The sequence below is a fragment of the Euphorbia lathyris genome, chromosome 4 (assembly GCF_963576675.1).
Source record: "Euphorbia lathyris chromosome 4, ddEupLath1.1, whole genome shotgun sequence".
Lineage (NCBI taxonomy): Eukaryota > Viridiplantae > Streptophyta > Magnoliopsida > Malpighiales > Euphorbiaceae > Euphorbia > Euphorbia lathyris.
In genome coordinates, this window is record NC_088913.1 from 60,576,431 (window position 1) to 60,648,519 (window position 72,089).

The 72,089-nt window shown below is 40.5% G+C and overlaps 2 protein-coding genes across 2 annotated transcripts; both read right to left on the reverse strand.

The window, feature by feature from the left end:
- Positions 1–1,452: 1,452 nt before the first annotated feature.
- On the reverse strand, positions 1,453–6,347 carry LOC136227482 (GCN5-related N-acetyltransferase 4, chloroplastic). Its single transcript, XM_066016166.1, has 3 exons — positions 6,067–6,347; positions 4,775–5,168; positions 1,453–1,949 (listed from the first exon to the last, which is right to left on the reverse strand). Exons 1-3 carry the CDS (start codon positions 6,215–6,217, stop codon positions 1,661–1,663), a joined length of 834 nt encoding a protein of 277 aa, XP_065872238.1. The 5' UTR covers positions 6,218–6,347; the 3' UTR covers positions 1,453–1,660.
- A 4,751-nt stretch (positions 6,348–11,098) lies between these two features.
- Positions 11,099–20,789, reverse strand: LOC136226778 (uncharacterized). The gene is made up of 13 exons (XM_066015430.1): positions 20,364–20,789; positions 19,559–19,797; positions 18,398–18,554; positions 17,825–17,902; positions 16,807–16,881; positions 16,583–16,702; positions 15,707–15,871; positions 15,066–15,588; positions 14,766–14,922; positions 13,635–13,744; positions 12,803–12,915; positions 11,822–12,185; positions 11,099–11,672 (listed from the first exon to the last, which is right to left on the reverse strand). Exons 1-13 carry the CDS (start codon positions 20,706–20,708, stop codon positions 11,347–11,349), a joined length of 2,772 nt encoding a protein of 923 aa, XP_065871502.1. The 5' UTR covers positions 20,709–20,789; the 3' UTR covers positions 11,099–11,346.
- Positions 20,790–72,089: the final 51,300 nt, after the last annotated feature.

Sequence of the window (72,089 nt, forward strand, 5' to 3'; positions counted from 1 at the left end):
TCTTTGTTTATTTGTTTATTTATTTAAATATTTATTTTATTTAATTGTTTTAAATTAATAGTTAATTTTTTTTTAACGATCTTCCCCTTAACTATTAATTTAAAACTTTCATTTTTTTTTTTGTATTTTGTGAAACACCTGAGTACTACTATTTTGGTTTTATCTCATATTATTGTAACTCTAGAGAGTTTCTAGAGAACACCCTCTTGTACACCTCATAAATTCAATAAAATTGTCTTCAAGTTTTAAGCTATTATTTTTCTTAGCAATATATTGCTTATGCTTTGAGATTTATTGCTTCCGCTAAATTGTCATAATCCAGAAAATTCCCAATAAAAACTGTGTTCATGTACACAGAAAGTGAAAATGTTTAGTAATTAACTATTAAAGATAGAAAAAGTATTTCCAAATAAGTGATCTCATTTGTAATTTACGCTTATAAAATATGATGGATGTTGAACATCTTTTGAACTATTCTAGCGAGAATGATGTAGCTATGGAATTGCTTATATAAACGAAGAAATTACCAGTTAGTAACAAACAAATGATGAAAATGATCCTAAACAGTCACATGGTTGCAAATGTATTGTTAAAAAAGGTCTATCAAGTAATGGCCAACTTGAACAATTATTTACTACAACTAAAATATGGTTGATTTTTTCTAAAAAATGCATTTATAGTCTAACTAAAATGTATTTCAAACTTCTTTTTTTTTTTTATCCTGGGTTCTTTTGGGACTTGATATGAATATATGTCTTACCCTCTACAATATTAATCATGTCTCTAATTGTTGGATTAGGATTAGATTACTATTAATTCTCAACACCATTAGATAAGAGGATGAAAATTGTTGATTTCTAAATAGGTTAAGGGCTTAATTGGTGATTTTAGTAGTTTGGAAAGCTAATTGATTTTCAAAGTATAGTTTAGGAGCCAATATGAATTTTGTGCCTTTTAAATTTAAGGCTGGATTGACTTTCATATACACACGTTTACATAATTGAAGTGTGATATATTTCAAACAGAATCGTTCGTCATTAATCAAAATTTGAAAAATATTGAAGTAAAACTGAGAAATCGTACTGCATGATTATGATTTAGTTTCCCATATAGAGATGTTGAGAACAATGAATTGAGAGGAAGAAGGAAGCAAAATGCTACTTCTCTTATTGACTGAAACAGAATACATTATTTGCTTATATACAAAACTAACACACGATCGTTAATCATATGCGGATTACAAAAGCTGAGCTGTCAGTAACATTTTATGCACTAACTAACTGAAACAACCTTTCCCGCTCTTTTTCACTCTCAACTACCCGTCATGGAACCAATTTAACCAAAAACTTAAGCTGCTAGTTAAGGCTGAAAATTAAGATTCAATAATTTTTATAATTAGCTCACACAACGAACTGCCTAAAACAGATAAACGGATTTTAATGGACGAAAACAGATAAGAAGTGAGATTAATCATCTTATAAAAATAAATTAGCAGTTGCAAGTATTTCCTGGAAGGAAGATACAAAGCATTATAGACAACATAAATACAGAACAGTGATAAATGGTTGGTTACGTATACAAACCTGTGCAGCAGAGCAGTGGTTACCCATTTCTCCTCCTAATTTCATCTTTTACTTACATTTTACCAAATCTATAAAAATTAAGTGGCAGTTGGGGTTTTCAGAAGCTTCATCATGAAGCTGAATTTCACATTTGGAGACGTCCTAGGCTGCGGCCACTTTGCTTCTTCTGGTATCTTTACACATTTGAATCCCTCACTCTTGTAAAGTTTCGTGGCTCCTGGGTTGTTCAGATCACAGTGCAATGCTATGGCACGACAACCCCAGCTCCTTGCTTGAGCCTCTGCCTTCACTACAAGTCTCTTAGCTATCCCCTTCCGTCTATATTTCTCTCGAACTGCAACATTTGATATGTATGCTATTCCAGTCCTGTGTTCGTTCGCAAGCGCAAAAAATTTTTAGCAATTCATTACATGATGCAATCAGTATTTGTCTAGATATCCATAGTATCAAGCAGTGAAAATATAATGCATAGTTAAGACACGTGAACCATATTTATGTTTCTATGCTCAAATGGTAAAATCAACTCAGTAATGTTAGAATGCCTGTCTGTTGTATGTCGATGAATACATCGTAAGAATACAACTACATATATTCGATCCCACAAACTCGTACGTTCATTCACCCAGCTATCATCAACAATTCATGCATGCAAATTGCATAGCCCTGATTTAATTAGAAGAAATTAAGTTGAGTTGAGATATAAGCTTATTCACATTGAAGCAGGCCATTTGGAGTTCAAATATATTTTGTAATCTGGGAAGAAAGATACATTTGGAAAATCGATACAAAAAGTTCACTTGTGAACAGAACAAATACTTCTTAGACATCCCATGGTTTCTAATCTGATTTAAGGTCAAATACCATAACTTCAGAGAGATGCAATTTAATAAAGTACCCGTCCCAAGTTTGAAATTTATATTAATAGACAATGGCCATTTTCATGGAGATTCAAGGCAAATTTTTAAAATGAATATCAAATAAGTTGATACGACTTGCAAACTGATACTTGCATTATTGCCTTTGCTATAAGTTCTTTTCTTACGGCTCACAAACACTTGAGCAGAGAAACCAGGAAGTTTTTTTCACAAGGAACTCAATAACATATGAATTATCAACGGAGTCTTTCTAGATCAGTAAAAAAGGCATGGGCTGTTCAAGCTAGAAGGAGGGTTGTGCCTCAATTAGATATGTAATAATGATAAATAAAACAGATGATGTAACTGGGAAAATCAATTGTTTAACATTCACTCCGGGCTCCATCAATGTCACTACTTCTAGTAGCATCTACAATGGAGGTTTTCCACTTCTCAAGGAAGAGGAAATGCAGAATTCTGCATGAACATGAAACACAAAAGTAAACGTAATTTCAGGGGAGATGTAAGAGATCAGGTGGAAAACAATTTCATAATTGATTCACATGGTTGTGAAAATCTTGGAGTATGTAGTGATAATTCCTCAACACGGAAATAAGAGTTGTATCGGTGCAACTTTAAAAGGGATGGAAAGAGAATGTGAATGGCTACCCCTCCAAAAGACAGAAAGCCATTGTTACAGAATTATTACCTATTTATGGGTCTCCATACTCTACCCATACTCTTTCATTGTATATATAGGTGTAAAGGTTATCTGTTATAGCTATGAAGTTCATAAGACTTTCACCATTTTCATCTATCATTTACATGGTACCCCCAATACATTCCTTTTAAAAGTATCAAATGTTGTCAATTCCATATAATTGACCAATCTTCATGTTTTTTTCATGGTCCCCTCTTTGGGTGTGACATACAGCATCTCTTATCCTGTGGTATACAAAACCCTTCACTAGAACACGATCTATGAATAATATAGTGCAGGTTAAATGAAAACATCCAAAAAACAAGGATGTTGGTAAAGGTCAAATGTATTTTTGGTTTTGGGCTTATCACATTCATGGAGTCCGACCTCGTTAGAGCTCCAAAACAATTCCAAAAACACCTTCTACTGATGAAAAAACAATGATTATCTTAAGCTCTATTTTGAAAAATTAAAATTATTCGAATTGAGCTTGTGGGTGTTCATTTAATTGAATTTTGTAATATTATCTGCTCGCATATTTAAGTTAGACAATTCCAAACAGTAATATAGCAGTAGCCTCGATTGGTTTTATTGATAATAGAATTTAGCTTCTTATGTTCACATCTGAAAATGTTATCATCGTTATCATTGCTAATTCTGTGATGTTATTCCTAGCAATTAGCATTTATTCTCAGCAAAGGTCATCCAGCAGGTGCATTAAAAGACTATATCCACTCAGTGTATCCTAGGAAGCACCGACACGGGTACTCGTATGGGTGCAGGTGCAATAAACGACATTTTTAAAAAAATTATGAGACACGGGTACGGCGGGGACACGCCAAATTTATATATATAATAACATTCATTAGTATTATAAACCATAAATAACATCCATAATGAGTCATTAATTCATCAAAAAGAAACATATAATCATTCAAACTATTTAAACTACCAAAAAAGGAGCTGCTGCTATATTCTTTTCATTAGATTTTGATATTTCTTTTTTTATAAGGGTTTTATTTTATTTTTGTATATATCAAGCCCTCTTTTTTGTAAAATTATTAAAAAAATACCCCTATATTCTACTTAATTAACTTAGAATCCGTGTCCCCAAAGTGTGCCCGGAGTCTCCCTGAAGTGTCCTCATTAAAAAACAAAAGAAAAGGAGGGGACACTTATTTTAGAGTGTCGGGTGTGTGTCCCCGAGTGTTCCTGGAGTGTTCGACACTCATACGTGAACCTTCTAGAAGCGTGGGTGCTTCCTAGGATTCATCACGCTGAGATTGTAAAAACAGCTCACAATATTTACAATCAGAGTCGCGCAAACAACACATTGCTCATTAAACAGCAAGAAACACCATAATAGTTTACCAGTCAACTAAAAAAAACACCATCGTACTTTACCGGTTAACTAAAAGGTTTTTTCACCAGGCCGTGAATTGTAGACATAGACCTCTTGTTCTAACTAGCTCTAATACCATGTCAAAGAACCACTGATCCCACCCAGCTTAAGTTGATAGGTAAGGTTCTAAGAACAGTTTTCCTTCTCTCTACAGGTTTTATCTAAATCAAATCAACAATATTTAGGCATCTAATCATGCATATGTACTAAGATTTCCTTTAACTGCTAACATTACCTTCTTTGCCGAAGTGGACCTTTTCTTGGAAGAAAATCAGCCACTGTATCTATAGTTAATATCCCAGTAACATATCCTCTATTCAGGCTAAATTTCCCATCAAAACCTCCAACCTTGACATCCTCACTACCAAAGCAAAACTCCTCACCTGAGCTACCAATGACAGCAACCAAACAAGTTCTCCGGCATCCATGTGGTATTGAGAATCCAGATAACATCCCCACCATCCTGTCAACCCTCAATACAAAATCTAGAGGGAACGAGTAGTCAGGGAAGAAAGAACTGCAGTGAGTCTCAGCCACTTCCCAAGAATCCTCTAACCTGGCCTCCCTTACAACAACCTCAGGAGACACAGTAGGAAATAATTCCACTACCTGACTTGCTCTGCATACTCCTATAGTCAGGGATCAGAATCATTAGTTTAAGCTGTCATGAAACTATGCAACCAAAATACAGAAGCTAAATTTCTATTCTTCTGTATCTGAAGCTTAATTTGGTTGTGAAGCAACATATGGAAAGGACATGATATGCAAACATTTAAAAAATAAGGGATAAGGTACCAAAATGACCTCAAGGTTCTTAGTAAATGACAATTTAGCCCCAATGTATAAAATAGCACCATTTTAGTGTCAACCTTTGTGAAATGGTACCAATTTAGTGCTGGGTAATGGAACTTGGGGCTAAATTAGTACCATTTCATAAACGTTGAGACTAAAATAATGTTATTTTGTATCTTGGAGTTAAATTGGCACTTCCCACAAAAACTTTGACCATTTTGGTAGCTCATCCCAAAAAATAACAAAAAGAGAACTGAATATAAACATGACAATGAAGCTCAGAAGTTATGATATAGCTTAGGTACATTGTTATTGACCAATAAAAGGGAACTCCTTTAAATAAGAAAAGCTATCTTCATAATTAGGATATAAACTGCAATATAATTCACTCACATGTCAAATATCCAGGCTTATAACTAGAGTATGCTCTAAGTCATTCTAAATCAAACAATAATCGAATCCAGCAAACCAAAAAGGCATATTAGTAGTGTGTTGATGATCTTGAATTTCATTGACTTGTTTCCTAACAACTGCAATCAAAGCCCAGATAAACACAAAATCTTGACTAAATCCAAGGTTAGCTAATGATAGACAGAGATTATTGACTAAATCACAAGACAGCATACATAGATAAACAGATATGAAGTCTAGAACGAAAACCCAAAATCCAAAAACTGCAAAAAGCAAGCAGATATGGCAGAAGAAAATTAGAGAGACAGAGAAGTGATGAGACACCTGATTTGGAGAGGGGTAAGTGATTAAGTTCAGAAGGAACCCTAAAAGGAGAAGAGTGGTGATGATGCAGATGATTGTTGAAATTGAGAGAAGAAAGGTTGTTGTTTATAGAGGATGGAGATGCTACAATTCCCAAGGGTAAAGACCGCATCTCTTGAAGATATGTTTCCTGTGTGAAAAGATTCAGATAGATTCTAAAGTTGATTAATTTGAAGTAGAAAAACGTTGAGATGGAATTTGGAGACTGCAGTGGAAGTGGGAATTTGGCAGTTGTGGCTACTCCACTGTTCGTTAGTCACAAATCTAGATTTTTACTTTTTTTTTTTTTTTTTTTGGGAACAAAAATCTAGATTTTTACTTCTTTACTTCTTGTAAAGGATTTCTTTAATATATACTAGTTATTTATTTATTTAACATTGTTTTTGTTGGGAAAAGATTATATAGTCTATAGTGGCACAACAAAATTTTAAATTTTTCTTTTCCAAAAGGATTCGTTAATTGCTATAAACTAATCTAACAACAAGTTTGTTAGTGTGCATCTCTTGAAATGCAAAATGTTTGAGTTTAAACATTTCTTTAATCAGTCATTAAAGCGTTTAAGTGTAGGGCGTTTTTTATGGTGATCCACGTGAATAAAAAATAAAGAACCAGTGAGATGTTGGGCTTTTCTGACCCATGAGGAGTCCAATTACGGTTAGACCCATGTTTTAACCCTATGAGTATGTAAGGGTAAATTAAGAGCTTTTTTCAGCTTTTTAGTGGCAATACGAAGATTGATGCTAGATCAGCGGTGTGTAATGAACTTGGAGTCTCTGAAGTCAATGACATGGGCTTTTATCTAGGAGCACCGATTGTAGTAGAAATAAGCAAAATGCAAACATTTGGCTTCTTAAAAGATAGAGCATGGAAACGCATTAATAATTGGAAAGAGAAATACCTGTCACGCGCCGGAAAGGAAGTCCTCATCAAATCTGTGCTTCAATCGGTCCCAACCTATCTGATGAGCATCTTCCTCATGCCAAAGGAATTCTGTGACGACTTCAATAAAATGCTGAACAGGTTTTGGTGGAACTCATCAGGATCATCATCTTCTGGGCTTCATTGGAAATCTTGGGTGAACCTTTGCTGGCCTAAATCAAGCAGAGGACTCGGGTTCAGAAATACCCACCTATTCAACCTTGCCTTACTTGCAAAACAAAGTTGGAGGATATTGCAGAATCCGGATTCACTGGTGACTCAAATACTTAAGGCTCGATATTTTCCTAACTCTGATTTTTTGCAGGCTCCTTTGGGTCATAACCCTTCCTTTGTGTGGAGGAGCATCCTGGCGGGACGTGAATTGCTTGTGATGGGTCTCCGAAGGAAAATTGGGAATGGTGAAACCAGCGCAATCTGGAGCTCCCCGTGGCTTCTTGATGATTCCCTCCCTCTCCCTAACAGCCCTCTCGATACCACACTGCCTACTGGTCTAGTGAAGGATCTGCTAAATGAAAATGGCGCTTGGAACCTTGATCTCATCAGTAGAATTTTTAATAGAAGGGATGTCCAATTGATCTGTTCAATTCCGGCGCGAAGGAGGCAGCGTGAGGATGACTAGTTCTGGCCTGACGAAAAGTCCGGTAATTATTCAGTAAAGAGTGGTTATCTCAAAGCACTTGGATCCTGCCCTTCTAACACGGCAAATCTCTCTATGATTAACTGGAATTTAATCTGGAATTCACAGGTGGCCCCAAAAGTTAAAAACTGTTTATGGAGGATCTGCACAAGCTGCTTACCGACTATGAGTAACCTGGCTTCCCGACGAAGCTCCCTCCTAAACTGTTGTCCAATATGCAACGCTTATGGGGAAGACGATCTTCATGTGTTTATCAGTTGTCCACGAGCCTACCGAGTGTGGCAAATCTTCTTTCAGGACAATAGGGTATCGACAGTCACAGATCTCATCTTCTGGCTTTCAAATTGCATCGGAGGGGCGTCAGGGACGGGAAATGAAGTAGCGATGCTTTGCTGGAGTATTTGGAAAGCGCGGAACGATAAGGTTTGGAATAACAGGGAACAGACACCAGAGGAAATCCACCGTATGGCCTTATCGGAATTGCGCGACTGGAGAAAAGCTCAAATCGTCAATCTAAAACACCCCCAGCCACAGTCGGTCGTAATCGCAAAATGGAAGAAACCGTCGGAAGGAAGCTATGTGTGCAATATTGACGCAGGTGTGGATGACCAGAATAAATTCAGCTCCTATGGGTGTCTGCTGAGGGATCATCAGGGTAGATGTTTTGCTGCTAAAATGGGGCACCTTGCGGATGTCACGGATCCCCCGTTGGCAGAGGCAATGGCGGTAAGAGAGGCTCTGTCCTGGATTAAGGATTTTAACCTCAACCATGTGGAGGTCCAATCAGATTGTCTCGTAGTTATTAGTTCCATACATCAGCAAAAACGTCAATTATCTTATTTATCGGATGTAGTGAATGATTGTTGTGATTTGTTAAGAGCCTTGAACTCATGTTCAGTCTCATATGTAAAACGTTCAACGAATTTAGCAGCTCATGGCTTAGCTAAGGCTGTTACATCTAGATCCGTTCGTGGTGAGTGGGCCTGTCCACCACCGATTATTTTTGACATTCTCGCTTCTGATCTTAGTTAATAAAGTTTACCTTATTTCAAAAAAAAAAAGCCTTTTTCAGCCACCACAAAGAAAAGAGAAAGAGAAAATTTGTTCTTCCTCCTATTACATCCAGCCACACGAAATGAATTTTGGACAGAAGCTTCCTAACACATGTTCGCTTGTTTTCACCGGAGCGATCGTCGTTCGGAGGCTTGGAAGACCAGTTCGTACCAGGGGCAGATTGTAGACAAATTTGTGACTTCTTTGAGATTCTTCTTTTCTTTTGTGTTGTGATTGATTACATACTTCTTGAGGGAAAATTCCAAGATTGTATATTGATTGTGTATGCCTCCAGTGTTATCTAGGGATGAACTTGTGTATTTGCCCATTATTATTTGATATAGTGGAAGGTTTAAGCGGAGTACGGTCCCTGTGGTTTTTATTCCTTGCATTGAGGGGGTTTTCCACGTAAAAATTGTGCTTGTTCATTGTGTTTGTGTGGCTGCCATTTTACTACTGTTGTTGTTTTGTTGTGTTTGGTTGTTGCTCTACTAATTAGTTCCTCATAGATTCATTCAAGTCGGGAAAAGATTAATAACGAAGGTTAATTCCACACTATTGTTGTTGCCGTTGTTAGTCCGTTTTTCTCATCATGAGAAACTCTTCTACTATTTCGGCCAACCAAGGTAATTTAAGAGGGTTAAAGTTCATTGTTTGTCTCGCAAAATAAAATTCTCACTCTTTCAAATATATTATAGTAGAAATTTACACAAGGGTAATCTTCCTTTTTACTGAAATTAAATAACTGAACTAAAATAAATGAAATGTTATTGAACTGAATTATACTGAAATAATAATATAATCCTTTAAAAATAGTAATAATTAAAATAAAAAGTTTATAAAAATAATAATGGTTCTAATAATAATAATTATTATTATAATTATAATAAATAAATACTAAACTAAACTTAGTGAACTAAAAATACTGATACTGAAATTAAGTTACAAAAAAACAGAACTTACTTCTAATCATACTAGATAGCATTTTCCAATTAGGTGTTTTAATTCTATTTTATTCCTAATTAATATATGATAAAGCATCTAGGCCGAAAGGCAATTCCCCAGCATGAAATCACCACTTGCATTCGCACACGTCCAGGGCACGACCGCACCATCTCCCCAGGCCAGGAGTGATGCGAACTCACGAGGAACAATACCTTGAAAACCTGATAATTAGATTTGAATCCAAGAAAAGCTAACGGATCAGAGTCGGACAGAAAAGAACCCTTATAAAACTAAGTTGTAAAGACCCGATCCCAGTCTCCAACAGTTAAAGATTTAATCTCGAACTGTTCAAAGTAGTGTCTTAAAGAACACAAGAGAAATCACTCACAAACTCTTTTTTTTATTTAATCAAAAGGTGCCTCTTACAAATGAAAGGGCTCACCCTTAAATACATAAAACACAAATAACCCATGACTAGAATTGCCTCTTATATACCTTAAATAATAATAATAGTACAAGGGTAATTAATGAATTAACTTAGTCAGTTATAAAAAAAAATGAATTAACTTAGTCAACCATAAAAATAAAATACTACATAAATGTTTCTAGACAATGAAAAACCAAGTCAATTCATATGGAATTATAAGGTTCACCTTGTGTTGAAATTATCATTTTGACCATTGAAATAGCTAAATCAATTCATATTGAATTGATTTTATTTTCCCAATAAACCCAAATGGTTCAAATTCATATGGTGATTTTTGAATCAATTTCACCGTTTGTTTCGTTTAGTTCGTGTTCGGTTTCTTTGATGTGTCCACTCTCCGAGTAACCCGAGAGGTACGACAAAGTTAGAGCTTCCTGAATTTCATTTGTGTCATTTTGCTCCGACATATCTAATATTTGCACCACATATGTTTGAAGCTCCTCTTCGAACTTCTTTACGCGTGCTCGAGTAACAGGTCCATCCAGTAAATGTATTCGCTCCATGTAAGAATCCAGATTTTTAGTCCGGATTATATCAAGGGGTATCAAAGACTTTGCACCGTTCCACAAATCACCCATATAAATAAAGGATCTCACCCACGGTAAAGGATCTGATCTTTATCTCTTTACTCTCTCTCTACATACTATTATTTTACCATCACTAACCACTAATTTAACAATCGGAATATATTTTAGAAACCGGTCCCGATGCACGTACCAGAAACGGCCTCATCAAGGACCTCCTGATCTCAACTTCTCATATATATATATATATATATATTAGGAAGAAATACAATTAAATTAATTAATATTTCATTTTCCTAATTTAATATTTATTCTTAATTAGAATATTTTACATATATTTAATTATATTAGTTAAATAATTCATATTATAATTATCATATTTAAATACAATTTAAATTTAAACATACTCCAAGAAAGAAAGCCTAAAGCTTAAGAATCTGAGATTTGAACCAATAATTCTCCTCCTATTAATACATATAACATAACCCCATAAATAAATCAAGCATAAATAAACATTTAATTTGACTTCCTATTCATCCTTACTGTGATTAAAATTATACATTTCACGTGGTGCCTTATTAATTTCCCATCTCAACTCACCCTATGTATGAAGATCTGATCTAAGACTCGTTCAATGTTAGTTTAATCAATTATACCTACAAATTAACAGGAAGACTGCTCAAAAATGCCAAGTTATAGGGAGATGATGACTTCCCAAACTGGGAACACCATTTTGGTAGCTTCTCAAGCACCCTTTCAGCTTTAGGTGTTAATTCGTCCACATCGGTTCTTAGCTTTAACAGAGGCTGTTGATCCTCATTTGATCGGCTTGCCACATCCTCAGCAGGCTTCATAGATTTGTTCACCCATTGAAGAGTTAGCACAAACTTTCTAGGACTTTGTCTTCCTCCTGCAAATTGAATAATATGCCAGCCATCCGTGCTGCTCTTCTTGTCCAATGGTACTAATTCCTCCGAATTTCCTGCATTCAGGGTTAAGAATCTGAGATTTGTTCTACCTATTTTTGGTGAAGAATTGGAATAAATTTCACTTCGAAGATTAAACACCAATTGAACATTAGAACATCGCATCAATCTCAGGATTATAGCACCTAAAGAAAGTTCAGCTTACCTGTCAAAGTGAAATCTTCTATTTCTGCGGTATTGATTGCAAGAGACCAACGTACAGAAGCTTTTGTATCAATCGAAACTTGAGTTATTCTTTTATCTGCCTTAACATCACTATCAATGTGCATTGTGGGAATATCTGCATCACTCCATCCATCTTTCGTTTCTGTGTCTTCATGGGTCCAACAACCATATTCAGCAGTAAAAGTAACAAAATCCACAACCTTTCCTCTACCACATGAAAATCCTTCTTTAATATGTTCAGCCTCCTTTGTCAACTTCCCCGGAGTTACGGAAAAAAGGTATACATATGAGCTAGGGTCTTGCTTACTGCCGTAGCTTCCTGTGGCATCCACAACATGCACAACCTGAGAACCATAATGTTCAAAATTTTCAGATGTATATTCTAACTCAATCTCTTCACCAATGTGAAACGAACCAGACGCCGATTCACATTGAGATTGCAGGAATCACATCGCAACCATCCAAATATATATATCATTGTATTTATAGTGTATCACATATAAAAAAACTTTTACATGTCTGTTACAATAGGATGTAAATAGAAAGAACAATTGTACTAAAAGGTAGTGAACCATTTGCTTCGCCGTCAATAATATATTCCATGTACCCAACATGTGCAAACCAGCCAACCCAACTACGATGATATTTATGGCTCATACAACCAGCTGAATGATAGAGAATAATCTAATGGGAATGAAGGAATTTGGGACACGTGGTTTGGGTTCTTGTAACTCTCATAAGAATCCAAACCACATGTCCCTTAATTCTTAAATTATCCTTCATTCCTTATAACTGAATCTAACATATACACAGTAAATAGAAAAAAGATGATTCAATGGAAAATCACAAAGTTTCCAATTAAGTATAATTTACAAACATTCAGAATCATTAACACAGAGAATTTTGAGGAATTTGAAAGTTAAGAAAACAAAATTATAGCTATAAGCAAATGCAAACTCACATTCACGGCTCTGGCAGCATCTTCAGTAAATGGCGGAAGAATGCCGGAAGATATTAAAATGAGTGAGAAGCCAAACAAAAGACTAGTTGCGAGGATGATTGATACCTTTGCGCCTAGAGTACAAAAGTAAGTGCAGTTAAAACATTTTATTCAATTCCGACCACTATCATGATAATTGATTCCAATAATAAACCCATACAGATGATGAAATTAAGGCCTTAACTTTTAACTTGATTAGTTGCTGTATATTTAACATTTCAGCTTCCGAAAAATGTTAATTTTAACGACGCCTACTGTATTCATCTTTAATTTGGAACATTCAAATATCTGATTTCAGGTAAGTAAGCAATCAACAGCTTCATCAATTATCATGCTATAGAATCAGGGGATGTTAGAAGCAATACTGTCCAGTAGCAGCACAGATCACATGAATTTACTGCATATTAACTGCTTTGTTTTGGATTATCATCACAATTTTATGTACTTGTTTAATTGTTCATTAACAAGGCAAAGAAGATAAAACTTTTAGCAATAAGGAATAGTACAAAGTATTGTAATTTTGATGGATTGTCCATTTGAAATAGTTCATGCCGTGTTCATAGCGTAAACCAAACTGCATTCAGATCTTGACAATCTGGATCAAGTGATACTTTCTTTTCTTATATAAGGAAATATCTTATATTAACTCATTTTCGGATGACCCAGGTGATTTAACAAATTTTACTTAAGGTCCTGATGACAAATACACTAATTCACCAAATAGAAAAGCCATCTCTAACAAAAATGTAAATATGTAATTTCAACCAAATGAAGAAATCAATTGAAATGTAACCTGAAAGATGGACATATGAAAGGATGTAAATCAAAGTGAAGCATATGATGACAGCTACAAAAACAGATATCATTACGTTTCCCATCCACTCTGGGCTGCTGCCTGGATTCCTGCAGGGAAAAGAAAAAACCATTTCTAGTCAATTTCTAGACATCTAGCAACGAGAGATAAAATGTACTGTAGTATAATGTTTGAAAAGATAATTCACATATTAATAAGCAACTCAACACTAAATATGTGCCACCCAGAAACTTAGCATCTGTCTGAGGCACATTCAAAAGCTTATTCCACGTAAAAAGAATGATGTTAGGTTCAAATATAATAGTTTTCAAATTTATGGTTTTTGAGAACTGGTTTCTACCCTTATTCTTAACTTTCCTGTATGAAATTTTAGTTCAATTATTTTAAAACAAATAAAAACCATACATCTCTTTTCAATTAAATATATTTTTAAACTTTAGTCTCTAAACATTTATTTTCCTTTACTTAATCACAAAGGGTTTATTATTTCTTGTCTAGAAACGTGCAAATTTTTAATACCCTACAAAAAGTTCTAACCGCTTACCAACTATAATCAACTTTAGCTTGAAAGGTTTGTAGAGGAACCCTACCCTCTCTAATCCACTAGTACAAATTTCTTTTCCGTCAAGAAGGTAAGAAAGTATGCTATCCCTTTTTCACTATATGACTTTTAAGGTTTATCAGTTTGTTCATTTTTACATGACATTTTGTATTACCTCTGCACTTTTGGCAATATCTTTCCAAGTTTCCCCTTATTTACATTAAGAGAGCTTTAGTATTAAGCAAACAGTCCTATACTTAAGCCATAAAAATTGAGAAGAGAAGTTTCGGCACATAAAGTAGTGTTTTAGGAGAGAAGTATTAAGTGTAAATCAGTCATTTTTAACAGTAATTAATACTTCATTGGTCTTGATATAGAACCTTAAATGACATGTAAAAAAGAATGGATGGAGTATAAGAAAAACAGAAGTAGAAAATATTTTCTGCAAGTGTCAAACCTATAGTTTGCTAAACAACAAATGATACAAATCCTTTTAGCAGAAAAGCAAGAATTTGAAGTTAAGGAATGGCCTTTGAGAGAGTCACATGATAACAACATTATAAAATTACCTTTCAAATCGCACCATAATCCCAATTAATGTGCCAGTCAAGCGAATGAAGGTTCCTGCAGAAATTAGAATTGGTACAGCCAAGCCCATCAGTAGGGTTGCAAGTTTGAGAGGCCTTGGAAAACGGGCTGGTGTTAGAGTTGCTTCAAGCAATCCATCTGAATATTTCAATAGTTGAAAACAGATCAACAAAAAACCACCACATTAGATCATGTGATTTGAAACTATCTTTCTCAATTTCAAGCTAGCCATGAAAATCTGTTTCTTTCCTATCCATGCTAATTCAGAAATGCAAACTTACATGTGAATGCTGGCGGGACTAGCCAAGAGAGTGCAATGTACGATGAGCCAATTTTGTAATAATGTCCCAAGATTAGAAGAATCAACCATTGAACAAAACCAGCTTTAAACAGCCATCTTTCAGCCTCTAACTTGACCAAATCAGCTTGGATAACAGATGACAGATCCTTTCTCTTGGAGTATACATTTGATAAATACATTTTTAGAATAATATACCCAAAATGTTGGCCAGTTAATGCCCCGATAAGTGCAGGTGCAGCAAATAACCCAACTACTAGCCATGGATTGGCAACATAGGGCACTGGTGATGGAGATATTTGGGGTAGAAAAAAGGCCACAAGGACAGAGAAACTTATTGAAAATACCAATGTAAGGACAGCACTGAGACATGACAAACCCAAAGAAAATACAGCTGGATAACCACCCATGAGCAATGATGTAGTCCATATTAGAAGTGACTGGATTATCACCGAGTTGTGAAGCATGTCTGCAAAACGTTGATTATATGTGACCATGTATTTCCCCTGAGATTGACATGTGTTAGAAATAACAGTTGTGAACTTCATTCTTAGATCGCACAATTTGCACAATGACCATATGAATGCAAAACCAAGAATTTGAAGTCTCAGTAGTTAAAAGTACCAAAATATCAAAAAATACAACAGTGTCATGGCCACTTCTTCCTTCTTCCCCAGTTGCCTTTTCTATTGGGAGCTGAGCTGTTGGAGCAATCTGAAGCAAGAAAGCAAGCATATTCTCTCCAAGATGCTGAAGAGACCCAGATTTGAGGAATTCCAATTTGTCATTCTGCAATGGCAAAATTTTCAAATTTTTTATTACATAGATACTTTTGAATATGATCTAGAATTTATGTGTGATTATTTAATATTTATTCTTTGGTAATCTGAATAAACTCATTCACATCTTCAAACACAGTTAGGTGAGCATTACAATCTATTTGACCTTCAAAGTGAACAATCAGACATAAGTTTTTTAATATGTTACATCCTTTTTGTAGGCATAAAAAAACATTAATTCCTCTCTTTTTAGGATGAACCATATAGATCCAGAGCAACATACATAGACATACATAGCAAAAGATGTGACAACTTCAGCTTTCAAGACCATGCCAAACTAAGCTAGCTCTCACACACATGTTAGCAAGTCAAAATGGTGCATATCATGACAGGTTCGGTTCCTCAAGCCACAGCAATCAGAGCATGGTGTAATTAAACAAGGCACATCATGCCATCCACTCCAAAAGTGTTGTTTCACTAAGGTTCTTTGCTAATAGAAGGCTGAGGCTAAGACTGAAAATTAGGTTGCGACTCATAAGCCTCCATTTCATAATGAAACTAATTCCGATCAGATAATAGAAACAGAAATCTTGGTTTTGTCATGCATAACATTCTGCTTGAGGGTTGCCCCATATTTCACTCCCTCCATGATAATAAAGAGCTTCAAGCATATACATATCACATTTCCTCCCAAAAAAAAAAAAGGGCAAAAAAGCAATACCTTAGTATGATATACACCACTATTATCTGTGTAAGCAAAGTCAAGCCCTGAAAGACCAGCAACCTCTTTGTATACTTGGAAATCTGTGGCAGATTTAATCACTCCAGATGAAAAAAGATCCTGCACAACCAAAGCCACAGAAATATATCATCTATCACAAAGATATTCTATATATATACAGATACACATGTGAAAGGAAAACTATCAACAAAAAAATTACAAACCTGAGCTAAGATATGACCAGATGGGTATTTTGCAGCCAATGCAAAGTTCTCAATTGCCCATGGATGAGGACCAGCCTGTACATGAAGAATCATAAATGACCCATATACAGTGCTTGGCAGATTATATACAATGATAACGAACCATGTGGAGAATATGGATAGTTGACTTATATATATCTAATCAGTTAAATGCATAATAACCAGATTCATTGCTCTACTCGATATAGAGAGGAAAGAGCAGCAGCATCATAAACTCAATCACTTCCATCTCTCAGAAAAAACAGAGTGATTTGCCTGTGTGCCATCCATGATTTGCACAAGCTAGTTAATGACAAGTTTCTACTTCTAAATCTAGAGAATGTCATAACAATTGGATGATTTGATACCAAAGATGAGCGATCATTAGTTAATTATATAGGCCCTTCAAAATGGATGAGGTGCCCAAGCAGAACATGCAAAATGGATAGGACAAATGCCCAACATGTCTATTATCCAGAGAGGGACCTTCTTACAATACAGATAATATTAAAAGGAACACATGATTCAGGGTTTAATTTGTAGAATTCAGGCCTAGATTGATATGAAGGTCATGTGAAGCTGCTCCACCCTTGTGTGGGCCAATTTTCATATGCTTTTCAGCATAATGAGGTGGCTTCCAGATTTCATATTTTCTATAGGATTGGCCCATGGATTAAAATTCTGGGAATGAAGTGACCATCACACCCCTAAATGCATTTGTTAAAAAGCCTAACCCAATCATCTAGTCACATCAGATATTCAATTAAATTCAGCAAGTTATTTTGGTGGGTAGTAACATCCTGCATTGCACTAACACAATCATGTTTGTCTTGCCTCCTTCTGAACATTCCATTGTCCAGTATAATCCCAACCTTAAATAATTTATTTCATACTCTTCAGCATTAATAAATAAAAGGAAAAAGTAAAACACTTCTGTTTGCTTGTATCTTAATGAACAATGTAAACTTAGAAAATGGAAACAAATTGATTCAGACTATACCTGAAAAATTCCAGACGGCCCCCCTATACCCATGGCCTCCAGATCAATAGCCATACGAATAGTTTTACTCCAAGGATGCTGTATCAGAAAAATAAACTTCATCATACTACATTGGAAATATTTTAGAAAGAAATGTCCTAGGAGATTCCAAAAAAAAAAATCATACTTTGACCTGTTTGAGAATTGCAGAGTCATCTTACTAAACAAATTATTTAAGATAACACCTCAAACAAAATCATTAAAAAAAAAAGGGCGGCCCGGTCGCATTACGCGTCCCCGCTGAGCGAGGGTCCGGGGAGGGGTCCCACCACAAGGGTGTATTGGGGGCAAGCCTTCCCTTGCCAATTTAATTGGCAAGAGGCCGCTCCTAAGACTCGAACCCGTGACCTCAGGTCACACGGCAACAACGTTTTACCGTTGCGCCAAGGCTCATTATTGAAAAGAAAAATTAGAAAGACTAAGATCATTGACATTTTTTCTTTTGACCAAATAATACATATCTGCCAAAGCTAAAAGGTTAAATTAGGGAAAAGGCTATAGTATTAATAAGTAGAAGTTGATAATGTATCGAACCTGAGTGATAAAGCTATGAGCACCAGTTAGACCTTCCTCCTCCCCAGTATTAAATAAGAATATGATAGCATTCTTGAACCCATGACCCCATTGAGAAATACCTCGAGCAAGTTCCAACATAACAGCCACACAAGAACTGCAATCTCCAGCGCCTTCCCTGAAACATTTCAAGCACCTTTTCAGTAAGAAGGCAGTGGACAGCAACATAATTGTGAAAGCAGACTCTGATCATCATACTTCACGAGTGACTGAAGCATATAAAAGATATGTAAGGATGAACCATAAAGACCAACAGCCAGATGTAGTGAATATACAATTTATGATCAGAAAGCGTTAAAAATTTCCTCATAGTTTTTATTCCTTGCACAAGAAAATTGAAAGAAAGTCTTCTTCCTGAAGTTCTAATCATAAATTTCCACAGAGATAGTTTTTTATTGAGTCAAGTCCTAAATAAGGATCTACAATCTATTGTGCCTTCTGCTCTTCGGCTAAAACTATAATGACCACATGTAGCCGTTTTTTTTCTTTTTTCTACTCTAAACGTAATCATGATGCTGATACCAGTACTATGGATTCATTTGTTTCATGGGTATATTTTTCCTAATATTTAGATGTTCAGGAAAGTTGACATTTGAAAATATTCCCACTGAAAGGACAAAGTAACCCACTTTCAAAGATAAACAAAAAATCAAAGTAATTGGCACAAGTAGAACTGTTTTCCTCTTGTATTAGATGACTGATTGAAAAGTATGGAAATCAATAAAGGTCCAAATGTTTTGTTGTACTGTTAAAAGAATAGAAATAGAATAGTTTGTAATTAATTTTAATATCACAACCGAGAAATAGAGAGTAAGGTTTTTCTAAAGAACATGTTTGTTTTTCTCACGAAATAAATAAAGCCTCAAAGCAAGTTCGTAGATTTTTTCTTTGGGCAATATAATACTCTGCCAGATACTTTAATTTCCGAAGTTTCCATAATCTTATAGAACTTAGGACTTAAAAGACACAGCTAGATAAACAATTACTTACAAATATCATCATCATCTATTCTACAAGGAACATGCACTGTTTATATAAATAGAATCATCCAAGTTAACAGCAAAGGAACAACAAAGTATTGATTTACATAAATATTAGATAAGAAAAACAGAGATAACATACGTTGAGAAAACTGTATCAATGTGAGAAGAGACAAGAATAGCACTTTCTCCTGCTTCAAATGCATATTTTGGCAAGATTCTTAGTACGACGTGGTTAAGATCTGAATAAAGAAGCGTTTTCCCCTTAAATAGACCACTGACCAGACGATTTGCACCAAACTTTGTATGGAAAAGATCAACTTCAACATCAACCTCCCAATGAGCTGTTTTCTTAATGTTTTCTGCTGCTGCCAAAACATACTGTGGTTGGATGTTAAATGAAGTTATCACAAGTGCTGGCATTACAAATGGTCTTTATTAATGACAGACCCAAGCAACAGGAAATACATTATTAATTATGCACATCTAGACTGCATATTGAAACCAGAAATATAGATTGCCTATATTAAAATTAGTTTAAAACATATATGTCAACTTGCTCCTTTTTTGAGCTGATAATGTTTTCAATATCTGATGGTTTATTAAGAAAATGCAAGATACAGTAAGATATTACATATTTTCTGAAACAGAAGCAGGATAGAAGCAGAACAGGTCAAACCTGCTTCATTCATAGTCAAAGTGAGAGCAAGAGATTGGAGTCAATATAACTTTCTGCAATGATATTAATGCTATTCAGAAATTGAATTACTACATATATAATTATATCCATTGAAACATAACCAATACAATAAACTCTTTCAACCCAAATGTCTAAATCAAAACCAATTAAGCAGAATAGATTATCCAGCATATAAACACAAGTAAAATGGACATTATTCTAAGGTAAGGTTTAAATTTGTTAGGCCAAGCATGAATCTTTAAAATACCTGCACAGCAACGTCCAGGGAATGAGAGGCAACAGGATGAGGACCCAATTGAGTTAAGGCACGGACATGCTGCATTGCCTCCACCTCGGAAAAGCCCCTCTTTCCGGCCTGATCAGCTGTGAGAGGCAAAGGCAAAGTCTGAAATTGAAGATTGTAAACAGCCCATGAGGAGTATATGAGAACCCCAAACAATATCAACCAAACAAATTCCGAGCGTCTAGGAGTTCCATTAATCAAACCAGGAACGGCCGCAACATTGGTGGTAGTTCCTCCGGCGGAATCACCTTCTTGAGTGGTGAAGGGCTTTGATTTAGAAGAAGAAGAAGCTTCATGCCTGTTGCGCATATCGAATTGAATTGAGAAAGGAGAGGTCGAGAGGAGGAGGAAGAAGTGAGTGAAGGAAAGACTTAAGTTTGTATTTAATGTTTTGTACAGTAGTGTTTGTTATATATATATGAGTGACGGCAGTTTGGTTGACTTCCTTCTATTCAATTGCTTTCTCAATATCCGATTCCGAATAGAATGCTCCTTTTTGTTTTATTTTATTTATTTTACGCTGAGGGTATGTTTGTTATAAACGAAGAAAGGAAGGAGAGATAAAAAATTGTAGATTTCAAAGGCATGTATGATGTACGTAGATCTACAAACTAGATTTGTTTAGGGTTCTTGTTAACTTGTCAAGCCTTTACAAGTTGAGACAGAAAGACCTCATCTTGCGGTTTCATCAGCTGCTCGATTAGCGTTTCTATGAACAAAATAAAAACTACAACTAGGTATCGATTTAGGTGTTATTTGATAGAAATTGAAAATTAAATGCTGAAAAAATAAATATTGAATTTTAAGTGTTGAATATTTATTATAAGTGTTGAAAAAATAAGTACTAAACCTCGAAGTGCATGATCGCACCAACCTTACGAACCATCGGAGTGCATGATCGCACCAACCTCGTAAACCAATAAGGGAAATGCAGCCCCTTCCTACAGCCCTAACTTAACTTTGCAAAATTTACACTGAGCAACCATATTTCTCCCCAAGAGAGCATGACGGTTAATCCCTATGGCTCCAAAAGCCTCCTAACCTTACACTGATCTTGTAAACTAAGAGGGGCAATGCAGCCTTTTCCCAAGTCCAATAAATGATTTTGCAAATATTGTTTAATCGAATGCAAAACTTACACAACGCAAAAAACTTACAAATGCATCTTTTTCCTCCAAAAAGAAAGCTTACAACATCAATCTAAAAATGTAAACATTACAAGAAAGCAGCAAATTACATCATATTAGGGTCGGGGATCACACCATCAATCATCAACAATTGGTACATGCCCCTCCAAACTTTGCACTGATTTGTGTTGTGACCATTCTGGCAATGATACAATCAAGCTTTCCTCCATGAGTCACCATATGCTCCCTATTGGGAGGTATACTCCCAATAATTCCTTGCTGATAAAACATCCCGAAAATGACTTTTTGAGGCCTCACAGGATCCACAAACGTCGAACCCTATTGGGATTCGTTAAAGACGTGTATCATCCCTCTCCGTGATTGGCACAAACATGATCAATCAAAATCTTTTCCACTCAAGCATCTTCATCATGTAGCAGCTTCCTCACACAGATGGGATGTGGTTACGTCAATTCAACCACTCTTTGACTTAACGAATCCACACATTTTTTAGTCACACTACAAGATCTCGACTCCTTCTTAGTGGTTGGCTAATGGCTTCCGCTCACAAGAGCCAGTCCGCAATCCTGCAGCAGTAAATGGACTTTGAGGAACCCCAACCACTTAGTTATTGGGACCACCAGGCATCAAAGTTCCATGACTGGGGTTCCCATAAATAATCCCCACGACCTCTCTCTCTAGAGTACCAAGGAGCTGATAGATATAGGGATGAGGCATCTCTGATATTGCTTTCTATACCAAAGCAACTTTGGATGCATCGATCACACCTCTCAATGATATTATATTCTCAACAGAGGTTGAATCAGACGAACAAAAAAACTTGCAAACGAGTACTCAGAATGAGCTCCTTTAAGGAACCACCCTCCTTTTTATACTCTTCAAATGAGATTGGCAAATCATACATCACATCAGTGTAGATACAGCAAATCCCCAACGACGGTGAGGTGTTAGGCACAATCATCATCCTAAAGCAAAGGCAGATTCTACAGTCATCATCCTAAAGGAAAAGCAGAACTCCCTTAACACTTCCATAAAAGAATAGCAGCAATGGCAGGCTCATCCCGACCTCTAGGTGTTTCTTGTAGACAATCATATCGTTCTGACTCACTAGAGCATTAGCACTAGCTACTTTCGGAAGCACGCTCAACTCATACAGTTCTCTAATTCGATACGCCACCGAGATCACCCCAAGATCCTTTCTCCCAATAATACTCTAGGCGTCCTCCAACCGCGTAAAAGTAGGAGCACTTCATTGATCCTCTAGGTCATAGCGAATGCCATCCCGGAACCCAGCACACTGCGGGCAAACCTTGTTCCGCATCCTTTCGTATAAATCCGCAAATATATCCCATCCTTTAGAAGAGACTCTATAAGCACTAACTGTACCGTTACCCCCATTTCTCCACACACAGTAGATGTGCGGGATAAGAACGAAATTCTCTTTGTCACTAGCGGTTTCTAAATATGAGGTTTCTCTACCACAATTCTTTGTTTCTTACCAGTCTTTTTTTTATTGCTCTATGATGCAGCACCTTTCCTCTTCCTCTGTCTAACATGATCACTCTCCACGAGAGTTGACTCCTCCAACACACCAACCCACAATCCTACTCTCTTACTACTAGCCTCGTCGGGCATACTAATTCACCCAGACCATAACTTCCCGAATAGAGACCTTACTATAAACAGCAAAATGCCTAAAAGAAAAAGGAAGAAGATACTGACCTCACTACTTTCCATGCCAGCCTCGCAGAATGATTATCACCGGCAAGATGCTTCACCACCACCAACATGACGAACGATGAATACAAACTCTGAACACAAATATCTCAACGACTTTTCTCTACTTTAAGCAACTTTGTCAAACTTAGAGCATCTCTAGTGGAAGTAACAAGTTTTTGTTACTTCCATTTGCCACATGTGCAAAAACACAACATACAAACAACATACCATTATAATACTCTCTTACTTTCAATTTTTATGGGACTCACTTGTCATAAAACACTATACATTAACTTAATTAATATATAATTAATAATTTTTACTCAATAAAATTATTTTTTCAATACTTATTAAAATTTCCATAAAAAATATCATAACAAAATAATTAATTAATATTTGATTATGTATTTTTTTAAGAAAATAATTGGTTATATATTTTTAATGTACTTTTTTGATATTTTTGTTTGTAATATAAAATGTTTTTTTACGGTATTGTAATATAAATAGTTTTTTTAATATTTTAAAGCATAAACAAAGTTACCAATTTTATATGAAAGAATATGTATATTTTCTATATATAATATTAGTAAAGTATTAATATGTAGTGTTGGGAAGTGTAGCTTTGAGCCATTCAAGGCTTATTATCAATATAATATTGATAAAGGTTTGTTACTAGGATTGGTAACTTACCAAATGAAATAACACTGAGATAACAACAGCTATATTGGTTAATAACAAAGCTTTATACAAAATAACAAAGAGAAAACAACCACCAGTGATGCTTTTAGCAAAATTTGGTAAATAAAACAATTTTCCCCTTTTATAGGAACAGGAAGAGTCATCCCACCTAAAGGTCACACAACAAATAATCACCACGTGACACACAAACTTCTGATAACGCCGTCTTTTTTCCAGCATTTTAATGATGCCCAACTTAATAAAAGCACACTTCATTAAATGCTTTAGACAAATGGCAGGATTATAAAAGCCACGTGTCATTGATAAACCAAATTTTAGTTCAAACATCAAGCAATCCACCTCACACATAATGGTTCAGTCTCCCCATCTCTCTAAATAGTGCTAGGACTAATTGATGAGGAGGATGTGCCAGTATACTTAAGAAGCCTAGTAGGCCCACCGGCCTATATATGCCAAGGTACATGGGTCTCCAAATCCTTTCAAGTTGCTTATAAATAAGTAAGTCACACACTTGGTAGGGGACCTTTCTCTCACTCTATAACTTTGATCTCTTTACTTGTATACTTTCATAACTGTTTGACTTGACTGTCGGAGTGTCCACATGAACCGATCCCCGCACACGAGGTGAACCAAAGAAGACCAATCTATCCAGAATTCCCACATCTTCATTAATTGATGTTAAAAAATAAATATGTATAAATGACAATATTTGATTGGATGAGTATATTATACTCGAAGTATAATAACATATACTAGTTTTTGGCCTGTGCGATGCACAGATGCATCTTGGCATATAAATAGGGAAATTTACACAAAAATTCATATTTGAAAATTTATTTACAACAATGTCAAGTACCGATTTAACTAATGTCAAACTAAGAAAAATCATTGTTTTTCATATATTTTAAGAACTATGTTTTATGAATTCAGGGTCTAAGATATATTTTTTAAAGTTTTAGATTTATGAATTGAGATCTATAATTTATAAATTAGGATATAAAATCATACTTTATTTGTAATATACAGAAAATAATGACATATTGAGAATTAAGTTTTGTAATATGATTTAATTGTAATTTTATAATTAGATATGATCTTCATGTAAATATCACCATATAAATATTAAAAAAATTTGTAATTTAATAATTAAAATTAATGACATAAAAGTTTTATTTCGCCTAAATGTCCTCTAACTGCAACTCCTTTATTTTCTCTCATGTAAGTGCAACTTGACCTAAAGACAAAAAAATGCTCTTGATGTGGTCTTCTCTCTCCCTTTCCCTGCTAGTGGCCTAACTGCGTGAAAGGATCATTACCTTTCTGGAAATTTCTTCTATTCACTCCTCTCTTTCTTTTTCTTTCCTTCTCTCCACCCAACTACTCTCTTCCCTTGAACCCACTACGATGGCCACTCAACTTGTAACTCTAATGGGAAAAGTCAAATTAACAGACTCGGAAGAAAATGTCCTAGATCTTGGCAGCGCAACAAAACAAAATGAGATACAGGAAGACAAACCGAGTTTAATGGGACGAGTTCTCTCAAGCAAACCTCTAAATATTAGAGGAATGGGACAAGCCTTCCTCAATGCATGGCGAATTAAAGCTTTCCAGTTAAAGGAAATAGGCAGTGGTCTGTTCCTGTGTGAATTCGATTCTCAGAGAGATAAGGAGAGGGTCCTGAACGAGGGTCCGTGGCACTTCGAAAGACAGTTAGTAGTCCTCCGAGATATGACCGGCATTGAACAAATGTCTGAGGCAAAGCTTGATTGGTGTGACTTCTGGGTACGCATAATGGATCTCCCACTGAATAGGCGCGACGCCGATTCAATCTCCCTGGTTGCCTCTAGAATAGGGGAGGTGATAGATATCGATAAAGACGGCATCAGGTCTTACAACAACTTTATCAGAGTTAAGAGTACGAATTGATATCTCCAGAACTCTTCTCAGAGGAGTTAAAATTAAGAATGGAAAAGGAGAAGTCATCTGGGTAAGTTTTAAATATGAAAAATTGCCTAACTTCTGCTACTGGTGCGGGAAGCTCGGACATATCCACGATGAATGTTCAGAATTACCAGAAGAAATTGAAGATACAGAATGGCCTTATAATCAAGCATTAAGGGCCACTCCAGTCAAATTGAAAACATTCAGAGTCGATGCATCGGCTAAGAAAATGGTGGCCGAAATAGTGACAGGAGCAAGAGGGGTCAGGCGGACACTGTTTGAACGGAGTCCGGCAACGAGTGAGAGAGGTGACGAAGGCATGGACTAGACTCAAGGAGAGGAAACACATGAATTAATTCGTGGGACCGGGATAATTAATAACAATATGGAAATTGAGAGTCTCAATGAAGAAAAGGCTGCTGATAATTGGAAAATAGATACTCCAGGACAAACTCTTGGTGATGATAAGGGTGTGGTCAACCCAAAAGAAGGTGTAGAGGAGTCAAGTACAAAACTCAAGAAGGAAATTTTGGTCCCCCAAAAAGGTCAGGTACAGGAAATGGAAAACAAGACTATAGAGCTTACACACCCATTGAACCCATTACCACCTCCCTCAATTCATGTGCTAGCAACAAACAAAATAACTACAAGCCCACCCATCATCCTACTTGACTCCCCAATAATTGCCCCACCAATACCAGAAAAACCAAGCCTGCTTTAACTTATGACAATCCACTATCCCATGCAAAACTAAATGAACCATCCCTACGTGAACAACCTTTCCCAACTGAAGCTTCAGGTACTAAACAGAGATTAAAACAAAAGGCTAGAGGACAGAAGCTTAATATTAATCGAATTGAAAAAGAGACTGACTGGGGATTGGAAGACACTGCAACCACGGGCAAGAGGAAACAAGAATATGAAGAGAGTGCTTTTATACAGACAACAAATGAGGAGTCTTTGTCCAAAAAAATGTGTTGGGGCATTGATGATCATAAACGGAACAAATCGGCGGAGGCTGGCCCCTAGCCCCGCCAGGAGCCATGAAAATCATCAGCTGGAATGTTCAGGGGATGGGCAACCCCGGAACACTCCAAACTTTGGCTCACTTGGTGAGTCGACATTGCCCAACCCTAGTCTTTCTGATGGAAACAAGATTAGGGCCTAAAGATAGTGAAGGCATGAGAAGAAGGTTCCAATGTTACAATGTATTCAGTGTTGCAGCAAGGGGAAGATCAGGTGGCCTAATGATGCTATGGAAAAAGACAGTTGATCTCGACATTCTCGAAATTCTCAGAGCACTGCATTCACTTTGGTATAAAAGACGACCAGGGGGGACTTTTATAGAGAGGAACCGGGGTATACGGATGGCCCGAATCCTCAAATAAATGGAGAACTTAGACTATGTTAAGAGATATCAACACTAGAGAGTCGCTTCCATGGGTCTGCTTCGGTGATTTCAATGAAATCATGTACTCATTCGGAAAAAAAGGAGGTCGAGCACCATCTGATTGTATGCTCCAGGCTTTCCGCTCCTGTCTTAGTGAATGTGAATTGTTCGATTTCGGATACAAAGGTGCCAAATTCACATGGGTAAATGGACGACAAGGTAAAGATAGGATTTAAGAGAGGCTTGACCGGGTTGTGAGAACGGTGGAATGGGATGTTATGTTTCCTCATTCAATTGTCCACCATCTAGCAAGAGTCAGTTCAGATCATGCGCCTATTTTGTTAGATTCTGAAGGAGTTAAAACAGTTGGGATTCGCCCGTTTCGATTTGAATCGTTCTGGATTAAGGAGGCCAACTGTAAGAAGCTGATAGAGGAAGCATGGAAGGAAGGGGCTGGGGAGAACTTGTTGAATGCTACACAACAAATTGGAACATGTGCTAGACGATTACAGATGTGGAACCGCAACTCTATAGGAAACCTTGGCCAGAGAATTCGGAAACTCAGCGACAGAATTGCCTCCTTACAAGTCCTGTCTGGTGATCCTGAAGTAGAGACTGAGATTAACAAGCTATCTAAAAGTTTGCTCATTTTGCATGAGAAAAACGAAATAATGTGGAGACAGCGCTCTAGAGCGATGTGGCTCGCGGAGGGTGACAAAAACACCAAGTTTTTCCATGCAAAGGCAAGCGCAAGAAGAAAAGCCAATTGCCTTACAAAACTAAAAAATGCAGAAGGTATCTGGTGCGAGAAAGAAGAAGAGATCGAGAATATCGTGGTATCTTATTATGAAGATTTGTTCTCCTCGTCCAATCCGGATATTTCTGAATCAGTGATAGATGCCATGGAAGCACGCATTCCCTCCGAAGGAAGAGACGGCCTTTCTCTTCCCTTTTCTAAAGAAGAAGTGAAAACAGCCCTTGACCAGATGCACCCACTGAAAGCTCCAGGCCCAGATGGCATGCCTGCCCTATTTTTCTCGACTTACTGGGATATAGTTGGTGATGATGTTACGGCTCAGGTGCTTAGTCTCCTCCAAGGTAATGAATTTCCACATAATTTCAACCACACCTTTATTACTTTGATTCCAAAAGTTCAAGCTCCAAGCACTATGAAAGATTTGCGCCCCATCAGTCTCTGTAATGTTGTCTATAAACTGGTCTCAAAAGTTTTGGCTAATCGACTTAAATCTGTTCTAGACTCAATCATTAATCAAACACAATGTGCTTTTATCCCGGGAAGATTAATCACCGACAACGCTCTCATTGCGTTTGAAATGTTCCACTCAATGAAATATAGACTCAAGGGGCGACAGGGCTTTTGTGCTTTAAAGCTAGATATGAGCAAAGCATATGATCGAGTGGAATGGTCTTTTCTCGAGTTAGCTATGAGGAAAATGGGTTTTCCGGATGGTTTTATTGGGTTAATCAACAACTGTCTCAAGTCAGTGTCCTTTTCTTTCCTTATAAATGGGGTCCCTAAAGGCTTTTTAAAACCTACTCGGGGTCTTCGTCAAGGAGATCCTATTTCACCCTATTTGTTTCTTATCTGTGCGGAAGGGTTATCAGCATTGATTAGGAAAGCTGAAGTAGATGGTGTGCTTCATGGTATTCGTATTAGCCCAAACTGTCCGACAATTTCTCATTTATTCTTTGCAGATGACTCATTGATATTTTTTCGAGCTGAACACAATGAATGCAGGGAAATAAAAAATATTCTGGGAATTTATGGTGTATCCACCGGGCAACGTGTTAATTTTGACAAATCAGAAATCAACTTCAGTGCAAATGTGGATGCCCGAATTAAAGCAGAGCTACGAGAGATCCTTGGGGTAAAGGAGGTTGAGACACTACCCAAATATCTTGGCATGCCGACGGTAATCGGAAAATCTAAAAACGCTGTGTTCACCTTTCTTCAAGAGCGTGTGCTAAAAAAGGTAGGAGGATGGAATGAAAAAAGCCTTTCTAGAGCCGGGAAAGAGGTACTGATTAAAGCAGTGATCCAAGCTATCCCCCAGTATCTAATGAGCTGCTTCCTATTACCAAAAACCTTCTGTGATGAGCTACAGGCACTAACAGCAGATCTATGGTGGGGACACAACAAAGGCAAAAAACGAATTCACTGGGCGAATTGGAAGAAGTTGTGCGCTCCTAAAACAGATGGGGGCCTAGGTTTTCGACATGTCTTTTCCTTTAATCAAGCGTTGTTGGCAAAACAAATCTGGAGAATAATTAGCAGACCGAAATCTCTTTTTGTTCTGCAGTGTTTAAAGGCAAATATCTACGACATCAGTCGATCTTTGACATCACAAGCAAGGGTACTGACAGTTTCGTTTGGCGCAGCCTGCTAAGTGTACGCAAAATCATAAGTGAGAGTGGAGTGTGGCGGGTAGGGTCGGGGGAGCACATCTCCATCTTACAATCACGGTGGGTACCGGGACTTCCATGCCTACGCCCGTTAACGCTAAAGAACCCAACTCCTTCAGAATATGTTTCTTCTCTAATTCAAGAGGAGCAATACCAAAGGATATGGAATAGGGAGGTGATAAACCATTGCTGCCACCCGGAAGAGGCCGAATGGATTATGAAGATCCCATTATCACTCTCAAATCGAGTGGATAAATTATTCTGGCAGGAATCGCGTAACGGGTGCTATGAAGTTAAGCTCGGCTATCGCACGGCTCTGAAAATTAATCGCACTTTAGCAGATCTGGCGTCTTGTTCAAAGGGTCCGGAACTGATATGGAAACATTTGTGGAAACTCAAAGTTGCGCCAAAAATTATCCACTTCATGTGGGGAGTGTGCAAAAATTCCCTACCCTCAATTGACAATCTGTTCAAAAGAAAAGCTGTTGCAGAAAATAAGTGCTTATTTTGTGGGATGGGTGATGGATCCCTGCTTCATTTATTCAAAAACTGCAAAATCAGTAAAGAGAGATGGAAAGTTGCTGGAATGGGATTCAAAATTCATAAAATTCATGCCATATCTATTTTGGAGTGGGTGGTACAAGTTAAGCAAGTCATGAATGCAAAGGAATTTAATTGTATCTGCACTTTCCTTTGGATGTCTTGGTTTGCACACAATACACTTCTATATGGTGAGGGATCTATGACAGCTGAGGCTTTCTCGATGGGAATAAAAAATGCAGCAAGCTCGGATGAAGTAGCAACCAACGAGATTCTCAACGTTCCGAGGACGACACTTAGGTGGATACCCCCCCCCCCAAACGGGATAGGCAAACTGAACTGTGATGCCACCTTTAGTAACCGTAAGTCATTCTCTGCAGCGGGATTTGTATTACGAAACAGTCAAGGCGAGGTAATTATGTGTGGTGCCTGCTGTAGACACCGAGTCGGAGGACCTGTGACGAAAACCTTTAACAAAGCAGTCGAAGCGGTTGATTCCGGAAAAATGTTGAAAGGAAAAGAGAAAAATGTATAGTCGCAAAGCGGTGAGTCAACGGGTCGCAGTCGTCGAGTAGACGGCTCGTGGACGCTCCGCGACGTGGTGCGAACGCCTAGCGGCAGCCGACGTGTGTCCAACGGCAGTCGGACGCACGTCTGGCAGCGCAGGGCGTGCACTCAGCGCCCGCGGGACGCCCGACGATCGTCGTTGGGCGAGCGCCCGACAGCCGTTGGGCGAGCGCCCGACGATCGTCGGGCAAACGCCCAACGTTCGCTGGACGCACGCCCAACGACGTTGGGCGGACGCCCAACGATTGTTGGGCGTTCGTCCAACATAGGTTGGGCGTCCGCCCAACCAGGTTGGGTGATAGCCCAACCTCTTTTGGGCGACGCCCAACCTTAGTTGGGCGTCGCCCAAAAGATTCCGGGATCCGTGGCCTATTTAAGGCACGGATCCCAATGCATTAGGGAGGGATTTTCTTGGAGCTTTCTCACTCTAAACATTTTTAGAGAGAGAAAGTCAATTTTTTGGAGAAAATATTTTTTTTCCCAAAAAAATCCAAATTTTCCAAAAGTTAAAATTTTACCAAAAATACAAAAAACACCGGAAAAGCACGATTCGTGGAATCAACCGACTTCAACTGCCAATACCGAACTTGAGGTATTATCCGAGGACTAGACTCGTTTTATTTTATTTAATTTATTTCCTTTATTATTTTGTTTTATGTTATAATTTTATTTATTTAGTTATCCATTTATTTATCACGTTTTATTTAATTTTTCATATTTATTTAGTTTTCGTCTCGTATTAGATAAACGTTCGGTTTTGTTTTTAAATAAGAAACCTCGTTTTGATATCCCAATACGAATCGTGATCCGATTAAAAGGTAGTTCGGGTATTAAAAACGTTGTAATTATAAGTTTTTTTTGAAAAGATATTTCCGAATAACGTTTTAAAATAAAAAACGTCGTTTTAGGAAACTTCGTTATAGACTATGATCCATTTTTGGTAGTTCGGAGATCCAAAACGATTGAATTAGACTTAATTCAAAGCTTTTGAACGAATCTGGAAAGTTGTGGACTGTTTCTGTAATTCTTCTCTTTCTGTCACTGATTGCTGTTTACCGACGGCTTTTCCGTGGTAAATCTGCTGAAATATAAAAAATGCTGTTTTGGTCCCTTTTTCCCAACTTTTAGGTTTTTGGTCCTTTATATATATATGTATATTTATGAAATATATACTTTCAAACTATTTTTAAATACTTTGTACATATGTTTGTTTATATGTATATATTTTCTATTTAATTCATTTAAACTATATTGGGTATTATTTTTAGAGGATTATTTATTTAGGCATCTTGGGTAATTAATTAGAAGGTGTTTTGAGGATAATTAGGAGTTATTTTGATGTTTAATGTATATTTGGGAGAGTTATTTCTCATATATTTATTATGATAGTTATTTTGGGGATATAAGGTTTATTTACTTATTAACAATAAACTTGGTTCATTATTTTATATGTTTTAAGTATGATAAAAGTGTATTATATTTAGTATCTTTGATTTTCATTATTATGTATATATTTAGCTATATTAGGTGGTATCCTTTACTTGGTTTTTTTAAATTATATGTATATCACTATTTTCAAATATAGATATATATATGTATATGCTCATTTTTTACCCTTTTGGCGTTTGGGGATATAGGTTTTAAATTAGTTTCCAATTGATGAATTTGGGATTGGTTCATTTGTTGTTGTGATTATGATAATGTTCAAGATTGTTTCAATTGAGTGAAAAGGGGAAAATAAACCACAAAAAAAAGAATTTAATTTGTTTATTTAAGCTTGATTTTTAGAGGCTTCTAATGTAAATAGAACGTTTTCTTGACCTCTTTAAACCATTTCTTAAAATCATCACGTTTTAAAACCTTAATCCGTTCCAACGACGGATTAAGCGAATCTTGTAATTAAAATCGTTTTCATGGTGAATAATAGAGTTTTGAATTGTTTTCTTAAATGATTTGTACAAAATAAATTGACTTGTATGCCTAACCATGTTTTCGGGTTAAAATTCTTTATTCCACGTCTTCAAACGCTTGAGTCGTTCCAACGGCGATTCGAGTGAACGTCATTAACGGGGTTTTGAAACGTACCTAAATCGTTCCAACGGCGATTAAGGTACGAACCATGTAAATAAACTCATTTTTGGGAAGTGAGTTTGGTTTAGAGTTAGTGTGTAATACGAAGCATAAATCACATTGTAAACAAATCAATTCTTTCTTCTCCCCCCTCTCTCTCCTATGTATTTTGAACTGATGTAAATGGGTGATTCTTTACCAAAGTGGCTTTTCAATAATATATGCTCAAAACGGTTTTCAAAACGAGAAAGAAAAGGTTTCAAATGAATTTTAAACTCAAAGAAATATGCGATTAGTCCGTTATCGCCTAACACGCTGAGTAGGAGGCCGGTGGTTCATAACCGGGCGATGTCGGGGTGCCTAGTAGCCTTTCTCCGGAAAGGAGCTAGCCTTCTCGGCTCGTACCTAAGTTTCCCGAACCCTCACCGGTCTCCCGCAAGGGATCGGTGTTCATTTTCCCATTCGTGGGTGGCGACTCTTCCATACTCCGAGCTCCGGTCCTGCCGAGCAGCTTGATTCCACGATTGGTTGCTTTCGGCGCCAATCACCGCTTACGTCGCCATGAGGTGTCCACCCCCTAGTCCGCCCGGGAGATTAGGCCGCGGCACCTCATCTAACAAGTGGCGACTTTGCTGGGGAAGCGAGAAATTTGATTCCGGAAGGCGTGTATTAAGCCCTTAACGGGGACGGATCGTATTATTTCTTTTCGTATGCATTCATATGCATTATTGCAAACCTTTTGGGTAATTTTCGTGAAACCTCTAGCGAGAGTCCATTCGTCGCTCGAAAGAGGCTAGTGTAAGTTCCCCCTTACAGTAAGGCGCCAAAGGGTCCCCATCCATTCGTTAGGGGCGAATTTGTGCGGTCCTGTGAGGTCCCGCGATCAGTCGTGTCATCATATAGTAGCCTTAGAAGTTGCCATAGGATTACCCGTTACCATTTTTTATATGATGAATGAATCAGTTCGTGTTTTCAAATTGCCATGATACGTGTCTAATCCTAAAAATGTAAAGAAAAAGAAACGATGCGTTAATATATACTCTTAAACCGATATACAAACTACCCCAAAACATCGAAACGATTCGAACTAAAGACGACTTAGTCATCTCGTATGAATGAACTTGTGCGACCCGCCTGGTCCCTTTCCGTGTCCCGAAGAAGGCACATGTTCAGGAAATGCGTTATGACATAAGCACGTATTAGTATGAATCGGTTTGGTATTAAGGATAGTTATATCTCGATTCAAAAGATTATATTAACAGTAGCCGTTATTCACATTCTTTAAATAGGTTGGGATAAAGCGAGATTATGACAAAACGAAAACAAAGAACGTTTCTGTTTCGAATGACCCCGTTGTAACGTAAAGAGTTTCGCAAACGTGGCCCGTCCCTTCTGAATAAAAGACGAGCTCTTACGTTATGCCTTGTGTCGTTCTTAAGAGAAATGGACGTGTCCGCAAAAGTGACTAAGAAAATAAAAAGCAAAGATAGACAAATGACCAAAGTCATTCTGTATCTACGATATATATCCATCCCGAGGGTAGTTAAAGAAAATGAACCAACGTCGTTAAATACGTGCCTCGAACTGGTATATACGCCGCTTAAAAATCACGAAACCGAATTAAACCAAACCGCATAATTGCGTCATATGGACGAGACTGTGGATTTGACTAATGGCTCGATCATTTCGACCGTTACCAAAACTACAAGAAATATGGCCCGATCTGCGTGTTTGTTCAGTTCGTGCCAAAGTGAGAAGGACGGTAATATCCCTGCTTCGAATAAGCATGCGATTCAACGAAATGTTGATTTTCTATAACCACGCTAGGACGGTATATCCCGTAAATTGGAAGAAATAAAAGAGTTGTTAATAGCCGAAAGATTATCGTGCGCTCGAATAAGACTCACTGTCTTTTCACGTAGCCAAAACGAGCAAACGGATTCTTAACGCTAGAAACAAACACGTTATGCGATGAGTCCGTTCCTTAAAATAAAAAGTGCTTTCATCACTGAATAAGCATGCAGTTACGTCTCTCGATAGATCCCAAAAGATCCCGTCGTAATCCAAAAATCAAGATACGAACCCACGCGAATAAAAAGGAACGAGTCATTGTCAATAACGAACGATTGAACCAGAAGAATAACTCGTACCGCGTCTAAATCCGAGATACGCTCAAAAGGGAGTCAAAACCCGAACTAATGCGTCTCGCAAAATGACAAAATACGGGTTATTCCGATAGGACAATCCATTTGGTCGATATCTTAGTCACCAAACGCTGATACGTTAAAACGAACTGTATTGTCTGATGAATGATTTACTTTTCCGCAATAATCGATGGCATCACGCGTCCCCTGGACCGCAATATGAGCCCCAAACCAAAATCCTAGGAAAGAGACTTGGACCATCGAGTGGGTGGAGGAATAAGGGTGGAAGAGAGATGCTGTGATACGTGTAATTAGACTGATGTTTGTTCTTCTGATCTTATATATCCGTAAATAATAAACGCACACACCACGAATCATGCATATAAAATCATGCATACATACTAATGGATACCGTTCACGCAGACGTCATCATTAAGCGGTTGTGGTACCGAGAGAGCAGTCGGCTAGTCAAGCAGTTTCATCAGCTACAGATTGACAGTTCTGAATCGGCAATTGTGGCTTCTGATTTGTCTTCATCCGGGTATACTCATTCTTCCGTCAGCATGTCTGCGACCGACGAAAAGGTGGCCGGACTGGAAAACTCTGTGAACAACATTAATGAGCAGTTAGCCGCGATAGTGGCCCAGATAGCTAAGTTGGCCATGAAAGATGACAAAAGTGGCAGTAAGCACGCTGAGAATGAGGTGAACGATGGTCCTCGCTTTGGGAATGAGGATGACTATCAGGATTACATCCGAAAGCAGTTGGAGAAAGAGAAAGCTAAGGAGGAGGAGTGGAAGCAACACATCACTCAGGAGGTGCAGGATCTACGTGGGGGAAGTTCCGGGAGTCAGGACTTTTATAACTTGAAGAATTTTTTATCGGCAACGGCTTTGCCTTTGAAATTCCGGCTCCCTGATATGAAAAAGTTCGATGGAACTGAAGATCCCACTGCCCACATGAATCAGTATGTTACTGTAATGAAGCACACGATCCTGACTGAGGACCAAGTCCTGGGGCTGTTTAACACTTATCTGGAGGGGTCTGCCCTCACATGGTTTCATGCATTGCCAATGGTGATGAAGAGGGATTGGAAAGAGTTAGCGAAGTCATTCATCGCTCAGTATAGCTTCAACACCATGCTTGAGGTCACTTTGAAGGAGCTAGAGAGCACTAAGCAGCAGACTGGGGAATCCTTTTCCGATTTTGTAAGGAGGTGGAGGGCTAAGGCCGCGGTTATGAAACAGAAGCCGCTTGAGCAGGACTAGATCCGAATGGTAGTGGGCAACACATTGCCATATATTAAGAATGAGCTGCGGTATATGCCCTTTACCGATTTCAATCAGACGTATAGCTGCGCCTTGACAGTTGAGGGGGATGGAGAACCGAAAAAGGCGTATACCAAGTGGACGAAGTCGGGATATAGTGCCGGAGGGCCAAGTGCGAGTGCAAAATCTGCAGCAGTGAAAGTGCTTGATCTTAATGCTATCGAAAAGAGGCAGTTCGCCAAATTTGATCAGACCTACGCAAAAGTCTTCGAACGATTGCAGAAAAAGGGGTTGCTGAAAGCTCTTACTCCTTATAACAAAGCTCCACCTTCTCAACAGATACAAGCTAGGGGATACTGTGAATTCCACAACAGTTATGGGCATACTATTGAGAACTGTGAGAGGTTGAAGCACGAGATCCAAGATTTGATTGAGGAGAAGAAGATAGTTGATCCTTCGTCAGCAAACCCTTCCACTAGGCGTAATCCATTGCCTAATCATAGGGTGAGCATGATCGGAGTCGGTCTGGAAGAAAGTGTAGTGATGGAATCCTTCGAGGAAAACGAAGAGGAGTTGTTGGACTCCGATGAAAAGAGCAATGTAGGAAATGGTCTATATGTGTCCTTTCTTGGCGAGGAACAGGAAGGCGAACCGATGGATGAAGGTTTGGACGGTGGAGCACCGTATGATGAAGAAAGTGCAGAAGAGACCGGAGAAGGGTCGTCTCGAACTATTGTGCCAGAATTGGGTCTGTTTAGTGGCGGGGAGAATCCCGATGTGCACTTGCGTGAATATATGCGTGATATGTTTGTTGAATCCTTCGGGGTGGACGAGATTGCTCAGTGGTTCCATCATTCGCTGATAGGCGAGCCTTTGGGGTGGTTCCACTCATTACCCGACTCTTGCAAGCATGATTGGGATCGATTGTCAGATTTATTTATAGAAAAGTACCAAAGAGCTGAAGACAGGACTGCAGAGCGCTTCGCGATGCAGATCAGACCTATCAAGCGTCCGCTACCAAGGGTCAGTAAGTACAATGGCAACAAAGATCCCATGGAACACCTTCACTTCTACTTGTCGGCCATGGGGCCTTTGGGCTTTAAGGAAGAAGAGATCACCAGTTTGTTCTGTAATTCATTGAGGGGTGAGAAGTTGATGTGGTATATGTCACTTCCGATGCATGTCAAGACCGATTGGGCGGTAATGACAAAGAGGTTTATCAAAGAGTATACGGTATGGATGCTGGCAGAGCAAACCCCGGACACACCCTCTTATGAAACACCCGAGTCAGTGTTAGCAATGCCTAGGTATGGGGGATACCGTGATCCTATTGAGCATGCGAGGATATTCCGCAACCATATGTACGACGCCGGGTTCCCTCAATGTGAATTACATGAACATTTCCCCGGAACCCTCATGGGAGAAGCCTTGTTGTGGCACCAAGGCCTATCAAAGGAGGAAATGGGTCATTGGATACCGCTTAGGGATGCCTTTGTGGCGAGATATGAGATGTATGTTCCATGGACGGGATCCCTGGAGGATCTGGATAGGATCAGGCAATTCCCCGAGGAACCATTCGTGGATTATGTTAGGAGGTGGAGGCACCGCTATGAGCAATGTCATGAAACAATGAGTGATAAGGTGCAGCTTATGTGCATACAAAGAGGCGCTATTCCGTTGGCGGCAAGAAGGATGAGTAGAGTGTCCCTCCGGGATTATAATGATTTGATAGGCTGGGCTTTGTATGGATCAGCGGATCCCTTCTATTTGAATCCGAACGTCCCTCACGTAATGGATCTAATGATTGTAGACATTTGGGAAAGTTCTTCGGACGAGGAGGATGCTAATCGGAGGATTCCTATCAATATCTGGGATGAATCTGATGATGAGCCGACAATCGCCGTCATGACAAGATCAGGTCGAGTGGCCGAGGGAAAGGCACCTATGGTGGACACTGAGATAGGAGAAGGATCGGCTCCCAAGCCAGATGACAAAGTCCTCGAGCAGTTGAAGAAAACACAAGCTAAGTCCACGGTGTGGGAAGTCCTATGTCATTCCAAGTACCACCATGAAAATCTGATGAAAGAACTACAGAATTTGGTTATTTCTACCGATACTGAGCCGGCAGCGTTAGTGGGGGCAATTATGGCTCGAAAGAAAACCGAAATCACATTTACGGACGAGGATCTCCCAGAAGAGGGGAAGGCTCACAACAAGCCTTTGTACATCCGAGCTGAGATTAACGGGAAGAAGACTAGCTGTGTGATGATCGATGATGGATCGGCCATTAATGTTTGCCCGCTGAAACTCTTGTCTAAATTGGGAGTAGAAAGAGGAGACCTGACGGCCTCGAAAACTGTGATCAGGGCTTATGATGATAGCCGTAGGCACATCGAATGAGTTTTTAAGGCCAAGCTGAAAGTGGGGCCGCTTGAGGAAGAAACGGAGTTCACGGTGCTGGATATCCCGGTAACCTTTGCTGTATTGTTGGGACGCCCATGGTTCCACAAGTTGGGAGGTGTGCCCTCCACGCTCCACCAAATGATCAAATTCCCCTTCGGGGAGGAGATAGTTACAATCAGAGCGGAAAAATTGAGCTTGGTGGCGGCATTGGGAATTGAGCCTCAGCTTTTCTCCGGATTCCAAGTTTCGGGGATTTACGAGTCTAGCATGACCTCTGAAGTGGTGAAAATGATGAAAGGAGGCTTTATCCCTGGTATGGGCTTGGGAGCACACCATCAAGGGTTGCCAAAATTTCCGGACTTCAAGAGTCAGAAAACCCGGAGGGGTTTAGGATATGAACAGGGAGGTCCGTCCAACACGAGTAGTGAGGGAAAAGTGGGCCTAAGGAAGTATTTCGTGAATGAGGGGCATGGAAAGGTTTATTCAGGAACCCCTGAGTCATGGACTAGCACCGAAGGAAAGATTCTGCCAGGTTTTGAGATCTTCAATGATGTGACTGACTGGGGCAAAGGAAAGGCAAGCTGCTTTGTCGAGGATATTATGATGTTAGATTTGAATGCCGAGGAGTAGGTCGTTACTATTGAAGCAACTGCGGGAGCGGTGGACGAGCCCAGTACCTCCAAAGCTTATGAGAAACCCGAGAACCCTGATGATGAAAATTGTATTACTGCTTTATTTGAATCTGATGATGTACTCGCCAACACTATCAATGAAATGAATTCTGATTTTGCTTACTTGCTTGATGTTGATCGTGATCATTCCATGCATTCTCATTCATATAACATGCCTACATTTGAAATCAATACAATAGAAATGTCAACTTTCAATCTTGGCACGGATGAAAATCCTAAACTTATACAAATTGCTCAAGAATTAACTATTGAAGAGAGGAAAGAATTTGAGAGAATAATTAAAAAATACGAAATAGTGTTTGCTTGGACATACGAAGACATGCCAGGAATTGATCAATCAATCGTAACTCACCGTATTCCAACATATCCCGATGCGAAGCCCGTAAAGCAGAAGCTCCGACGAATGAGACCGGAATGGGCAGATAAGATCAGAGAGGAAGTGAAGAAGCAGTTAGAAGCAGGGTTCATCGAAGTAATCGACTATCCCCCTTGGGTCGCAAATGTAGTGCCCATCGCAAAGAAGGACGGCAAAGTAAGAATGTGCGTCGATTATAGAGATCTTAACAAGGCGTGCCCCAAAGATGAATTCGCGTTGCCTCATATTGACGTGTTGATCGACAGTGCAGCATCAAGTGTCTTACACACGAATGTAGACGGTTTCATGGGCTACATGCAAGTACAGATGGCCGAGAAACACAAAGCAAAAACCTCGTTCACAACTGAGTGGGGAACATACTGCTACAGGGTGATGCCGTTTGGTTTGAAAAATGTCGGGGCAACTTACCAGCGAATGGCTACAGCACTGTTCCATGATATGATACACAAGGAGGTAGAAGTTTATGTGGATGACATGATGGTCAAATCGGAGACAAGAGAGGGGCATCTCGCTGCACTTGAGAAGTTTTTGGCCCGAAGTGCAGAATTCAAGCTAAGGTTGAACCCGAAGAAGTGCTTCTTTGGCGTTTCATCGGGGAAAATCTTAGGCTATGTGATCAGTAACAAGGGAATTGAGGTAGATCCCGACAAAGTGAAGGCCATACGGGAAATGCTGGCACCAAAGAATGAAAAAGAAGTGAGAGGATTTCTGGGACAGGTTCAGTATATCAGTCGGTTCATAGCATGACTCACTGCGATCTGCGAGCCGATCTTTAAGCTGCTACAAAAATATCAACCCACGGTTTGGAATGATAAGTGCCAGTAAGCATTAGAGAGTGTCCGGAACTATTTGTCTAATCCACCAGTTCTGAGACCGCCTAAACTTGGAAAACCGCTTCTCCTCTATGTAGCGATCGAGGAGCGATCTATTGGGGCAATGTTGGCCCAGGAAGGGGACACTGGTGTGGAGCACGCGGTGTATTATCTGAGTAAGAAGTTCCTGGAATACGAGCCTAAGTATAACATGATCGAAAAGACGTGTGTGGCAGTAGTATGGCTAACAAAGAAATTACGGCACTATTTCCAATCTTATAAAGTGATCATTATTTCCCGGATGGATCCCGTGAAGTATCTGTACCGAACTCCGTCTCTAACAGGGAAGCTAGCCTGATGGTTGTTGCTTTTGTCCGAATTGGATATCAAATATGTAACGAAGAAGGTTATCAAGGGGAGAGCCGTAGCAGAATTCCTGGCCAACCAACCCCTGAACGCAGGAGATGAAGAGATAAACTATGATTTCCCCGATGAGCACTTGAACGCAATAGAAGTTATACCATGGAAAATGTTCTTTGATGGGGCAGTTAACTCGAATGGAGCCGGGGTAGGAGTGTTACTCATCTCGCTAGAAGGAGAAAGGATCCCGATGGCAAAGAAGCTATCCTTCCCTCTTACTAACAATATGGCCGAGTATAAAGCGTGCATCTACGGGTTAGAGTCGCTAACAACATTGGGAGCATCGTATGTGGAAATCTGGGGCGACTCAAAGCTGATCATCGAACAGGCACAAGGAAACTGGGAAGTGAGGGAAGAAAGGTTACGTCCATACCTAGACCAGCTAGAAGGGTTGGCACAAAGATTAAATGAATGTCGTTTTTTTATCATATTCTTCGAGCACAAAACCAGGCAGCAGATGCTTTGGCCACTTTGGTGTCAGTTTGGAACAATCCCCGGAACCTTGCCTCGAAGCCGTCGGTATTGAAGAGATCTCACAAACCATGCTACGAAGATGTAATGCTATTGGGGGCAGATGAAAAGCCGTGGTATTTCGATATCGTAAACTTCATGAAGAGTGGAACATACCCGGAAGAGTCGGAACTGAGGGATCAAGCTGTGATTAGAAGGTTAGCTCAGCAGTTCGTCATCCACAACGACTTGCTTTACCAGAGGCACACTGATGGGTTACAACTGAGGTGCTTGGATGCGGGAGAAGCCCGCGAGGCAATGGAATCAGTACACTCGGGAATTTGCGGAGCCCATATGAGAGGAGCGGCGTTAGCAAAGAAAATCATAAGGTAAGGCTTCTACTGGCTCACCATGGAAAGAGATTGTAACGAATGTGCGAAGAAATGCCACGATTGTCAAATCCACGGGGATTATAGTCATCTACCAGCCATGGAATTGCATGTGTTAGCACCTATTTGGCCATTTGCGGCTTGGGGCATTGATATCATCGGGGAGGTGAGGCCTAATGCTTCGAATGGGCACAAATTTATTACAGTCGCCATTGATTACTTCACCAAGTGGGTAGAGGCAGAGTCATTTGGCAAGTTGGGGTCTAAACAGATGAGGAAGTTCATTGAAAAGCACTTGATCACCAGATTCGGAGTGCCTCATCATATGATCACGGATAATGGAGTCCAGTTTCAAGGAGAAGTGAGAAGTCTCTTCCGAGAGTACGGTATTGAACATCATAGGTCTTCTCCATATCGCCCGCAAGCTAATGGCGCAGTCGAGGCAGCTAATAAAAACCTTAAAAGGATTCTCGTAAAGACAGTAAAATCGCATCGAAACTGGCATGAACAGCTTCCGCTCGCTTTATGGGCTTATCGCACGACAGTTAGAACGTCAACTGGGGCAACGCCGTTCTCCTTGGTATACGGGGCGGAAGCCGTTCTCCCGATTGAAGTTGAAAAGCGATCGTTGAGAATCGCAATAGAAGCAGAGATTCCCGAGACGGAATGGGTGAAGAAGCGGTATGAACAGTTAGCGTTGGTGGACGAGAAAAGGATGGAGGCCCTTTACCATGTGCAGTTATATCAGCGAAGGATGGCCCGAGCCTTCAACAAAAAGGTCAAGGCCAGCCCTATCAAAGAAGGGGATATGGTGCTAAAACAGATCTGTGTGACGCACATCGACCCGAGGGGCAAGTTTAGGCCAAACTGGGAAGGACCGTTCTTCGTGAAGAAGATACTAAGCAAAGGGGCGGTGAAGCTTACCACCGTGGACGGCATGGAGTTCTCCGAACCTACCAATCTGGATAGGCTTAAGAAATACTTTTCGTAAAAAAAAAAAAAGAAAAAGAAAAAAAGAAATAAAAATTCCCGATAGGTCGAAAACCCGCAAAGGGCGACCTATGCAACAATAAGGGACATCCCAATGAGTGAAAACCCAAGAGGGCGCTCATTTGAAAATTCCGGGATAATAAAAGGAGAGTTGAAAAATCGCTGGGACCTGAAAACCGAAAAAAGGCGGGTCCTGGTAACGGTAGTTATATCTTGAGCAATTATAAAAATAATGTATAAGCGGCTAAGTATTTCTATTGTTTGTAAATAAATAAAGGCATGAATATGTTTGAAGAGAATGATTGGAATTATTATGATCGACTGCATGCATGGTATTGTAAGTCATGAGTTATACATTTCTTTTCCCCACCACCAAATAAAAAGCCTACCCAAATATCTTTTTCACATATACCCGCCGTACGTCACGGTAGTACTAATAGATTTGTAAACCAAAATAATGATGGGACTATCAATGAGAAGGAATCCCAAAGTCCCAAAAGCCCTCAAACGAATCAAAGCCTCCGAAGTAAGGTTCCCGCTCCCCGGCAACTCGGCGGCTCTCCACCGCAATCCGCAAACTCCCCTCAGCAACTCGCTGGGCTTCTATATCCACACGACTCCTCTCCTCGGCTGCTCGGCCTTGCTCCTCCCAGTTGGAGCGCTCATTCTCCCTATCCCGACAACGACGTCCGATCTGAGCATCAACATCCAGTAGCCGCTCCCCTTGCCCAACCGCCACATTCTCCTGTAACCTTCGGTCAATAGAATGGAGGGAAGCAATGTATAAAAAAAAAAGAGAAAAAGAGAGAAAAATATTCATTCATAATCATGTGCATACATATCACTACACTAGGTCATACCATAAAAATATTCACCAGGTAATGGGCGTGACTCAAGTCAAGCCGCATGCAGAAATACGCGGATAGCTCCAAGAAATCCGTGTGAGTTTAGGCAGGCTCCGATAGGTAAATTAAAATTCGATAAATGGGCACAGGCCCCGCTACGGACTGCGGTCTACCGCATCATCAATGGGCACAGGCCCTGCTACGGACTTCGGTCTACGGCATCATCGACTCCGGTCAAACGCAGACGATCCTGGTAAAAAGAAGCGACTGCGGTCACAAACTCTCGGACGAGTGATAAAGCCCGAATATCAAAGCGACTGCGGTCATAAACTCTCGGACGAGTGATAAAGCCCAAATATCAAAGCGACTGCGGTCATAAACTCTCGGACGAGTGATAAAGCCCAAATATCAAAGCGACTACGGTCACAAACACTCGGACGAGTGATAAAGCCCAAATATCAAAGCGACTGCGGTGACAAACTCTCGGACGAGTGGTAAAGCCCAAATATCGAAGCGACTGCGGTCAAAAACTCTCGGACGAGTGATAAAGCTCAAATATCAAAGTGACTGCGGTTAAAAACTCTCAGACGAGTGATAAAGCCCAGCTATCATCAACAAAGGACGCCTGCAATCGATGTAGAGATTAGGGTCGAACGGTTGGTTTGGAGATGTGCAAACGAAAAGACGCCTGCGATCGATGTAGAGATTAGGGTCGGACGGTTGGTTTGGAGATGTGCAAACGAAAGGACGCCTGCGATCGATGTATAGATTAGGGTCGAATGTTCGATTGGGAGATCTACGATACAAGAAAACGCCTGCGATCGATGTAGAGATTAGGGTAGAACGATGGATTTTGAGGTATGCAAAACGAGAGGACGCTTTGCGATCGATGTATAGATTAGGGTTGAACGGTTGATTTAAAGATATGCTAAATGAGAGGACACCCACGATCGATGTATAGATTAGGGTTGAACGATTGATTTTGAAATATGCAAAACGAAAGAGTACCTGCGGTCGAGATAAAGACTAAGGTAGCTGGAAAGAGCAATTTTACCTGCGGTTGATTTAGAGACTAGGGTAGCTAGAAAGAGCAATTTTACCTGCGGTTGATTTAGAAACTAGGGTAGCTGGAAAGAGCAATTTTACCCACAGTCGTAGACTAGGGTTGCTTTTGAGCCATTTTCACCCGCGGTCGTGGACCAGGGTTGCTTTTGAGCCATTTGACCCATGGTAGTAGACCGGGGTCGCTTTTGAGCCATTTTACCCACAGTCGTAGACTAGGGTTGCTTTTGAACCATTTTCACCCGCGGTCGTGGACCAAGGTTGCTCTTGAGCCATTTGACCCACGGTAGTAGACCGGGGTCGCTTTTGAGCCATTTTACCCACAGTCGTAGACTAGGGTAGCTTTTGAACCACTTTTACCCGCAGTCCACTTAGGCTAGGGTCCGTAAGAAGAACATCCGCCGGCAGCCGATTCAAAGGCAAGGACGGAAAGAATCGAGAATGACGCCGGAACGCGCAGCGCAAAGGTCAGGTATTCTTCCTCCTACTCTTTACGTGTCTCTTACTTTTATATGTTTTACATTGCATGTGTTGCGTTAGCAAAAGACGTTTTCAAAACACACACATCACTGTCAAAATAGGAAAGTAGGGGCAACTGTAGACACCGAGTCGGAGGACCTGTGACGAAAACCTTTAACAAAGCAGTCGAAGCGGTTGATTCCGGAAAATTTTTGAAAGGAAAAGAGAAAAATGTATAGTCGCAAAGCGGTGAGTCAACGGGTCGCAGTCGTCGAGTAGACGGCTCGTGGACGCTCCGCGACGTGGTGCGAATGCCTAGCGGCAGCCGACGTGTGTCCAACGGCAGTCGGACGCACGCCTGGCAGCACAGGGCGTGCGCTCAGCGCCCGCGGGACGCCCAACGGTCGTTGGGCACGCTCCCCCGACAGTCGTTGGGCGAGCGCCCGATGATCGTCGGGCGAGCGCCCGATGATCGTCGGGCGAGCGCCCGATGATCGCTGGGCGCACGCCCAACGTTCGCTGGGCGCACGCCCAACGACGTTGGGCGGACGCCCAATGATTGTTGGGCGTACGCCCAACGTCAGTTGGGCGTGCGCCCAACAATTGTTGGGCGTGCGCCCAACAATGTTGGGCGTTCGCCCAACAAAAGTTGGGCGTTCGCCCAACATAGGTTGGGCGTCCGCCCAACCAGGTTGGGTGATAGCCCAACCTTAGTTGGGCGTCGCCCAAAAGATTCCGGGATCCGTGGCCTATTTAAGGCACGGATCCCAATGCATTAGGGAGGGATTTTCTTGGAGCTTTCTCACTCTAAACATTTTTAGAGAGAGAAAGTCAATTTTTTGGAGAAAATATTTTTTTTCCCAAAAAAATCCAAATTTTCCAAAAGTTAAATTTTTACCAAAAATACAAAAAAACACCGGAAAAGCACGATTCGTGTAATCAACCGACTTCAACTGTCAATACCGAACTTGAGGTATTATCCGAGGACTAGACTCGTTTTATTTTATTTAATTTATTTCCTTTACTTATTTTGTTTTATGTTATAATTTTATTTATTTAGTTATCCATTTATTTATCACGTTTTATTTAATTTTTCGTATTTATTTAGTTTTCGTCTCGTATTAGATAAACATTCGGTTTTGTTTTTAAATAAGAAACCTCGTTTTGATATCCCAATACGAACCGTGATCCGATTAAAAGGTAGTTCGGGTATTAAAAACGTTGTAATTATAAGTTTTTTTTGAAAAGATATTTCCGAATAACGTTTTAAAATAAAAAACGTCGTTTTAGGAAACTCCGTTATAGACTATGATCCATTTTTGGTAGTTCGGAGATCCAAAACGATTGAATTAGACTTAATTCAAAGCTTTTGAACGAATCTGGAAAGTTGTGGAATGTTTCTGTAATTCTTCTCTTTCTGTCACTGATTGCTGTTTACCGACGGATTTTCCGTCGGTAAATCTGCTGAAATGTAAAAAATGCTGTTTTGGTCCCTTTTTCCCAACTTTTAGGCTTTTGGTCCTTTATATATATATATATATATATGTATATTTATGAAATATATACTTTCAAACTATTTTTAAATACTTTGTACATACGTTTGTTTATATGTATATATTTTCTATTTAATTCATTTGGGAGAGTTATTTCTCATATATTTATTATGATAGTTATTTTGGGGATATAAGGTTTATTTACTTATTAACAATAAACTTGGTTCATTATTTTATATGTTTTAAGTATGATAAAAGTGTATTATATTTAGTATCTTTGATTTTCATTATTATGTATATATTTAGCTATATTAGGTGGTATCCTTTACTTGGTTTTTTTAAATTATATGTATATCACTATTTTCAAATATAGATATATATATGTATATGCTCATTTTTTACCCTTTTGGCGTTTGGGGATATAGGTTTTAAATTAGTTTCCAATTGATGAATTTGGGATTGGTTCATTTGTTGTTGTGATTATGATAATGTTCAAGATTGTTTCAATTGAGTGAAAAGGGGAAAATAAACCACAAAAAAAAGAATTTAATTTGTTTATTTAAGCTTGATTTTTAGAGGCTTCTAATGTAAATAGAACGTTTTCTTGACCTCTTTAAACCATTTCTTAAAATCATCACGTTTTAAAACCTTAATCCGTTCCAACGACGGATTAAGCGAATCTTGTAATTAAAATCGTTTTCATGGTGAATAATAGAGTTTTGAATTGTTTTCTTAAATGATTTGTACAAAATAAATTGACTTGTATGCCTAACCATGTTTTCGGGTTAAAATTCTTTATTCCACGTCTTCAAACGCTTGAGTCGTTCCAACGGCGATTCGAGTGAACGTCATTAACGGGGTTTTGAAACGTACCTAAATCGTTCCAACGGCGATTAAGGTACGAACCATGTAAATAAACTCATTTTTGGGAAGTGAGTTTGGTTTAGAGTTAGTGTGTAATACGAAGCATAAATCACATTGTAAACAAATCAATTCTTTCTTCTCCCCCCTCTCTCTCCTATGTATTTTGAACTGATGTAAATGGGTGATTCTTTACCAAAGTGGCTTTTCAATAATATATGCTCAAAACGGTTTTCAAAACGAGAAAGAAAAGGTTTCAAATGAATTTTAAACTCAAAGAAATATGCGATTAGTCCGTTATCGCCTAACACGCTGAGTAGGAGGCCGGTGGTTCATAACCGGGCGATGTCGGGGTGCCTAGTAGCCTTTCTCCGGAAAGGAGCTAGCCTTCTTGGCTCGTACCTAAGTTTCCCGAACCCTCACCGGTCTCCCGCAAGGGATCGGTGTTCATTTTCCCATTCGTGGGTGGCGACTCTTCCATACTCCGAGCTCCGGTCCTGCCGAGCAGCTTGATTCCACGATTGGTTGCTTTCGGCGCCAATCACCGCTTACGTCGCCATGAGGTGTCCACCCCCTAGTCCGCCCGGGAGATTAGGCCGCGGCACCTCATCTAACAAGTGGCGACTTTGCTGGGGAAGCGAGAAATTTGATTCCGGAAGGCGTGTATTAAGCCCTTAACGGGGACGGATCGTATTATTTCTTTTCGTATGCATTCATATGCATTATTGCAAACCTTTTGGGTAATTTTCGTGAAACCTCTAGCGAGAGTCCATTCGTCGCTCGAAAGAGGCTAGTGTAAGTTCCCCCTTACAGTAAGGCGCCAAAGGGTCCCCATCCATTCGTTAGGGGCGAATTTGTGCGGTCCTGTGAGGTCCCGCGATCAGCCGTGTCATCATATAGTAGCCTTAGAAGTTGCCATAGGATTACCCGTTACCATTTTTTATATGATGAATGAATCAGTTCGTGTTTTTAAATTGCCATGATACGTGTCTAATCCTAAAAATGTAAAGAAAAAGAAACGATGCGTTAATATATACTCTTAAACCGATATACAAACTACCCCAAAACATCGAAACGATTCGAACTAAAGACGACTTAGTCATCTCGTATGAATGAACTTGTGCGACCCGTCTGGTCCCTTTCCGTGTCCCGAAGAAGGCACATGTTCAGGAAATGCGTTATGACATAAGCACGTATTAGTATGAATCGGTTTGGTATTAAGGATAGTTATATCTCGATTCAAAAGATTATATTAACAGTAGCCGTTATTCACATTCTTTAAATAGGTTGGGATAAAGCGAGATTATGACAAAACGAAAACAAAGAACGTTTCTGTTTCGAATGACCCCGTTGTAACGTAAAGAGTTTCGCAAACGTGGCCCGTCCCTTCTGAATAAAAGACGAGCTCTTACGTTATGCCTTGTGTCGTTCTTAAGAGAAATGGACGTGTCCGCAAAAGTGACTAAGAAAATAAAAAGCAAAGATAGACAAATGACCAAAGTCATTCTGTATCTACGATATATATCCATCCCGAGGGTAGTTAAAGAAAATGAACCAACGTCGTTAAATACGTGCCTCGAACTGGTATATACGCCGCTTAAAAATCACGAAACCGAATTAAACCAAACTGCATAATTGCGCCATATGGACGAGACTGTGGATTTGACTAATGGCTCGATCATTTCGACCGTTACCAAAACTACAAGAAATATGGCCCGATCTGCGTGTTTGTTCAGTTCGTGCCAAAGTGAGAAGGACGGTAATATCCCTGCTTCGAATAAGCATGCGATTCAACGAAATGTTGATTTTCTATAACCACGCTAGGACGGTATATCCCGTAAATTGGAAGAAATAAAAGAGTTGTTAATAGCCGAAAGATTATCATGCGCTCGAATAAGACTCACTGTCTTTTCACGTAGCCAAAACGAGCAAACGGATTCTTAACGCTAGAAACAAACACGTTATGCGATGAGTCCGTTCCTTAAAATAAAAAGTGCTTTCATCACTGAATAAGCATGCAGTTACGTCTCTCGATAGATCCCAAAAGATCCCGTCGTAATCCAAAAATCAAGATACGAACCCACGCGAATAAAAAGGAACGAGTCATTGTCAATAACGAACGATTGAACCAGAAGAATAACTCGTACCGCGTCTAAATCCGAGATACGCTCAAAAGGGAGTCAAAACCCGAACTAATGCGTCTCGCAAAATGACAAAAGACGGGTTATTCCGATAGGACAATCCATTTGGTCGATATCTTAGTCACCAAACGCTGATACGTTAAAACGAACTGTATTGTCTGATGAATGATTTACTTTTTCGCAATAATCGATGGCATCACGCGTCCCCTGGACCGCAATGTGAGCCCCAAACCAAAATCCTAGGAAAGAGACTTGGACCATCGAGTGGGTGGAGGAATAAGGGTGGAAGAGAGATGTTGTGATACGTGTAATTAGACTGATGTTTGTTCTTCTTATCTTATATATCCGTAAATAATAAAGCACACACCACGAATCATGCATATAAAATCATGCATACATACTAATGGATACCGTTCACGCAGACGTCATCATTAAGCGGTTGTGGTACCGAGAGAGCAGTCGGCTAGTCAGGCAGTTTCATCAGCTACAGATTGACAGTTCTGAATCGGCAATTGTGGCTTCTGATTTGTCTTCATCCGGGTATACTCATTCTTCCGTCAGCATGTCTGCGACCGACGAAAAGGTGGCCGGACTGGAAAACTCTGTGAACAACATTAATGAGCAGTTAGCCGCGATAGTGGCCCAGATAGCTAAGTTGGCCATGAAAGATGACAAAAGTGGCAGTAAGCACGCTGAGAATGAGGTGAACGATGGTCCTCGCTTTGGGAATGAGGATGACTATCAGGATTACATCCGAAAGCAGCTGGAGAAAGAGGAAGCTAAGGAGGAGGAGTGGAAGCAACACATCACTCAGGAGGTGCAGGATCTACGTGGGGGAAGTTCCGGGAGTCAGGACTTTTATAACTTGAAGAATTGTTTATCGGCAACGACTTTGCCTTTGAAATTCCGGCTCCCTGATATGAAAAAGTTCGATGGAACTGAAGATCCCACTGCCCACATGAATCAGTATGTTACTGTAATGAAGCACATGATCCTGACTGAGGACCAAGTCCTGGGGCTGTTTAACACTTATCTGGAGGGGGCTGCCCTCACATGGTTTCATGCATTGCCAATGGTGATGAAGAGGGATTGGAAAGAGTTAGCGAAGTCATTCATCGCTCAGTATAGCTTCAACACCATGCTTGAGGTCACTTTGAAGGAGCTAGAGAGCACTAAGCAGCAGACTGGGGAATCCTTTTCCGATTTTGTAAGGAGGTGGAGGGCTAAGGCCGCGGTTATGAAACAGAAGCCGCTTGAGCAGGACTAGATCCGAATGGTAGTGGGCAACACATTGCCATATATTAAGAATGAGCTGCGGTATATGCCCTTTACCGATTTCAATCAGACGTATAGCTGCGCCTTGACAGTTGAGGGGGATGGAGAACCGAAAAAGGCGTATACCAAGTGGACGAAGTCGGGATATAGTGCCGGAGGGCCAAGTGCGAGTGCAGAATCTGCAGCAGTGAAAGTGCTTGATCTTAATGCTATCGAAAAGAGGCAGTTCGCCAAATTTGATCAGACCTACGCAAAAGTCTTCGAACGATTGCAGAAAAAGGGGTTGCTGAAAGCTCTTACTCCTTATAACAAAGCTCCACCTTCTCAACAGATACAAGCTAGGGGATACTGTGAATTCCACAACAGTTATGGGCATACTATTGAGAACTGTGAGAGGTTGAAGCACGAGATCCAAGATTTGATTGAGGAGAAGAAGATAGCTGATCCTTCGTCAGCAAACCCTTCCACTAGGCGTAATCCATTGCCTAATCATAGGGTGAGCATGATCGGAGTCGGTCTGGAAGAAAGTGTAGTGATGGAATCCTTCGAGGAAAACGAAGAGGAGTTGTTGGACTCCGACGAAAAGAGCAATGTAGGAAATGGTCTATATGTGTCCTTTCTTGGCGAGGAACAGGAAGGAGAACCGATGGATGAAGGTTTGGACGGTGGAGCACCGTATGATGAAGAAAGTGCAGAAGAGACCGGAGAAGGGTCGTCTCGAACTATTGTGCCAGAATTGGGTCTGTTTAGTGGCGGGGAGAATCCCGATGTGCACTTGCATGAATATATGCGTGATATGTTTGTTGAATCCTTCGGGGTGGACGAGATTGCTCAGTGGTTCCATCATTCGCTGATAGGCGAGCCTTTGGGGTGGTTCCACTCATTACCCGACTCTTGCAAGCATGATTGGGATCGATTGTCAGATTTATTTATAGAAAAGTACCAAAGAGCTGAAGACAGGACTGCAGAGCGCTTCGCGATGCAGATCAGACCTATCAAGCGTCCGCTACCAAGGGTCAGTAAGTACAATGGCAACAAAGATCCCATGGAACACCTTCACTTCTACTTGTCGGCCATGGGGCCTTTGGGCTTTAAGGAAGAAGAGATCACCAGTTTGTTCTGTAATTTATTGAGGGGTGAGCAGTTGATGTGGTATATGTCACTTCCGATGCATGTCAAGACCGATTGGGCGGTAATGACAAAGAGGTTTATCAAAGAGTATACGGTATGGATGCTGGCAGAGCAAACCCCGGACTCACCCTCTTATGAAACACCCGAGGCAGTGTTAGCAATGCCTAGGTATGGGGGATACCGTGATCCTATTGAGCATGCGAGGATATTCCGCAACCATATGTACGACGCCGGGTTCCCTCAATGTGAATTACATGAACATTTCCTGGGAACCCTCATGGGAGAAGCCTTGTTGTGGCACCAAGGCCTATCAAAGGAGGAAATGGGTCATTGGATACCGCTTAGGGATGCCTTTGTGGCGAGATATGAGATGTATGTTCCATGGACGGGATCCCTGGAGGATCTGGATAGGATCAGGCAATTCCCCGAGGAACCATTCGTGGATTATGTTAGGAGGTGGAGGCACCGCTATGAGCAATGTCATGAAACAATGAGTGATAAGGTGCAGCTTATGTGCATACAAAGAGGCGCTATTCCGTTGGCGGCAAGAAGGATGAGTAGAGTGTCCCTCCGGGATTATAATGATTTGATAGGCTGGGCTTTGTATGGATCAGCGGATCCCTTCTATTTGAATCCGAACGTCCCTCACGTAATGGATCTAATGATTGTAGACATTTGGGAAAGTTCTTCGGACGAGGAGGATGCTAATCGGAGGATTCCTATCAATATCTGGGATGAATCTGATGATGAGCCGGCAATCGCCGTCATGACAAGATCAGGTCGAGTGGCCGAGGGAAAGGCACCTATGGTGGACACTGAGATAGGAGAAGGATCGGCCCCCAAGCCAGATGACAAAGTCCTCGAGTAGTTGAAGAAAACACAAGCTAAGTCCACGGTGTGGGAAGTCCTATGCCATTCCAAGTACCACCATGAAAATCTGATGAAAGAACTACAGAATTTGGTTATTTCTACCGATACTGAGCCGGCAGCGTTAGTGGGGGCAATTATGGCTCGAAAGAAAACCGAAATCACGTTTACGGACGAGGATCTCCCAGAAGAGGGGAAGGCTCACAACAAGCCTTTGTACATCCGAGCTGAGATTAACGGGAAGAAGACTAGCTGTGTGATGATCGATGATGGATCGGCCATTAATGTTTGCCCGCTGAAACTCTTGTCTAAATTGGGAGTAGAAAGAGGAGACCTGACGGCCTCGGAAACTGTGATCAGGGCTTATGATGATAGCCGTAGGCACATCGAATGAGTTTTTAAGGCCAAGCTGAAAGTGGGGCCGCTTGAGGAAGAAACGGAGTTCACGGTGCTGGATATCCCGGTAACCTTTGCTGTATTGTTGGGACGCCCATGGTTCCACAAGTTGGGAGGTGTGCCCTCCACGCTCCACCAAATGATCAAATTCCCCTTCGGGGAGGAGATAGTGACAATCAGAGAGGAAAAATTGAGCTTGGTGGCGGCATTGGGAATTGAGCCTCAGCTTTTCTCCGGATTCCAAGTTTCGGGGATTTACGAGTCTAGCATGACCTCTGACGTGTTGAAAATGATGAAAGGAGGCTTTATCCCTGGTATGGGCTTGGGAGCACACCATCAAGGGTTGCCAGAATTTCCGGACTTCAAGAGTCAGAAAACCCGGAGGGGTTTAGGATATGAACAGGGAGGTCCATCCAACACGAGTAGTGAGGGAAAAGTGGGCCTAAGGAAGTATTTCGTGAATGAGGGGCATGGAAAGGTTTATTCAGGAACCCCTGAGTCATGGACTAGCACCGAAGGAAAGATTCTGCCAGGTTTTGAGATCTTCAATGATGTGACTGACTGGGGCAAAGGAAAGGCAAGCTGCTTTGTCGAGGAGATTATGATGTTAGATTTGAATGCCGAGGAGTAGGTCGTTACTATTGAAGCAACTGCGGGAGCAGTGGACGAGCCCAGTACCTCCAAAGCTTATGAGAAACCCGAGAACCCTGATGATGAAAATTGTATTACTGCTTTATTTGAATCTGATGATGTACTCGCCAACACTATCAATGAAATGAATTCTGATTTTGCTTACTTGCTTGATGTTGATCGTGATCATTCCATGCATTCTCATTCATATAACATGCCTACATTTGAAATCAATACAATAGAAATGTCAACTTTCAATCTTGGCACGGATGAAAATCCTAAACTTATACAAATTGCTCAAGAATTAACTATTGAAGAGAGGAAAGAATTTGAGAGAATAATTAAAAAATACGAAATAGTGTTTGCTTGGACATACGGAGACATGCCAGGAATTGATCAATCAATCGTAACTCACCGTATTCCAACATATCCCGATGCGAAGCCCGTAAAGCAGAAGCTCCGACGAATGAGACCGGAATGGGCAGATAAGATCAGAGAGGAAGTGAAAAAGCAGTTAGAAGCAGGGTTCATCGAAGTAATCGACTATCCCCCTTGGGTCGCAAATGTAGTGCCCATCGCAAAGAAGGACGGCAAAGTAAGAATGTGCGTCGATTATAGAGATCTTAACAAGGCGTGCCCCAAAGATGAATTCGTGTTGCCTCATATTGACGTGTTGATCGACAGTGCAGCATCAAGTGTCTTACACACGAATGTAGACGGTTTCATGGGCTACATGCAAGTACAGATGGCCGAGAAACACAAAGCAAAAACCTCATTCACAACTGAGTGGGGAACATACTGCTACAGGGTGATGCCGTTTGGTTTGAAAAATGTCGGGGCAACTTACCAGCGAATGGCTACAGCACTGTTCCATGATATGATACACAAGGAGGTAGAAGTTTATGTGGATGACATGATGGTCAAATCGGAGACAAGAGAGGGGCATTTCGCTGCACTTGAGAAGTTTTTGGCCCGAATTGCAGAATTCAAGCTAAGGTTGAACCCGAAGAAGTGCTTCTTTGGCGTTTCATCGGGGAAAATCTTAGGCTATGTGATCAGTAACAAGGGAATTGAGGTAGATCCCGACAAAGTGAAGGCCATACGGGAAATGCTGGCACCAAAGAATGAAAAAGAAGTGAGAGGATTTCTAGGACAGGTTCAGTATATCAGTCGGTTCATAGCACGACTCACTGCAATCTGCGAGCCGATCTTTAAGCTGCTACAAAAATATCAACCCACGGTTTGGAATGATAAGTGCCAGTAAGCATTAGAGAGTGTCCGGAACTATTTGTCTAATCCACCAGTTCTGAGACCGCCTAAACTTGGAAAACCGCTTCTCCTCTATGTAGCGATCGAGGAGCGATCTATTGGGGCAATGTTGGCCCAGGAAGGGGACACTGGTGTGGAGCACGCGGTGTATTATCTGAGTAAGAAGTTCCTGGAATACGAGCCTAAGTATAACATGATCGAAAAGACGTGTGTGGCAGTAGTATGGCTAACAAAGAAATTACGGCACTATTTCCAATCTTATAAAGTGATCATTATTTCCCGGATGGATCCCGTGAAGTATCTGTACCGAACTCCGTCTCTAACAGGGAAGCTAGCCTGATGGTTGTTGCTTTTGTCCGAATTTGATATCAAATATGTAACGAAGAAGGTTATCAAGGGGAGAGCCGTAGCAGAATTCCTGGCCAACCAACCCCTGAACGCAGGAGATGAAGAGATAAACTATGATTTCCCCGATGAGCACTTGAACGCAATAGAAGTTATACCATGGAAAATGTTCTTTGATGGGGCAGTTAACTCGAATGGAGCCGGGGTAGGAGTGTTACTCATCTCGCTAGAAGGAGAAAGGATCCCGATGGCAAAGAAGCTATCCTTCCCTCTTACTAACAATATGGCCGAGTATAAAGCGTGCATCTACGGGTTAGAGTCGCTAACAACATTGGGAGCATCGTATGTGGAAATCTGGGGCGACTCAAAGCTGATCATCGAACAGGCACAAGGAAACTGGGAAGTGAGGGAAGAAAGGTTACGTCCATACCTAGACCAGCTAGAAGGGTTGGCACAAAGATTAAATGAATGTCGTTTTTTTATCATATTCTTCGAGCACAAAACCAGGCAGCAGATGCTTTGGCCACTTTGGTGTCAGTTTGGAACAATCCTCGGAACCTTGCCTCGAAGCCGTCGGTATTGAAGAGATCTCACAAACCATGCTACGAAGATGTAATACTATTGGGGGCAGATGAAAAGCCGTGGTATTTCGATATCGTAAACTTCATGAAGAGTGGAACATACCCGGAAGAGTCGGAACTGAGGGATCAAGCTGTGATTAGAAGGTTAGCTCAGCAGTTCGTCATCCACAACGACTTGCTTTACCAGAGGCACACTGATGGGTTACAACTGAGGTGCTTGGATGCGGGAAGAGCCCGCGAGGCAATGGAATCAGTACACTCGGGAATTTGTGGAGCCCATATGGGAGGAGCGGCGTTAGCAAAGAAAATCATAAGGTAAGGCTTCTACTGGCTCACCATGGAAAGAGATTGTAACGAATGTGCGAAGAAATGCCACGATTGTCAAATCCACGGGGATTATAGTCATCTACCAGCCATGGAATTGCATGTGTTAGCACCTATTTGGCCATTTGCGGCTTGGGGCATTGATATCATCGGGGAGGTGAGGCCTAATGCTTCGAATGGGCACAAATTTATTACAGTCGCCATTGATTACTTCACCAAGTGGGTAGAGGCAGAGTCATTTGGCAAGTTGGGGTCTAAACAGATGAGGAAGTTCATTGAAAAGCACTTGATCACCAGATTCGGAGTGCCTCATCATATGATCACGGATAATGGAGTCCAGTTTCAAGGAGAAGTGAGAAGTCTCTTCCGAGAGTACGGTATTGAACATCATAGGTCTTCTCCATATCGCCCGCAAGCTAATGGCGCAGTCGAGGCAGCTAATAAAAACCTTAAAAGGATTCTCGTAAAGACAGTAAAATCGCATCGAAACTGGCATGAACAGCTTCCGCTCGCTTTATGGGCTTATCGCACGACAGTTAGAACGTCAACTGGGGCAACGCCGTTCTCCTTGGTATACGGGGCGGAAGCCGTTCTCCCGATTGAAGTTGAAAAGCGATCGTTGAGAATCGCAATAGAAGCAGAGATTCCCGAGACGGAATGGGTGAAGAAGCGGTATGAACAGTTAGCGTTGGTGGACGAGAAAAGGATGGAGGCCCTTTACCATGTGCAGTTATATCAGCGAAGGATGGCCCGAGCCTTCAACAAAAAGGTCAAGGCCAGCCCTATCAAAGAAGGGGATATGGTGCTAAAACAGATCTGTGTGACGCACATCGACCCGAGGGGCAAGTTTAGGCCAAACTGGGAAGGGCCGTTCTTCGTGAAGAAGATACTAAGCAAAGGGGCGGTGAAGCTTACCACCGTGGACGGCATGGAGTTCTCCGAACCTACCAATCTGGATAGGCTTAAGAAATACTTTTCGTAAAAAAAAAAAAAAAAAAGAAAAAAAGAAATAAAAATTCCCGATAGGTCGAAAACCCGCAAAGGGCGACCTATGCAACAATAAGGGACATCCCAATGAGTGAAAACCCAAGAGGGCGCTCATTTGAAAATTCCGGGATAATAAAAGGAGAGTTGAAAAATCGCTGGGACCTGAAAACCGAAAAAAGGCGGGTCCTGGTAACGGTAGTTATATCTTGAGCAATTATAAAAATAATGTATAAGCGGCTAAGTATTTCTATTGTTTGTAAATAAATAAAGGCATGAATATGTTTGAAGAGAATGATTGGAATTATTATGATCGACTGCATGCATGGTATTGTAAGTCATGAGTTATACATTTCTTTTCCCCACCACCAAATAAAAAGCCTACCCAAATATCTTTTTCACATATACCCGCCGTACGTCACGGTAGTACTAATAGATTTGTAAACCAAAATAATGACGGGACTATCAATGAGAAGGAATCCCAAATTCCCAAAAGCCCTCAAACGAATCAAAGCCTCCGAAGTAAGGTTCCCGCTCCCCGGCAACTCGACGGCTCTCCACCGCAATCCGCAAACTCCCCTCAGCAGCTCGCTGGGCTTCTATATCCACACGACTCCTCTCCTCGGCTGCTCGGCCTTGCTCCTCCCAGTTGGAGCGCTCATTCTCCCTATCCCGACAACGACGTCCGATCTGAGCATCAACATCTAGTAGCCGCTCCCCTTGCCCAACCGCCACGTTCTCCTGTAACCTTCGGTCAATAGAATGGAGGGAAGCAATGTATAAAAAAAAAAGAAGAGAAAAAGAGAGAAAAATATTCATTCATAATCATGTGCATACATATCACTACACTAGGTCATACCATAAAAATATTCACCAGGTAATGGGCGTGACTCAAGTCAAGCCGCATGCAGAAATACGCGGATAGCTCCAAGAAATCCGTGTGAGTTTAGGCAGGCTCCGATAGGTAAATTAAAATTCGATAAATGGGCACAGGCCCCGCTACGGACTGCGGTCTATGGCATCATCAATGGGCACAAGCCCTGCTACGGACTTCGGTCTACGGCATCATCGACTCCGGTCAAACGCAGACGATCCTGGTAAAAAGAAGCGACTGCGGTCACAAACTCTCGGACGAGTGATAAAGCCCGAATATCAAAGCGACTGCGGTCACAAACTCTCGGACGAGTGATAAAGCCCAAATATCAAAGCGACTACGGTCACAAACACTCGGACGAGTGATAAAGCCCAAATATCAAAGCGACTGCGGTGACAAACTCTCGGACGAGTGGTAAAGCCCAAATATCGAAGCGACTGCGGTCAAAAACTCTCGGACGAGTGATAAAGCCCAAATATCAAAGCGACTGCGGTTAAAAACTCTCGGACGAGTGATAAAGCCCAGCTATCATCAACAAAGGACGCCTGCAATCGATGTAGAGATTAGGGTCGAACGGTTGGTTTGGAGATGTGCAAACGAAAGGACGCCTGCGATCGATGTAGAGATTAGGGTCGAACGGTTGGTTTGGAGATGTGCAAACGAAAGGACGCCTGCGATCGATGTATAGATTAGGGTCGAATGTTCGATTGGGAGATCTACGATACAAGAAAACGCATGCGATCGATGTAGAGATTAGGGTAGAACGATGGATTTTGAGGTATGCAAAACGAGAGGACGCCCACGATCGATGTATAGATTAGGGTTGAATGGTTGATTTAAAGATATGCTAAATGAGAGGACACCCACGATCGATGTATAGATTAGGGTTGAACGATTGATTTTGAAATATGCAAAACAAAAGAGTACCTGCGGTCGAGATAAAGACTAAGGTAGCTGGAAAGAGCAATTTTACCTGCGGTTGATTTAGAGACTAGGGTAGCTAGAAAGAGAAATTTTACCTGCGGTTGATTTAGAAACTAGGGTAGCTGGAAAGAGCAATTTTACCCACAGTCGTAGACTAGGGTTGCTTTTGAGCCATTTTCACCTGCGGTCGTGGACCAGGGTTGCTTTTGAGCCATTTGACCCACGGTAGTAGACCGGGGTCACTTTTGAGCCATTTTACCCACAGTCGTAGACTAGGGTTGCTTTTGAGCCATTTTCACCCGCGGTCGTGGACCAGGGTTGCTCTTGAGCCATTTGACCCACGGTAGTAGACCGGGGTCGCTTTTGAGCCATTTTACCCACAGTCGTAGACTAGGGTAGCTTTTGAACCACTTTTACCCGCAGTCCACTTAGGCTAGGGTCCGTAAGAAGAACATCCGCCGGCAGCCGATTCAAAGGCAAGGACGGAAAGAATCGAGAATGACGCCGGAACGCGCAGCGCAAAGGTCAGGTATTCTTCCTTCTACTCTTTACGTGTCTCTTACTTTTATATGTTTTACATTGCATGTGTTGCGTTAGCAAAAGACGTTTTCAAAACACACACATCACTGTCAAAATAGGAAAGTAGGGGCACCTGTAGACACCGAGTCGGAGGACCTGTGATGAAAACCTTTAACAAAGCAGTCGAAGCGGTTGATTCCGGAAAATTTTTGAAAGGAAAAGAGAAAAATGTATAGTCGCAAAGCGGTGAGTCAACGGGTCGCAGTCGTCGAGTAGACGGCTCGTGGACGCTCCGCGACGTGGTGCGAACGCCTAGCGGCAGCTGACGTGTGTCCAACGGCAGTCGGACGCACGCCTGGCAGCGCAGGGCGTTCGCTCAGCGCCCGCGGGACGCCCGACGGCCGTCGGGCACGCTCCCCCGATAGTCGTTGGGCGAGCGCCCGATGATCGTCGGGCAAACGCCCAACGTTCGCTGGGCGCACGCCCAACGACGTTGGGCGGACGCCCAACATAGGTTGGGCGTCCGCCCAACCTCTTTTGGGCGACGCCCAACCTTAGTTGGGCGTCGCCCAAAAGATTCCGGGATCCGTGGCCTATTTAAGGCACGGATCCCAATGCATTAGGGAGGGATTTTCTTGGAGCTTTCTCACTCTAAACATTTTTAGAGAGAGAAAGTCAATTTTTTGGGGAAAATATTTTTTTTCCCAAAAAAATCCAAATTTTCCAAAAGTTAAAATTTTACCAAAAATACAAAAAAACACCGGAAAAGCACGATTCGTGGAATCAACCGACTTCAACTGTCAATACCGAACTTGAGGTATTATCCGAGGACTAGACTCGTTTTATTTTATTTAATTTATTTCCTTTACTTATTTTGTTTTATGTTATAATTTTATTTATTTAGTTATCCATTTATTTATCACGTTTTATTTAATTTTTCGTATTTATTTAGTTTTCGTCTCGTATTAGATAAACGTTCGGTTTTGTTTTTAAATAAGAAACCTCGTTTTGATATCCCAATACGAACCGTGATCCGATTAAAAGGTAGTTCGGGTATTAAAAACGTTGTAATTATAAGTTTTTTTTGAAAAGATATTTCCGAATAACGTTTTAAAATAAAAAACGTCGTTTTAGGAAACTCCGTTATAGACTATGATCCATTTTTGGTAGTTCGGAGATCCAAAACGATTGAATTAGACTTAATTCAAAGCTTTTGAACGAATCTGGAAAGTTGTGGACTGTTTCTTTAATTCTTCTCTTTCTGTCACTGATTACTGTTTACCGACAGATTTTCCGTCGGTAAATCTGCTGAAATGTAAAAAATGCTGTTTTGGTCCCTTTTTCCCAACTTTTAGGCTTTTGGTCCTTTATATATATATATGTATATTTATGAAATATATACTTTCAAACTATTTTTAAATACTTTGTACATACGTTTGTTTATATGTATATATTTTCTATTTAATTCATTTAAACTATATTGGGTATTATTTTTAGAGGATTATTTATTTAGGCATCTTGGGTAATTAATTAGAAGGTGTTTTGAGGATAATTAGGAGTTATTTTGATGTATAATGTATATTTGGGAGAGTTATTTCTCATATATTTATTATGATAGTTATTTTGGGGATATAAGGTTTATTTACTTATTAACAATAAACTTGGTTCATTATTTTATATGTTTTAAGTATGATAAAAGTGTATTATATTTAGTATCTTTCATTTTCATTATTATGTATATATTTAGCTATATTAGGTGGTATCATTTACTTGGTTTTTTTAAATTATATGTATATCACTATTTTCAAATATAGATATATATATGTATATGCTCATTTTTTACCCTTTTGGCGTTTGGGGATATAGGTTTTAAATTAGTTTCCAATTGATGAATTTGGGATTGGTTCATTTGTTGTTGTGATTATGATAATGTTCAAGATTGTTTCAATTGAGTGAAAAGGGGAAAATAAACCACAAAAAAGAGAATTTAATTTGTTTATTTAAGCTTGATTTTTAGAGGCTTCTAATGTAAATAGAACGTTTTCTTGACCTCTTTAAACCATTTCTTAAAATCATCACGTTTTAAAACCTTAATCCGTTCCAACGACGGATTAAGCGAATCTTGTAATTAAAATCGTTTTCATGGTGAATAATAGAGTTTTGAATTGTTTTCTTAAATGATTTGTACAAAATAAATTGACTTGTATGCCTAACCATGTTTTCGGGTTAAAATTCTTTATTCCACGTCTTCAAACGCTTGAGTCGTTCCAACGGCGATTCGAGTGAACGTCATTAACGGGGTTTTGAAACGTACCTAAATCGTTCCAACGGCGATTAAGGTACGAACCATGTAAATAAACTCATTTTTGGAAAGTGAGTTTGGTTTAGAGTTAGTGTGTAATACGAAGCATAAATCACATTGTAAACAAATCAATTCTTTCTTCTCCCCCCCTCTCTCCTATGTATTTTGAACTGATATAAATGGGTGATTCTTTACCAAAGTGGCTTTTCAATAATATATGCTCAAAACGGTTTTCAAAACGAGAAAGAAAAGGTTTCAAATGAATTTTAAACTTAAAGAAATATGCGATTAGTCCGTTATCGCCTAACACGCTGAGTAGGAGGCCGGTGGTTTATAACCGGGCGATGTCGGGGTGCCTAGTAGCCTTTCTCCGGAAAGGAGCTAGCCTTCTCGACTCGTACCTAAGTTTTCCGAACCCTCACTGGTCTCCCGCAAGGGATCGGTGTTCATTTTCCCATTCGTGGGTGGCGACTCTTCCATACTCCGAGCTCCGGTCCTGCCGAGCAGCTTGATTCCACGATTGGTTGCTTTCGGCGCCAATCACCGCTTACGTCGCTATGAGGTGTCCACCCCCCGGTCCGCCCGGGAGATTAGGCCGCGGCACCTCGTCTAACACCTGCCCGCTAGGAAAATGTTGGTTAGTTGAACATGCGGAACTCCTCTTGATCCTCAATGGCGTAAATTTTGCGAAACAATGTGGATTTCCCCGGATCATAGTGGCATCTGATTGTATGAGAGCTATTGATTCTGTTCAAAGAATATCTAATATGAGTTATATTGATATTCTGGGCCAAGAAATCAGACAGCAGGCTTGTTTCTTCACGGAGATTAAGTTCGAGCATGAAGCTCGTGAACAAAATCGAGTGGCGCATGAATTAGCCCGATGGGGTAACTCCATTAATTCGCCTCAGATCTTTTTTGGTTCTTACCCTCAATTTCTTAGAAATTGTATCAGCTATAATGTTGATTTCCTTTTAACTTGTATCTGTACTGAAGCTTATTTGAATTAATGCAAGTTTATGTGTTTTATCGAAAAAAAAGGGCAACTTGATCTTTAGGTCTATCTCTTATTCAACTTTATTTATTTATTTTTTTGAATAAAAAAAGCAATGAATTAATGAGCCAAAACTTGGCAAAATTGTAACAAAGATTCAGAAACAAAACTCGGTAAAGAATTAAAAATTGAAGGGAAAGTGGATAAACGAGAAGATTGTGCTAACACATGTGTCATCCCACTCGCTTGCCGCCGTATCCATTTGACTGAGTAAGAGTCATTTGATGTTAGAATCGACCATATTTGAATGATTCTATCCCCAAATTCAGAATCATCAACAGAGCTAGAATTTATTGCATCAATCACTTGTTTAGCATCGGTTCGTAAACCACATTCCTTATTCCCTCAGCTTCTAGCCATTGCATAGCCTGTAATAGAGCTTTGATAACTGGCGATGAACTTCTGATCGGATTTCTTCCCTGCGGGGGGCGTCGTTGGGTTCGACGGGGGGAAGCTCCGATGCCAAAGTCAGTATTCGGAATAAAGAATAAACTGTATTGACAAGAGAAAGGTTTAGAGTGAGAATGTGAATGTACCTCAATAGCTTGGGATGCAAGCTATTTATAGTCATGTGATCGTAACTCCCAGTAACCAGAAAGTCTCCATTAATGCCTCATTAATGGCGGTTACGGATCTCCTTTAAGTGTGACCGTTAGCTCATTAACGGTCCATTAATTGCCTTTATTGGGAATCGGCTCAACCGTTCGGCGGGCGAATCGAAGCGTAATGGCGGGTCTCACGTAGGTTTGACTACGGATCTCGTGTGGCAGAGTCTAGGTGATACGCCATTCGGATGACTTACTTGATACGTCATTGCTTCTCAGACCACCCCAATATGAGGCCGTTTTGGTAAATATCCTCTTTGATCCCGTGGATAATATCCTGATGTTATCAGAAGCCCCCCCAAAGTTCCGTTAAAGTCCTTTAGGGCTTTTGCGCTTCCTTGCATGCCGTCATGATGAATCACATTTATGGTCACTCTATTCCAGGCCATTCATCGAGCGACAGGTGTCATAGGCACGCTGCTCGAGGTAAGAGGGGATACCTTCTTCAACCTCTCTCTTATCTTTCCGATTCATTTGCTATTCCCCTCTCATTTAGTTCGAGTTTCTTCAGAGCATTTACCAGCATCCAGAATCTTCAAAGCTTCCAATTCTCATATAAGTGAATCTTCTCGTCTTGTTTTCTGGGTTTTTTTATGAGTTCTTCTTCTGGGTCTACTAACGGATGTCGAAACCACCAGAGATAAATATAACTTCACAACCCTTATGCTTGCACAAGGGTAAGTAAAGGTCGAACCCAAAGGATTAGTACTGATTTAACTAAATTAATAACCAAGAAAATAACAAAATTAAATAAAGGGGGATTTGAGTAGATTGATGAACTAAGTTAACAAAAATAACAAAATCAAAATTGAAGTTGAATATAATAAATAAAGAAGATTCCAACTAAGGGGTTCTCAGGCAAGGAATTCAATTAGTCTTGATCATTGACAGATAAAATAGACTCTTATACACATACCGGATCAGTTTGGAGTATTCTTCCTTAATATTAAACTAGTCAAGCACGACAAATACCTAGTTCCTAATCAATAAATAATCCAGCCTCAGTGGTCAAGATTCAATCTATTGACAGCCTTATGAATTAGAAGAACCCGACCTTAGCCAACCGACACTCAGCGTAGACGATTCAGAAACTAAGTTATTTGTTCATTCGACTCAAATAAACCCAATTACTTTTGTATTAATGTCACATGAAAGACAGTCTCAGGTTGTCAAATCTGAATCTATTCTTTCAAATACAAAACTAACTTAATTTATATTATCGATTGCTACTATGATTGGTTCGTTTAGGTAAGACTCTAACTTTACCAATTCAGCCATATGACAATCCAATTCAAAGAATGACCTGCAGTTATCATTCGAAGAATGAATAATCAATTGAAAATAAATCCCTAAAATGCAATGAACAAATAAGCGGTAAGATAAGAATTAAAGCACAACAGTCTCACAATAATGAAGAAAACCTCCTTTGAATTAACCCTTAACTGAAAATAGAAGTTTAGCTATAAATAGCCATGGAGAACAACCCTTGTCTCTTTTGGAAGAGAGAACAAAATAAACCTAAAAACTAAAAACGAAATGAAAAAACTGATTTTAAAACTGAATTCTGATTATAAAACGGAATTTAAAACTGAACTCCCATTAGAGATAGATCCTCTCCTATTTATAGGAGTTCTCCAACCCTAATTAGGAGATAAATACTAGCTAATTATAAAAAATAAATATTCTAACTTCCTAATACTACTTGACTTCTTCCTTCCTGATTTGTAGGCTCAAAACTCCTTAATAGACATCTGAATACGTGATAAATTTGAACAGATTCGCACTTGACATATTTGGAAAGATTTATGTCCGCCTGCTTTTTAGTCTTGGGCAAGACTAACTCCCAGCTTCGACTTCAGGTCTTTAAAACAGCTCCAGATTTTATCTTTAACCAAATTAGCTCCAAATAGCCCCAATTCAGCTCCTTTCTTCATAATAAGTCCCTGTAGAGGCATAATACACAAAACAAGCAATAAAACCCGTGATAACAATCAAACCGGCTAACAAATAGCATAACAAGTGGGTATTTTATCGCTGAAATAGACACTTATCATCTACTACTGAACTCTTTAATCTGACCACCACTTCCTCTGAAATTTTAATTGGCTGGACCACTTCTTCCGAGAGTTCTAGCTCTTTTGAAAGTTCGCCTAGCTGTGATTTTACCGAGTTGTGTAACACGGTGAGGGAGAGTAGGAATCATCGAACTCGTTTAGTTAAGACTCGGAATTTTCCCACCGTCGTGACTCATATTACTCCGGCAATAGGTTCTAGGAAATTTTCCAGAATGGAGGATTCTTCTTCGACTCCTATTAGGAAAAAAGCGCCTCGGGTAGAGTCTACTCTGTCTCGTATGAGTGCCATAGATCTAGCAGATTTGGCGAATCGTTATCCGTGGATCAAGGATTACGAGACTGAGTTGGCGGCTGCACACCAGCGACCCACCTATCCACCCGTAGGATATCTGTCTGTATATAGTTGTCATGTGGAAAGAGGCTTCCGTCTTCCTCTTCCTAAGATGATGGCGGATATCCTGGAGTATTTTAGGATCACTTTCTGCCAGCTGCATCCAAATGGCTGGTTGGATATGGCTTTAGACTGTTATTTAGCTTCAAACCTGGGGGTAGTATGTAATCCCCGAGTCTTCCAGTCCCTTCACAAACCTACGAAGCGTAAATCCGAGTCTTTCTATACTTTCGCCAAATTCAAAACTTATTCGCCCTTCTGTGGTAAGATGTCGAACGTCCATCTCTGGGACAAAAAATTCTTTTTCGTTAAGGTGAAGAAGGATGAACCCCTGGGATTCCCGTCGGTTTGGAATGCCAAACCTCTGCATATGGCTGAAGATCTACGTATACTGACGGACAGCGATGAGAAGGTGGCGGATCTCATAAAAAGTATCAGGTCAGATGCTTGGACGTACGCTGATGCTTTGGAATTCATGATGAATGACATTCCTCTGATCCGCCGCGAAGAGGATGGAATTACTTATGTGAAGTTTACCCAACTAGACGAAGGTAATTTTGTTTCTTCCTTGAACTTTGATTATTTTGTTGTTCCCTTGTCAGGGGTTTGTCTGAGGCAAGTCGCGCCCTTGTAGAGATGCGTAGAAAACAGAAGGAGCTAGAGGCCCAAAAAGATACACAGGTGGCGAATCCCCCTAAAAACTCTAGGAAGCGTCCTGCTGAAGGCGTTGCGGATCCCCCCCTCCAGAAGAAAAAGAGATCTGTTGCTTCTAGTGGAGGAAAGTTAATGGCGGATGCTATGAGAGCTGAAAAGCCGGTAACAGAACTAGAGCATGTATGTTTGCTTTACCGTCTTTCCTTTTCTTACCATGGATCTTAATTTTGTCCTTTTAATTCTTGCACAGGTGGTTAAGCCCGATTTGGGAGGGTACTGGCTCGCCAAATATGGTGATAAAGGGTCCTTGAGGAATGAGTCTGTTATCAACGATCTTCACGAGGCCCTCGGCCAACTTGGCGAAGTACAGGAGAACCAGAACAAGTTCTCCGGATCTGCCCATGCTAAGATGGGGAAAAGGGATCTCCTTTTGGTGAGTTTTCCTTATTGTACATTTTTGGATGAAAGAGTGATCTCTAGGAGGGGACTTATTTCTTACATCATCCTTTTTTACAAGCGTATACGCACATGCGTGCCATGGAGGCGGATCTCCTGCAAGGGGTGGCGGATAAGGCGACTATAAAGAGGCTGGAGAAAGAGATTGTCGTTGCCAATACGAATGCTGCTTCTGCCATTGCCCTTAATGAGAGTAAAGATGCAGAGATCCGCAGCCTGAAGGAGAAGATGGGGGAGCTTGAGGAGGATGCTAAGAATCACAAGGCTGCCCTGTTGGATGCAGAGATCTTGGCGGGAGAACGCGCATACTACTATGGCGAACGGATCATGGCATACGTTAAGCTTTCCTATCCCGAAATTGATTTTGTGGACCCATAGTACGTGGTTCCCGAGGTTGAGGATTGCCTTAAGTATCGCAAGATCCCAACCGTTAAAGATTTCATCTGCGATCAAATCCGGAAGGAGCTGAGCGGATCAGCTGAGAAGATCAAGCCGGTCGTTGATCTGGAATCAGATGTCCTTGGCGAAACATCCCAAGGGGCTGGTGATAAGAAATAAGAGCCGATAATTGACTGTACAGTTCCGCAGGAGGGAACTACTGTTATGGAGAATGTGATTCCCCCAACGGGCGCATCTTTAGAGAAGGATGCCAATGAGGATGATCCTGTAAATGTTTAGTTTGTAAATGTAACTTAAGTACAATTTATTTTAATCCTTTTTTCAACCATTATCTTTACTTTACGCTTTATATTTTTTAGCAAGTCAATTTATAGGTTTTAGGATTTATTTTGTTGGTTCGAGGTAGGTGGCCAGCCATACCCCGGAGTGTGAGCCTTTTTGAAGGCTTGAAGCTTTTATTCCTTTAGAGGAAGTTAAGCTGCCTTAGGCGATCGATTTGCTTCCTATCTTTGAGGTGAATCGATCCGCCATTAGGACTTCGATCTCTTCTTTGGAAAGAGTATGTGAGAGTGTAAAGATCTCACGTCTGAGAAATGTTTTAACTCTATCTCTGACGGTGATCAATTGTTTCATATCTTTGAGGTGAATTGATCCGCCGTTGAGATTGTTCTCCTATCTTTTAGGAGAAAGTAGTTATGCCATGATAGCATTATTCTACTTGTGGGAATGCGTTTGTTGCCTCCCCCTTTTTTGAATCTGGAATATTTATATTACTACAAGAAAAGTACTCAAAGAAATAATTTGCAAGATGAACATTGCTCTTTATTAAATGGCGATGCGCCTTATTACAACGAATTGGTCTTATGTGTGAGCCTCATTAAAACCTTTAATAAAAAAACCACATGGGATAAAACCTTACTAAAGGAAAAAGAGTACTCAAGACCTTGATTACATTTTACTCTCTGGCGAAGTATTTGCGGAGGTTCTGAATGTTCCACGTCCGTGGCAGAGTGTTCCCCTCCATATCTTGGATTTTGAAAGTGGCAGGTCCAATTTTGGTGACTATTTTGTATGGCCCCGTCCAGGTGAATTCCAATTTTCATTTGCCTTCCAAAGATTGAATTTTGTCCGCCTTTCGGAGCACTAGGTCCCCTGGGTTCAGATCCACGAGCTTGGCGTGTTTGTCGTGATAGGCTGCAATCCTCTGTTTGTAGGCGGCCATTCGTACATACGCCTTCTCCCTTCTTGTTTCCAATTGGTCAATACTTTCCCTTAACCTTTGGTCGTTCCTATCTTCGCAGTAGAATAAAACTCTGTCACTAGGGACCTGGATCTCAATGGGGATCATAGCTTCTACGCCATAGGTGAGGGCGAATGGTGATTCGCCAGTTGCAGTACGAGGAGTGGTTCTATATGCCCATAGGACATTCATGAGGTGATCCGCCCACTTTTTTTTATGCTCACCCAGTCTCTTTTTTTTATGCCCTTGACAATCGTTCGATTTGTTACCTCGGTCATCCCGTTGGATTGGGGGTAGTAAACATAGGCGAACCTGTTTTGAATGCATTGGCTTTCGCAGAATGTTCTGAACTCTCCACAATTGAACTGCGTCCCATTGTCAGTAATAATCGTGTGGGGAACCCCAAATCTTCCGACTATGTTGTCTATGACAAACTCGACCATTCGCTCTGCACTTATGGAAGAGACAGCTCCGGCCTCAACCCACTTCGTAAAGTGGTCCACAGCTACTACAACATATTTCCTTTGTCTCTTGGTATGAGGAAATGGGCCAACAATGTCAATCCCCCAGATGGCAAAGGGTCGTCCTTCAACAATGGGCTTTTGTAGGTGCTTAGCCGTGTGAGATTCGTTTGCATGGACCTGGCAATTATGACAGGACTCCACCAGTTTTTGAGCATCAAGTTCCGCTGTGGGCTAATAAAATCCCACCAATCTGGACTTTTTCAAGATGGAGGCGGATGCCTCATGAGCTCCGCAAGTACCTTCATGCAATTCCTTGAGGATCTGTTGTCCCTCTTCTGTCATTACGCATTTCAACCAGGGGTGACCAAAACACTTCCTGTACAGCTGGCCATTTATCATAGAAAAATAAGCGGCCTTTCTTACCGTCTTCTTAGCCTCTTCTTTGTCTTGAGGCAAAGTTCCAGCTTCTAACTCAGCACCACTTACTTACTCAGGATCAGCTTAGGCAATTTATATGCTGAGTAAATAAAGCAAACAACAAATGCAGTTATAAGAGAGAGTTTAGAGATTACTCAGTATCACTTATCCTGGTTCGGCCTCTCTGCCTACGTCTAGTCCCCAGAGTACTCCGGGCTTTTTGAATCCAATACTGAGCTCTTTAATGGTAGAGCACAAACCAATTACAAGGCAGTTGAATATGCAAGAGTACCTTCATCTATTCGTCTACTCAACTCCTACTAAAAGCTACAGCCCATCACCTAGATTTCTCTACTACTGAAATGCTTACAACCAAGCACTCAACTTTACACTCTCAATATTTCTATTGATCACAGACTTGTTCCTTTTGAACTAAAGAACACTTTAGATGATTACAACTCAATCTAGCATTTACACATAGAATAGAAACGTCGGTGTAAGTTTCTTTTTGTATTTGAGTGCTTTTGAAACTTTCTCTCTTGTATTTTTCTTTTGATGCTTCAGTTCTGTTTGTTTTGGTTCTTCGATTGTCCTTTTATAGACGAAAATCTGTGGACTTGATTGTTTTGAAATGTCTTGACCGTTGCTACCAAAACGGCTCTTTTGGGGAACAATCTCTGAAAAGATTCAGACTGCACCTCCATTCCCTTTCTCTATTTTCTTCAGACGTCAGGTTTGTCTTCTAGCGTCTGGTTTGTTTGTTTGTGCCAGTTGTCTGTTTCCAATAATCCAACGTCCCATGACTCTTGGAATTAGTCTTTTAGGTGTCTTCGAGGTTCCAATTATTGGTGCAGAAGATTTGCAGACTTTGTCTTTTTATGAACGAATCCTTCATGTTGTCCTGACTGTTACTCAGCTTCGTTTGTTCTTTTCGAATGTTTCACGGTTTATGCTGAGTTCCTACAAGGTCAGCTCTATTTTATTTAACGCTCCTGAAGAAGTCTTCAGCTTTAGTCAGCTTCGTTTTGGGACAAGCCTTGTTAAGATCCGTGAAGTCGATACACATGCGGTATAATCCGCCTGCCTTCTTGACTAGGACCACATTCACCAGCCACTGCGTATAAATAACTTCTTCAATGGCGTCAGCCTTCCTCAGCTTAGAGACCTCTTCCTCAATTACTTTCTGTCTCTCTGGACCATGATTCCTTCGCTTTTGTGCTACAGGGACCGCATCTTCGGCGATATTGAGTTTATGGGTGATCACATCCGGACTGATTCTCGTGAGGATCTCATCTTTCCATGCGAACACACCCTCGGACTCGAGAAGAACCTTTGTGATGTCCTCCTTGACCTCTTCTTTTAACCCTTTGGCGATTCGTACCTGCTCGCCCTTCGCCATAAGGAACATTTCCGTATCTCTAAGGGCCGCCGTAATGAGTTCTTCCTCATCATCATCATTAGACTGCGGGCGAATCGACAGGGATGCCGAATATGTCTCCTAGGCGACTTTCTGGTTCCCTTTGATCATTACACATCCCTTGGCAGTAGGGATGTACATCGTCAAATGGCGAATTAATATAAGAGCCGCCACTTCTGAGATGAAAAGCCGCCCTAAGATGATATTGTATGCCAATTGACCATCCATGATGGAGAACTCCAGATCTCCCATCCATACTTGGTCGTCATCCGCTAATTCGCATTCCAGTGTTACTTGGCCCTTTGTCTGGATTGTGTGACCCATCACCCCCAAAATATCCACAATGGTGGTCTCAATTTGAATAGGGTCAACCTTGAGCTTGGCGAACGCACCCCTGGTGATGACATTACAAGAACTGCCAGTGTCTACCATCACTCTCTTCATTTCCCATCCCTCCGCCATCATAGTAATGACAAGGGCGTCTGCATGTGGAGAGATAGCTGGACCAACGTCTGCAAAGGGACGGTTGAGTGACGTTCTATCTAAAGCAGTGGTCTTTGCTTTCTTTATCGTAGGCTGATATCCTGGTCCGCCAACAATAACATTAATGACCCCCTTAGCCTTTTTCTTTGGCTCATCTCTGGGTTTATCACCATCTCCCTTTCTATCATTCTGGATGAACCTGTCTAGCTTTCCTCTCTCGACAAGCCTCTCGATTTCCCTAGCCAACTCCCAGCATGCATCTGTATCGTGGTCGTTCCTCCTGTGGTATTTGCAATAATTCTTGGGGTTTT

Bases quoted from the DNA above. Each gene is read 5' to 3' on its own strand.
- LOC136227482 (XM_066016166.1), bottom strand. From the start codon at position 6,217: ATGCGGTCTTTACCCTTGGGAATTGTAGCATCTCCATCCTCTATAAAC. The intron at 5,169-6,066 runs GTGTCTCATCAC...CCCTGACTATAG, and splicing joins CTTACCCCTCTCCAAATCAG to GAGTATGCAGAGCAAGTCAG. The intron at 1,950-4,774 runs GTAATGTTAGCA...GAACGAACACAG, and splicing joins GGTCCACTTCGGCAAAGAAG to GACTGGAATAGCATACATAT.
- LOC136226778 (XM_066015430.1), bottom strand. From the start codon at position 20,708: ATGCGCAACAGGCATGAAGCTTCTTCTTCTTCTAAATCAAAGCCCTTC. The intron at 18,555-19,558 runs GTATGTTATCTC...GAAATGTTTCAG, and splicing joins ATTGATACAGTTTTCTCAAC to GGAAGGCGCTGGAGATTGCA. The intron at 12,916-13,634 runs GTTACATTTCAA...TTTGTACTCTAG, and splicing joins TTCATATGTCCATCTTTCAG to GCGCAAAGGTATCAATCATC.